General features: G+C 43.1%; 2 protein-coding genes and 1 long non-coding RNA gene across 8 annotated transcripts; 1 reads left to right on the top strand and 2 right to left on the bottom strand.

Moving 5' to 3' along the window:
• Positions 1 to 43,645: 43,645 nt before the first annotated feature.
• LOC123106360 (uncharacterized) lies at positions 43,646 to 60,571 on the top strand. The gene is made up of 6 exons (XR_006451307.1): positions 43,646 to 44,128; positions 44,230 to 44,432; positions 45,338 to 45,382; positions 45,466 to 45,585; positions 45,986 to 46,054; positions 60,161 to 60,571. It is a non-coding gene; the product is annotated as an uncharacterized lncRNA (long non-coding RNA).
• On the bottom strand, positions 55,926 to 59,714 carry LOC123106341 (MDIS1-interacting receptor like kinase 2). 2 transcript variants are annotated; one of them, XM_044528546.1, is made up of 4 exons: positions 59,463 to 59,714; positions 58,329 to 59,380; positions 56,305 to 58,219; positions 55,926 to 56,205 (listed from the first exon to the last, which is right to left on the bottom strand). In XM_044528546.1, the coding sequence occupies exons 3-4, from the start codon at positions 57,236 to 57,238 to the stop codon at positions 55,949 to 55,951; spliced, it is 1,191 nt and encodes a 396-aa protein (XP_044384481.1). In that variant the 5' UTR covers positions 57,239 to 58,219; positions 58,329 to 59,380; positions 59,463 to 59,714; the 3' UTR covers positions 55,926 to 55,948. The 2 variants fall into 2 exon arrangements, with proteins under 2 accessions (XP_044384481.1, XP_044384478.1); XM_044528543.1 differs by having other exon boundaries at positions 56,305 to 59,380.
• Positions 60,572 to 68,094: 7,523 nt separating the features above from the next.
• On the bottom strand, positions 68,095 to 71,177 carry LOC123106303 (MDIS1-interacting receptor like kinase 2). 5 transcript variants are annotated; one of them, XM_044528518.1, is made up of 4 exons: positions 70,897 to 71,177; positions 69,883 to 70,822; positions 68,779 to 69,644; positions 68,095 to 68,670 (listed from the first exon to the last, which is right to left on the bottom strand). In XM_044528518.1, the coding sequence occupies exons 3-4, from the start codon at positions 69,509 to 69,511 to the stop codon at positions 68,291 to 68,293; spliced, it is 1,113 nt and encodes a 370-aa protein (XP_044384453.1). In that variant the 5' UTR covers positions 69,512 to 69,644; positions 69,883 to 70,822; positions 70,897 to 71,177; the 3' UTR covers positions 68,095 to 68,290. The 5 variants fall into 5 exon arrangements, with proteins under 5 accessions (XP_044384453.1, XP_044384461.1, XP_044384467.1 ...); XM_044528526.1 differs by having other exon boundaries at positions 70,728 to 70,822; XM_044528532.1 differs by having other exon boundaries at positions 70,728 to 70,811.
• Positions 71,178 to 72,089: the final 912 nt, after the last annotated feature.

Here is a 72,089-nt window from a genome sequence, read left to right as displayed (position 1 = left end):
GTCTATGAGAAGACTTTGATCACCAGTCATATGATTAGTGCATCCGCTGTCAATAATCCATTCTGAAGCTTTTGGTGTACCCTACAGTGCAGTTAGAGGGATAGGCTTCACAATGTATGTTGTTAAGCATAAGCATTTGATACACACTTGGATTATCACAGCATAGATGAAAGTTAGCACACAGTATGACAGGCAAGCGATTCATATGTGGAATACATAGTAAGTCATTTTATCATGCGTCCCTTTATGTTTTAGGTCCCCAACAATTATATCGGACGCCATTGATTGATGGCTGGAGACCATTTTCTGCAAAAGAGAGTTAGTTCTTCTTCACCACCCACATCTTCAGGGGTGGCTTAGAAGCAATGAGTCTAAGTGCAGCATTTGAGAATTTCGGCTTTGAAGCCCTAGCAAATAGCCTTGTAGGAGATGAATGATACTCATATGAATAAGCAGAAAAGTTCTTAGTATTATGAACATAGCGGTTTGACGACACACGCTCATATTCATAAGTTTGAGTATGATTTCCCTGCAAAACATTGGCGTTAGGGTGACTCGGGTGAGTCCTGTTTCTGTATGAAGCCGTTGGACCATGTGACACCTTTGGTCCGGAATTTGTCTTCTTCACAGGTGGTGTCATGACAACATTCACCGGAAGATTTTCAAGACAGCTTTTGGGAACCCAGATCTTCTTCATTGGCGGTCCATTCCTACAGTTAGTACCAATAAACCTGGCAAACACTTCACTATTCTGATTTTTGAACAGTTTATAGTTTGCATCAAAGGATTCATCAATGATAATAGGATTAGCATAGGTAAAGCCAGATAAAGTAGATGGATCCACTAAAGGTTCCTTTGCAGCAACCCATGTGGTTTTGGGATACTGCTCAGGCTTCCAGTAGGAGCCATCAGCATTCATTTTCCTCTCGAACCCAACACCCTCTTTCCTAGGCTTTCGGTTCAAAATCTGCTTTTTGAGGACATCACAGAGTGTTTGATGTCCCTTCAAACTTTTGTACATCCCTGTTTCAAGCAATGTCTTCAACCTAGCATTTTCATCAGCAATAGCAGTGGTATCCTCAGAAGAGGGGTTAGTTACCACATCAGTAGTTGAAGACAGAGCAACAGTAGCAGCAGTGGAAGATTCAGCAACAGAGGCAGCATTATCACGCTCAATGCATTTCAAGCAAGGTGGTTCAAATCCTTCCTGAGCGGAACTGATCTGTTGAGCGCAAAGTGACACATTTTCCTTTTGAAGATCTTCATGAGCCGCTTTCAATTTCTCAAGGTCTTGCTTCCTTTGCAGATAATCATAGGAGAGCTTTTCATTAGAGGTTGAGAGCATCTCATGAAGATTTTCAAGTTCTTGATACTTAGCATGAAGATTTTTTTATGTCTTCAACTAAAGACTGTGTACATGTCATTTCCGCGTCCAACATGTCATCGCTTTTGTCTAACAATTTTTGAGTATATTCCATAGCCTTTTGTTGTTCAGTAGCAATTTTAGCAAGTGTTTTGTAGCTGGGTTTAGATTCACAATCAGAGTCATCTTCACTTGATGTTTGAAAGTAAGCATCGCGTGATTTTACCTTGGCACTGCGTGCCATGAAGCAGTAGGTGGGAGCAAGATCGTCCTTGTCATCATCAGCGTTGGTGTGGGAGTCATTGTCTTCAGTGTTGAAGATGGACTTGGCAACATAGGCAGTGGCCAGAGCCAGACTTGCAACACCGGAGTCGGATTCAGCTTCAGATTCCTCCTCTGCCTCCTCAGAAGCAGACTCCTCCTCTGAATCCATTTCCTTGCCAACAAAAGCACGAGCCTTGCCGATGAGCTCTTCTTGTGAGATGAAGACCTTGATGAGGACTTGAAAGAAGACTTCAAAGATTTCTTCTTCTTCTTGTCATCGGAGTCATATTCCTTGCTCTTCTTCTTCTTCTTCTCGTTATCCCATTGAGGACACTCAGAGATGTAGTGCCCAGGCTTCTTACACTTGTGACATGTTCTCTTCTTGTTGTCTTGAGTGGAAGCTTCATCATTTCTTGAACTGGATCGTGAAGACTTTCTGAAGCCCTTCTTCTTGGTGAATTTCTGGAACTTCTTCACAAGCATAGCAAGCTCCCTTCCAATGTCTTCAGGATCGTCAGAACCGCAGTCAGATTCTTCTTCTTCAGATGAGGAAACAACTTTTGCCTTCAAAGCACGAGTTCGGCCATAGTTGGGGCCATAGATATCTCTTTTCTCGGAAAGCTGGAACTCATGTGTGTTGAACCTCTCAAGTATATCAGATGGATCGAGTGTCTTGAAGTCAGGGCGTTCTTGTATCATGAGGGCAAGAGTGTCAAAGGAAGTGTCAAGTGATCTCAGCAGTGTCTTGACAATTTCATGCTTGGTGATCTCAGTGGCGCCGAGAGCCTGAAGCTCATTTGTGATGTCAGTGAGGCGATCAAACGTGAGCTGGACATTTTCATTGTCGTTTCTCTTGAAGCGGTTGAAGAGATTGCGAAGAACACTGATTCTCTGGTCTCTCTGAGTAGATACGCCTTCATTGACCTTGGATAGCCAATCCCAGACTAACTTTGACGTTTCCAGAGCACTCACACGGCCATACTGTCCTTTGGTCAGATGACCACAGATGATGTTCTTTGCAGTCGAGTCCAGTTGAATGAACTTCTTGACATCAGTAGGGGTGACACCTTCACCAGTCTTTGGAACACCGTTCTTGACGACATACCAGAGGTCGACATCAATGGCTTCAAGATGCATGCGCATCTTATTCTTCCAGTAGGGATATTCTGTTCCATCGAACACGGGGCAAGCAGCGGAGACTTTGATTATCCCTGCAGTCGACATAGCTAAACTCCAGGTGGTTAAACCGAATCACACAGAACAAGGGAGTACCTTGCTCTGATACCAATTGAAAGTGCTAGTTATCGACTAGAGGGGGGTGAATAGGCGATTTTTATGAAAGTCTTCAAAACATGGAAGTTTCGAAGACAAACAATAGAAACAACCTAATTGATATGCAGCGGAAGATAAACTACAACAAGCAAGCCATATTCAAGTATGCAATAGCATTAACGTTCGAAGATTAATAGCAGCTAGGTAGTAGGATCAGGATGGAAGATAGTATGAAGCCAATCAACACTAGTAGTCAAGCAATGAAGTCAATCAGATAAGACGATAAGCAATGACTTCACGAAGACAAACTCAAGTAAAGGAGGGAAGAGATAGAACCAGTTGCTTGTTGAAGACATAGGATTTGTTGGACCAGTTCCAGTTGCTGTGACAACTGTACATCTGGTTAGGGAGGCTGAGATTCAACTCAGAAGACCGTGTCTTCACCTTATTCCCCTTGAGCTAAGGACACCCAGTCCTCGCCCAATCACTCTGGTAAGTCTTCAAGGTAGACTTCCAAACCTTCACAGACTCCGTTCACCCGGCAATCCACAACGACTCTTGGATGCTCAGAACGAGACGCCTAACCGGCTGGAGGATACACAGTCCTCAAGTGTAATAAGTCTTCAGGTCACACAGACAGAAAGACTTCAGTGATGCCTAACACTCTTTGGCTCTGGGTGTTTGGGCTTTGTCCTCGCAAGGATTTCTCTCTCTCAAATGCTTCGAGGTGGGTTGCTCTCAAACGACAAAAGTCGTATCTTAACTCTGAGCAGCCACCAATTTATGGTGTAGGGGGTGGGCTATTTATAGCCACTAGGCAACCCGACCTGATTTGTCCGAAATGACCCTGGGTCACTAAGGAACTGACACGTGTTCCAACGGTCAGATTTCAAACACACACGGCAACTTTACTTGGGCTACAAGCAAAGCTGACTCATCCAACTCTAGATAAGATTTGCTCTCATTGTCTTCGCTCGAAGACATAGGATTTGGGTTGAGCATCACTTCAGTCACTCTGACTTAGTTCACTTGGAACCCACTTAACAGTACGGTGGTTCCTATGACTCAACAAAGAAGAAAAGGAAACAACGAAACCACACAGTCTTCGCGCTTCATAGTCTTCACACAATGTCTTCTCATGTCATAGACTTCAATATGAGTATCTTCTCATGCCACCATTGTCTTCAATGTCTTCATACATTTTTAGGGGTCATCTCCGGTAGGAAAACCGAATCAATGAGGGACACTACCTGCGTTATCCTGCAATTCTCACAAACGCATTAGTCCCTCAACCAACTTTGTCGTCAATACTCCAAAACCAACTAGGGGTGGCACTAGATGCACTTACAGATACTGGTTCTGTTGCTAATATTTGCAACTCGAAACAGGGACTACGGATTGAGCGAAGATTGGCTAAGGACAAGGTGACGATGCACATGGGAAATGGTTCCAAAGTCGATGTGATCGCCGTCGGCACGTTACCTCTACATCTACCTTCGGGATTAGTTTTAGACCTGAATAATTTTTATTTGGTGCCAGCGTTAAGCATGAACATTATATCTGGATCTTGTTTGATCGAGATGATTATTCATTCAAATCTGAGAATAATGGTTGTTCTATTTACTCCCTCCGTTCGGAAATACTTATCGCAGAAATGCATAAAAATGGATGTATCTAGAACTAAAATATGTCTAGATACATCCATTCCTCTGACAAGTATTTTCGGACGGAGGGAGTATATGAGTAATATATTTTATGATCATGCACCCTTAAAGAGTGGTCTATTTGTCTTGAATCTCGATAGTAGTTATGCACATATTCATAATGTTGAATTCAAAAGATGCAGAGCTGATAATGAAAGTGCAACTTATTTGTGGCACTGTCGTTTAGGTCATATTGGTGTAAAGCGGATGAAGAAACTCCATACCGATGGACTTCTGGAATCACTTGATTATGAATCACTTGGTACTTGCGAACCATGCCTCATGGGCAAGATGACTAAAACGCCGTTCTCCGGAACAATGGAGCGAGCAACAGATTTATTGGAAATCATACATACTGATGTATGTGGTCCAATGAATATTGAGGCTCGCGGCGGGTATCGTTATTTTCTCACATTGACGGATCATTTAAGCAGATATGGGTATATCTACTTAATGAAATATAAGTCTGAAAGATTTGAAAAGTTCAAAGAATTTCAGAGTGAAGTTGAAAATCATCGTAACAAGAAAATAAAGTTTCTACGATCTGATCGTGGAGGAGAATATTTGAGTTACGAGTTTGGTCTACATTTGAAACAATGCGGAATAGTTTCGCAACTCACGCCACCCGAAACACCACAGCATAAGGGTGTGTCCGAACATCGTAATCGTACTTTACTAGATATGGTGCGATCTATGATGTCTCTTACTGATTTACCGCTATCATTTTGGGGCTATGCTTTAGAGACGGCTGCATTCATGTTAAATAGGGCACCATCGAAATCCGTTGAGACGATGCCTTATGAACTATCGTTTGGCAAGAAACCAAAGTTGTCGTTTCTCAAAGTTTGGGGCTGCGATGCTTATGTGAAAAAGCTTCAAACAGATAAGCTCAAACCCAAATCATAGAAATGCATCTTCATAGGATACCCAAAGGAGACTGTTGGGTACACCTTCTATCACAGATCTGAAGGCAAGACATTTGTTGCTAAGAATGGATCCTTTCTAGAGAAGCAGTTTCTCTCGAAAGAAGTGAGTAGGAGAAAAGTCGAACTTGATGAGGTAACTGTACCTGCTCCCTTATTGGAAAGTAGTTCATCACAGAAACCGGTTCCTGTGACACCTACACCAATTAGTGAGGAAGCTAATGATATTGATCATGAAACTTCAAATCAAATTACTACCAAACCTCGTACGTCAAGCAGAGTAAGATCCGCACCAGAGTGGTACGATAATCCTATTATGGAGGTCATGTTGCTTGACCATGACAAACCTACGAACTATGAGGAAGCGATGAGCCCAGATTCCGCAAAATGGCTTGAGGCCATGAAATCTGAGATGGGATCCATGTATGAGGACAAAGTGTGGACTTTGGTTGTCTTGCCCGATTATCAGCAGGCCATCGAGAATAAATGGATCTTCGAGAAGAAGATTGACGCTGACGGTAATGTTACTGTCTACAAAGCTCGACTTGTTGCGGAAGGTTCTCGACAAGTTCAAGGGGTTGACTACGATGAGACTTTCTCACCCGTAGTGATGCTTAAGTCTGTCTGAATCATGTTAGCAATTGTCGCATTTTATGATTATTGAATTTGGCAAATGGATGTCAAAACTGCATTCCTGAATGGATTTCTCGAAGAAGAGTTGTATATGATGCAACCAGAAAGTTTTGTTGATCCAAAAGGTGCTAACAAAGTGTGCAAGCTCCAGCGATCCATTTATGGACTGGTGCAAGCCTCTCGGAGTTGGAATAAACGTTTTGATAGTGTGATCAAAGTATATGGTTTTATGCAGACTTTTGGAGAAGCCTGTATTTACAAGAAAGTGAGTGGGAGCTCTATAGCATTTCTAATATTATATGTGGATGACATATTGTTGATTGGAAATGATATAGAATTTCTGGATAGCATAAAAGGATACTTGAATAAGAGTTTTTCAATGAAAGACCTCGGTGAAACTGCTTATATATTGGGCATCAAGATCTATAGAGATAGATCAAGACGCTTAATTGGACTTTCACAAAGCACAAACCTTGATAAAGTTTTGAAAAAGTTCAAAATGGATCAAGCAAAGAAAGGGTTCTTGCCTGTGTTACAAGGTGTGAAGTTGAGTCAGACTCCATGCCCGACCACTACAGAAGATAGAGAGAAAATGAAAAATGTTCCCTATGCTTCAGCCATAGGCTCTATCATGTATGCAATGCTGTGTACCAGACCTGATGTGTGCCTTGCTATTAGTTTAGCAGGGAGGTACCAAAGTAATCCAGGAGTGGATCACTGGACAACGGTTGATGTCTACAACACAACCTTCTTCTTGTAGACGTTGTTGGGCCTCCAAGTGCAGAGGTTTGTAGGACAGTAGCAAATTTCCCTCAAGTGGATGACCTAAGATTTATCAATCCGTGGGAGGCATAGGATGAAGATGGTCTCTCTCAAGCAACCCAACAACCAAATAACAAAGAGTCTCTTGTGTCCCCAACACACCAAATACAATGTTAAATCATATAGGTGCACTAGTTCGGCGTAGAGATGGTGATACAAGTGCAATATGGATGGTAGATATGGGTATTTGTAATCTGAAAATATAAAAACAGCAAGGTAACTAATGATAAAAGTGAGCGTAAACGGTATTGCAATGCTAGGAAACAAGGCCTAGGGTTCACACTTTCACTAGTGCAAGTTCTCTCAACAATAATAACATAACTGGATCATATAACTACCCCTCAATATGCAACAAAGAGTCACTCCAAAGTCACTAATAGCGGAGAACAAACGAAGAGATCATGGTAGGGTACGAAACCACCTCAAAGTTATCCTTTCTGCTCGATCTATTCAAGAGTCCGTAGTAAAATAACATGAAGCTATTCTTTCCGTTCAATCTATCATAGAGTTCGTACTAGAATAACACCTTAAGACACAAATCAACCAAAACCCTAATGTCACCTAGATACTCCATTGTCACCTCAAGTATCCGTGGGCATGATTATACGATATGCATCACACAATCTCAGATTCATCTATTCAACCAACACAAAGTACTTCAAAGAGTGCCCCAAAGTTTCTACTGGAGAGTCAAGACGAAAGTGTGTGCCAACCCCTATGCATAAGTTCACAAGGTAAAGCCGCAAGTTGATCACCAAAACATACATCAAGTGGATCACGTGAATATCCCATTGTCACCACAGATAAGCACGGCAAGACATACATCAAGTGTTCTCAAATCCTTAACGACTCAATCCGACAAAACAACTTCAAGGGGAAAACTCAATTCATCACAAGAGAGTAGAGGGGGAGAAACATCATAAGATCCAACTATAATGGCAAAGCTCGCGATACATCAAGATCATGCCATAGAGAGAACACTAGAGAGAGAGATCAAACACATAGCTACTTGTACATACCCTCAGCCCCGAGGGTGAACTACTCCCTCCTCGTCATGGAGAGCGTCGGGATGATGAAGATGGCCACCGGTGAGGGACCCCCCTCCCTTCAGCAGGGTGCCGGAACGGGCTCCTAAGAGGTTTTTGGTGGCTACAGAGGCTTGCAGCCGTGAAACTCCCGATCTATTCTGTTCCTCGAAGGTTTTAGGGTATATACACTTATATAGGCGAAAGAAGTCGGTCGGGGGAGCCTCGAGGGGCGCACGAGGGTGGAGGGTGCACCCAGGAGGGGTGGGCGTGCCCCCCTGCCTCGTGGCCTCCTTGAAGCTTCCCTGACTTCAGCTCCACGTCTCCTGGATCACGTTCGTTCCAAAAATCATGCTCCCGAAGGTTTCATTCCGTTTGGACTCCGTTTGATATTCCTTTTCTTCGAAACACTGAAATAGGCAAAAAAACAGCAATTCGGGTTGGGCCTCCGGTTAGTAGGTTAGTCCCAAAAATGATAAAAGTGTAGAGTAAAGCCCATAAACATCCAAAATGGGTAATATAATAGCATGGAACAATCAAAAATTATAGATATGTTGGAGACATATCAGCGGTCAAGAACATCCTGAAATACCTGAAAAGGACTAAGGATATGTTTCTCGTTTATGGAGGTGATAAAGAGCTCATCGTAAAACACTGATCCAGACGATTCTAAATCACAAACCAGATCCGTGTTTATATTGAACGGTGGAGCTGTCAATTGGTGCAGTTCTAAACAAAGCGTCGTGGCAGGATCTACGTGTGAAGCGGAGTACATAGCTGCTTCGGAAGTAGCAAATGAAGGAGTCTGGATGAAGGAGTTCATAATCGATTTAGGTGTCATACCTAGTGCATCGGGTCTAATGAAAATCTTTTGTGACAATACAGGTGCAATTACCTTGGAAAAGGAATCTAGATTTCACAAGAGAACCAAGTGTTGGGGAACGTAGCAGAAATTCAAAATTTTCTACGCATCACCAAGATCAATCTATGGAGATACCAGCAACGAGAGAGAGGGGAGTGCATCTTCATACCCTTTAAGATCGCAATGCGGAAGCGTTATAAGAATGCGGTCGGTGGAGTCGTTCACGAAGCGATTCAGATCGCGGCCGAATCCGATCTAAGCACCGAAGAACGGTGCCTCCGTGTTCAACACACGTGCAGCCCGGTGACATCTCCTGTGCCTTGATCCAGCAAGGAGAGAGGGAGAGGTTGGGGAAGACTCTGTCCAGCAGCAGCACAACAGCGTGGTGGTGATGGAGGAGCGTGGCACTCCAGCAGGGCTTCGCCAAGCACTGCGAGAGATGAGGAGGGAGAGGGGTAGGGCTGCGCCAGGAGAGAGGAAAACTCATGTTCTTGGCAGCCCCAAAACCCCCACTATATATAGGGGAAGGGGAGAGGGGGCCGGCCCCCTCCAGATCCCATCTAGAAGGGAGGGGCGGTGGCTAGGAGGGGGAGACTTGCCCCCCAAGCAAGGTGGAGGCGCCCCCCTCCCCTAGGGTTTTCAACCCTAGGTGCCTTAGGCCCTTGGGGAGGGGCGCACCAGCCCACTAGGGGCTGGTTCCCCCCTTATTCAGCCCATCAAGCCCCCCGGGGCAGGTGGCCCCACCCGGTGGACCTCCGGACACCTTTCGGTGGTCCTGGTACAATACTGATAACCCCCAAAACTATTCCAGTGACTGAAATTGGACTGCCCATACATAAATCTTTACCTCAGGACCATTTCGGAACTCCTCGTGACGTCCGGGATCTCATCCGGGACTCCGAACAACATTCGGTAACCACATACAAACTCCTTTATAACCCTAGCGTCATCGAACCTTAAGTGTGTAGACCCTACGGGTTCGGGAATCATGCAGACATGACTGAGACAGCTCTCTGGCCAATAACCAACAGCGGGATCTGGATACCGATGTTGGCTCCCACATGTTCCACGATGATCTCATCGGATGAACCACAATGTCAAGGATTCAAGCAATCCCGTATACAATTCCATTTGTCCATTGGTATGTTACTTGCCCGAGATTCGATCGGCGGTATCCCTATACCTTGTTCAATCTCGTTACCGGCAAGTCACTTTACTCGTTCCGTAATGCATGATCCCGTGACTAACTACTTAGTCACATTGAGCTCATTATGATGATGCATTACCGAGTGGGCCCAGAGATACCTCTCCGTCATATGGAGTGACAAATCCCAGTCTCGATTCGTGCCAACCCAACAGACACTTTCGGAGATACCTGTAGTGCACCTTTATAGCCACCCAGTTACGTCGTGACGTTTGGTACACCCAAAGCATTCCTACGGTATCTGGGCGTTGCACAACCTCATGGTCTAAGGAAATGATACTTGACATTTTAGCAAACGAACTACACGATCTTGTGCTATGCTTAGGATTGGGTCTTGTCCATCACATCATTCTCCTAATGATGTGATCCCGTTATCAATGACATCCAATGTCCATGGTCAGGAAACCATAACCATCTATTGATCAACGAGCTAGTCAACTAGAGGCTCACTAGGGACATGTTGTGGTCTATGTATTCACACATGTATTACAGTTTCCGGTTAATACAATTATAGCATGAACAATAGACAATTATCATGAACAAGGAAATATAATAATAACCATTTTATTATTGCCTCTAGGGCATATTTCCAACAGTCTCCCACTTGCACTAGAGTCAATAATCTAGTTCACATCACTATGTGATTGTAATAAATCCAACACCCATTGGGTTTGATCATATCTCGCTTGTGAGAGAGGTTATTATTCAACGGGTCTAAATCTTTCAGATCCGTGTGTGATTTACAAATCTCTATGTCATCTCCTAGATGCATCTACCACGTGCTATTTGGAACTATTCCAAATAAGTGCTCTACTATACGAATCCGTTCTACTACTCAGAGTCACCCAGATTAGTGTCAAAGTTTGCATCGGCGTAACCCTTTACGACTAACTCTTTTACCACCTCCATAATCGAGAAAATTCCTTAGTCAACTAGTTACTAAGGATAAGTTTGACCGCTGTCATGTGATCCATTCCTGGATCACTCTTGTACCCCTTGATTGACTCATGGCAAGGCACACTACAGGTGCGGTACACAGCATAGCATACTGTAGAGCCTACGTCTGAAGCATAGGGGATGACCTTCGTCCTTTCTCTCTCTTTTGCCGTGGTCAGGTCTTGAGTCTTACTCAATACTCACACCTCATAACACACCCAAGAACTCCTTCTTTGCCGATCTATTTTGAACTCCTTCAAAATCTTGTCACGGTATGTATTCATTTGAAAGTACTATTAAGCGATTTTGATCTATCCTTATAGATCTTGATGCTCAATGTTCAAGTAGCTTAATCCAGGTTTTCCATTGAAAAACACTTTTCAAATAACCCTATATGTTTTCTAGAAATTCTACATCATTTCTGATCAACAATATGTCAACAACATATACTCACCAGAAATTCTATAGTGCTCCCACTCACTTTGGAAATACAAGTTTCTCATAAACTTTGTATAAACCCAAAATCTTTGATCATCTCATCAAAGTGTATATTCCAACTCCGAGATGCTTACTCCAGTCCTTAGAAGGATTGCTGGAGCTTTGCATACTTGTTAGCATCTTTCAGGATTGTCAAAACCTTCTGGTTGTATCACATACAACCTTTCCTCAAGAAAATTGTCGAGGAAACAATGTTTTGACATCCTATATGCAAGATTTCATAAATAATGCAGTAATTGCTAATATAGTTCCAACAGACTCTTAGTATCGCTACGAGTGAGAAAGTCTCATCGTAGTCAACTCCTTGAACTTGTCGGAAAACATCTTAACGACAAGTTGAGCTTTCTTAATGGTGACACTTACCATCATTGTCTGTCTTCTTTTTAAAATCCATCTGTACCCAACAGCCTTACGACCATCAAGTAGTTCTTCCAAAGTCTATACTTTTTTCATACATGGATCCTTTCTCAAATTTTATGGCCTCTAGCCATTTGTCGGAATCCGGGCCCACCATCGCTTCTCCATAGCTCGTAGGTTCATTGTTGTCTAGCAACATGACCTTCAAGACAGGATTACTGTACCACTCTGAAGTAGTACACATCCTTGTCACCCTACGAGGTACGGTAGTGACTTGATCCGAAGCTTCATGATCACTATCATAAGCTTCTACTTCAATTGGTGTAGGCGCCACAGGAACAACTTCTTGTGCCCTGCCACACACTAGTTGAATTGACGGTTCAATAACCTCATCAAGTCTCCACCATCCTCCCACACAATTCTTTCGAGAGAAACTTTTCCTCGACAAAGGACCTGATTCTAGAAACAATCCCTTTTGCTTCTGGAACTGAGACTGGAGGTATACCCAACTGTTTTGGGTGTCCTATGAAGATGCATTTATCCACTTTGGGTTCGAGCTTATCAGCCTGAAACTTTTTCACATAAGCGTCGCAGGCCCAAACTTTTAAGAAACGACAACTTAGGCTTCTCCAAACCATAGTTCATATGGTGTCATCTCAACGGAATTGCGTGGTACCCTATTTAAAGTGAATGCGGTTATCTCTAATGCCTAACCTATAAAACGATAGTGGTAATTTGATAAGAGACATCATGGTACGCACCATATCCAATAGGGTGCAACTATGATGTTCGGACACACCATCACACTACGGTGTTCTAGGCGGTATTAGTTGTGAAACAATTTCCACAATGTCTTAACTGTGTACCAAACACGTAACTCAGATATTCATCTCTATGTTCATATCATAGACATTTTATCCTCTTGTCACGACGATCTTCAACTTCACTCTGAAATTACTTGAACCATTCAATAATTCAGACTTGTGTTTCATCAAGTAAATATACTCAACATCTACTCAAATCATCTATGAAGTAAGAACATAACGATATCCACTACGTGCCTCAGCACTCATTGGACTGCACACATCAAAATGTATTACTTCCAACAAGTTGCTTTCTTGTTCCATTTTACTGAAAACGAGGCTTTCAGTAATCTTGCCCATGTGGTATGATTTGCATGTCTCAAGTGATTCAAAATCAAGTGAGTCCAAACAATCCATCTGTATGGAGTTTCTTCATGCATACATACCAATAGACATGGTTCGCATGTCTCAAACTTTTCAAAAACGAGTGAGTCCAAAGATCCATCAACATGGAGCTTCTTCATGCGTTTTATACCAATATGACTCAAATGGCAGTGCCACAAGTATGTGGTACTATCATTACTATCTTATATCTTTTGGCATGAACATGTGTATCACTACGATCGAGATTCAATAAACCATTCATTTTAGGTGCAAGACCATTGAAGGTATTATTCAAATAAACAGAGTAACCATTATTCTCCTTAAATGAATAACCGTATTGCGATAAACATAATCCAATCATGTCTATGCTCAACGCAAACACCAAATAACAATTATTTAGGTTTAACACCAATCTCGATGGTAGAGGGAGCATGCGATGCTTGATCACATCAACCTTGGAAACACTTCCAACACATATCGTCATCTCACCTTTAGCTAGTCTCCGTTTATTCCGTAGCTTTTATTTCGAGTTACTAACACTTAGCAACCGAACCGGTATCTAATACCCTGGTGCTACTAGGAGTACTAGTAAAGTACACATTAATATAATGTATATCCAATATACTTCTATCGACCTTGCCAGCCTTCTCATCTACCAAGTATCTAGGGTAGTTCTGCTTCAGTGACCGTTCCCCTCATTACAGAAGCACTTAGTCTCGGGCTTGGTTTCAACCTTGGGTTTCTTCACTAGAGCAGCAACTGATTTGCCATTTCATGAAGTATCCCTTCTTGCCCTTGCCCTTCTTGAAACTAGTGGTTTCACTAACCATCAACAATTGATGCTCCTTCTTGATTTTTACTTTCGCGGCGTCAAACATCGCGAATATTTCAAGGATCATCATATCTATCCCTGATATGTTATAGTTCATCATGAAGCTCTAGCAGCTTGGTAGCAATGACTTTGGAGAAACATCACTATCTCATCTGGAAGATTAACTCCCACTTGATTCAAGTGATTGTAGTACTCAGACAATCTGAGCACAAGCTCAACGATTGAGCTTTTCTCCCTTAGTTTGCAGGCTAAGAAACTCGTCGGAGGTCTTATACCTCTTGACGTGGGCACGAGCCTGAAATCCCAATTTCAGCCCTGGAAACATCCCATCTGTTCCGCGACGTTTTGAAATCGTCTTTGGTGCCTCAATTCTAAACCGTTTAACATCACTGAACTATCACGTAGATATCAAAACGTGTATGTCAGATGTTCGCAACATCCACAGACGACGCTCGAGGTTCAGCACACCGAGCGGTGCATTAAGGACATAAGCCTTCTGCGCAGCAATGAGGACAATCCTCAGTTTACGGACCCAGTCCGCATAATTGCTACTATTAACTTTCAACTAAATTTTCTCTAGGAACATATCTAAAATAGTAGAACTAAAGCGCGAGCTACGACATAATTTGCAAAAACCTTTTGACTATGTTCAGGATAATTAAGTTCATCTTATGAACTCCCACTCAGATAGACATCCCTCTAGTCATCTAAGTGATACATGATCCGAGTCAACTAGGCCGTGTCCGATCATCACGTGAGACGGACTAGTCATCATCGGTGAACATCTTCATGTTGATCGTATCCACTATACGACTCATGTTCGACCTTTTGGTCTCTTGTGTTCCGAGGCCATGTCTGTACATGCTAGGATCATCAAGTCAACCTAAGTGTTTCGTGTGTGTAAATCTGGCTTACACCCATTGTATGTGAACGTTAGAGTCTATCACACCCGATCATCACGTGGTGCTTCGAAACAACGAACTTTCGCAATGGTGCACAGTTAGGGGGAACACTTTCTTGAAATTATTATGAGGGATCATCTTATTTACTACCGTCGTTCTAAGCAAATAAGATGCATAAACATGATAAACATCACATGCAATCAAATAGTGACATGATATGGCCAATATCATTTTGCTCCTTTTGATCTCCATCTTCGGGGCGCCATGATCATCATCATCACCGGCATGACACCATGATCTCCATTATCATGATCTCCATCATCATGTCTCCATGAAGTTGTCTCGCCAACTACTACTTCTACTACTTATATATGGCTAACGGTTTAGCAATGAAGTAAAGTAATTACATGGCGTTATTCAGTGACACGCAGGTCATATAATAAATAAAGACAACTCCTATGGCTCCTGCCGATTGTCATACTCATCGACATGCAAGTCGTGATTCCTATTACAAGAATATGATCAATCTCATACATCACATATATTTCATTCATCACATCCTTCTTGGCCATATCACATCACACGGCATATGCTGCAAAAACAAGTTAGACGTCCTCTAATTGTTGTTGCAAGTTTTTTACGTGGCTGCTATAGGTTTCTAGCAAGAACGTTTCTTACCTACTCCAAAACCACAACGTGATATGCCAATTGCTATTTACCCTTCATAAGGACCCTTTTCATCGAATCCGATCCGACTAAAGTGGGAGAGACTGGCACCCGCTAGCCACCTTATGCAACAAGTGCATGTCAGTCGGTGGAACCTGTCTCACGTAAGTGTACATGCAAGGTCGGTCCGGGCCGCTTCATCCCACAATACCGTCGAAACAAGATAGGACTAGTAACGGTAAGCATACTGAACAAAATCAACGCCCACAACAACTTGTGTTCTACTCGTGCATAGAATCTACGCAATAGACCTAGCTCATGATGCCACTGTTGGGGAACGTAGCAGAAATTCAAAATTTTCTATGCATCACCAAGATCAATCTATGGAGATACTAGCAACGAGAGAGAGGGGAGTGCATCTTCATACCCTTGAAGATCGTGATGCGGAAGCGTTACAAGAACACGGTCGGTGGAGTCGTTCACGAAGCGATTCAGATCGCGGCCGAATCTGATCTAAGCACCGAAGAACGGTGCCTCCATGTTCAACACACGTGCAGCCCGGTGACGTCTCCGTGCCTTGATCCAGAAAGGAGGAGGTAGAGGTTGGGGAAGACTCCGTCCAGCAGCAGCACAATGGTGTGGTGTTGATGGAGGAGCGTGGCACTCCAGCAGGGCTTCGCCAAGCACTGCGAGAGATGAGGAGGGAGAGGGGTAGGGCTGTGCCAGGAGAGAGGAAACTCATGTTCTTGGCAGCCCCAAAACCCCCACTATATATAGGGGAAGGGGAGAGGGGGCCGGCCCCCTCCAGATCCCATCTAGAGGGGAGGGGCGGTGGCTAGGAGGGGGAGATTTGCCCCCCAAGCAAGGTGGAGGCGCCCCACTCCCCTAGGGTTTTCAACCCTAGGCGCCTTGGGCCCTTGGGGAGGGGCGCACCAACCCACTAGGGGCTGGTTCCCCCCTTATTCAGCCCATCAAGCCCCCCGGGGCAGGTGGCCCCACCCGGTGGACCTCCGGACACCTTTTGGTGGTCCCGGTACAATACTGATAACCCCTGAAACTATTCTGGTGACTGAAACTGGACTTCCCATATATAAATCTTTACCTCCGGACCATTTTGGGACTCCTCATGATGTCTGGGATCTCATCCGGGCGAACAACATTCAGTAACCACATACAAACTTCCTTTATAACCCTAGTGTCATCGAACCTTAAGTGTGTAGACCCTACGGGTTCGGGAATCATGCAGACATGACCGAGACAGCTCTCTGGCCAATAACCAACAGCGGGATCTGGATACCCATGTTGGCTCCCACATGTTCCACGATGATCTCATCGGATGAACCACGATGTCAAGGATTCAAGCAATCCCGTATACAATTCCCTTTGTCCATTGGTATGTTACTTGCCCGAGATTCAATCGGTGGTATCCCTATGCCTTGTTCAATCTCATTACCGGCAAGTTACTTTACTCGTTCCATAATTCATGATCCCGTGACTAACTACTTAGTCACATTGAGCTCATTATGATGATGCATTACCGAGTGGGCCCAGAGATACCTCTCCGTCATACGGAGTGACAAATCCCAGTCCCGATCGTGCCAACCCAACAGACACTTTCGGAGATACCTGTAGTGCACCTTTATAGCCACCCTGTTACGTTGTGACGTTTGGTACACCCAAAGCATTCCTACGGTATCTGGGAGTTGCACAATCTCATGGTCTAAGGAAATGATACTTGACATTAGAAAAGCTTTAGCAAACGAACTACACGATCTTGTGCTATGCTTAGGATTGGGTCTTGTCCATCACATCATTCTCCTAATGATGTTATCCCGTTATCAATGACATCCAATGTCCATGGTCAGGAAACCATAACCATCTATTGATCAATGAGCTAGTCAACTAGAGGCTCACTAGGGACATGTTGTGGTCTATGTATTCACACATGGATTACGGTTTCCGGTTAATAAAATTATAGCATGAACAATAGAAAATTATCATGAACAAGGAAATATAATAATAACCATTTTATTATTACCTCTAGGGCATATTTCCAACACCAAGCACATCAAGAGACGCTTCAATTCCATCTGTGACCAAGTCCAGGTGGGAGACATAGAGATTAGCAAAATACTTACGGATCTGATGTTGCAGACCCGTTGACTAAGCCTCTCTCATGAGCAAAACATGATCAGCACCAAGACTCCATGTGTGTTTAGAATCATTACTATGTAATCTGGATTATTGACTCTAGTACAAGTGGGAGACTGAAGGAAATATGCCCATGAGGCAATAATAAAGTTATTATTTATTTCCTTATTTCATGATAAATGTTTATTATTCATGCTAGAATTGTATTAACCGGAAACATAATACATGTGTGATACGGGATCACATCATTAGATAATGATGTGATTGACTTGACCCATTCTGTTAGCTTAGCACTTGATCGTTTTAGTTTACCGATATTGCTTTCTTCATGACTTATACATGTTCCTATGACTATGAGATTATGCAACTCCCAATTACCAGAGGAACACTTTGTGTGCTACCAAATGTCACAACATAACTGGGTGATTATAAAGGTGCTCTACAGGTGTTTTCGATGGTACTTGTTGAGTTGGCATAGATTGAGATTAGGATTTGTCACTCAAATTGTCGGAGAGGTATCTCTGGGCCTCTCGGTAATGCACATCACTATAAGCCTTGCAAGCAGTGTGACTAATGAGTTAGTTGCGGGATGATGTATTACAGAATGAGTAAAGAGACTTGCCGGTAACAAGATTGATCTAGGTATTGAGATACTGACGATTGAATCTCAGGCAAGTAACATACCGATGACAAAGGGAACAACGTATGTTGTTATGCGGTTTGACCGATAAAGATCTTCGTAGAATATGTAGGAGCCAATATGAGCATCCAGGTTCCGCTATTGGTTATTGACCGGAGACGTGTCTCGGTCATGTCTACATAGTTCTCGAACCCGTAGGGTCCGCAGGCTTAACGTTCGGTGACGATCGGTATTATGAGTTTATGTGTTTTGATGTACCGAAGGTAGTTTGGAGTCCCGGATATGATCACGGACATGACGAGGAGTCTCGAAATGGTCGATACATAAAGACCAATATATTGGATGACTATGTTTGGACATCGGAAGTGTTCCGGGCAAGTTCGGGCATATACCGGAGTACCGGGGGGTCACCGGACCCCCCCCCCAGGGAGTATAATGGGCCATATGGGCCTTAGTGGAGAAGAGGAGGGGCGGCCAAGGCAGGGCCGCGCGCCCCCTCCCCCTCTAGTCCGAATTGGATAAGGAGGGGGGGCTGCGCCCCCCTTTCCTTCCCCCCTATCTCCTCCTTCCCCCTTCTCCTACTCCTACTAGGAAAGGAGGAGTCCTACTCCCGGTGGGAGTATGACTCCCCCCTTGATGTCTACTACACAACCTTCTTCTTGTAGACGTTGTTGGGCCTGCAAGTGCACATGTTTGTAGGACAGTAGCAAATTTCCCTCAAGTGGATGACCTAAGGTTTATCAACCCGTAGGAGGCGTAGGATGAAGATGGTCTCTCTCAAACAACCCTGCAACCAAATAACAAAGAGTCTCTTGTGTCCCCAACACACCCAATACAATGGTAAATTGTATAAGTGCACTAGTTCGGCGAAGAGATAGTGATACAAGTGCAAAATAGATAGTAGATAAAGGTTTTTGTAATCTGAAATTATAAAAACTGCAAGGTAACAAGTGGTAAAAGTGAGCGTAAATGGTATTGCAATGATAGGAAACAAGGCCTAGGGTTCATACTTTCACTAGTGCAAGTTCTCTCAACAATAATAACATAGATAGATCATATAACAATCCCTCAACATGCAACAAAGAGTCACTCCAAAGCCACTAATAGCGGAGAACAAACATAGAGATTATGGTAGGGTACGAAACCACCTCAAAGTTATTCTTTCAGATCGATCTATTAAAGAGTTCGTACTAGAATAACACCTTAAGACACAAATCAACCAAAACCCTAATGTCACCTAGATACTCCATTGTCACCTCAAGTATCCGTGGGCATGATTATATGATATGCATCACACAATCTCAGATTTATCCAACCAACACAAATTACTTCAAAGAGTGTCCCAAAGTTTCTACCGGAGAATCAAGAACGTGTGCCAACCCCTATGCATAGGTTCATGGGCGGAACCCGCTAGTTGGTCACCAAAACATACATCAAGTGGCACATGATATCCCATTGTCACCACATATAAGCACGACAAGACATACATCAAGTGTTCTCATAAAAGACTCAATCCGATAAGATAACTTCAAAGGGGAAACTCAATTCATCACAAGAGAGTAGAAGGGGAGAAACATCATAAGATCCAACTACAATAGCAAAGCTCGGGATACATCAAGATCGTGCCATAGAGGGAACACGAGAGAGAACACGAGAGAGAGAGAGAGAGATCAAACACATAGCTACTGGTACATACCCTCAGCCCCGAGGGTGAATTACTCCCTCCTCGTCATGGATAGCGCCGAGATGATGAAGATGGCCACCGGCGAAGGATCCCCCCTCCGGCAGGGTGCTGGAACGGGCTCCCGAGAGGTTTTTGGTGGCTATAGAGGCTTGCGGCGGCGGAACTCCCGATCTATCTTGATATTCGATGGTTTTAGGGTACGTAGGCTTATATAGGCGAAAGAAGTCAGCCGGGGGTGCTCGAGGGGCCCATGAGACAGGGGGGCGCGCCTAGTAGGGGGGCGCGCCCTCCTATCTCGTGGCCTCCTCGAGGCTCTTCTGATGTGAACTCCAAGTCTCCTGGATGATATTCTTCCAAAAAATCACGATGCCGAAGGTTTCATTCTGTTTGGACTCCGTTTGATATTCCTTTTCTTCGAAATACTGAAACAGGCAATAAAACAGCAATATGGGTTGGGCCTCCGGTTAATAGGTTAGTCCCAAAAGTAATATAGAAGTGTATAATAAAGCCCATAATCATTCAAAACAGATAATAAAATAGTATGAATGCTTCATAAATTATAGATACGTTGGAGACGTATCAGCATCCCCAAGCTTAATTCCTACTCGTCCTCGAGTAGGTAAATGATAAAGAAAGAATTTATGAAGTGTGAATGCTAGAAGGTGCACAAGTTTGATCAATGATAATTTCAATCACCTTTGCTAGCATGCCAATATGTCATAACAGTAGTTCATCTCATAAAACTTTTCACGAACTAGTAACAAGCAATTCACATGTTAAAGCATAGACCATAAACTTTCTTGAAAACTAGCAAACTTCATTCTTAGTCATCAAACAATTGCAATTCATCTTACTTTCAGGAAGAGTCTATGTCAGAGCTTTGATTTAGCAAACTTCACATACTCAACTATCATATAGTCTTCTACAATTGCTAACACTCACGCAATACTTGTGGTTATGAAGTTTTAATCAGACACAGAGAAAGATTGGGGCTTATAATGTTGCCTCCAAATGTATTCACCTTTGGGTGATGTCAACAATAATAGTTCATGCTAACGGACATCCAATTGGATATATATATATATATATATATATATATATATATCAGGATCACCCTAACGCAATGTGCTTGCTAAAGGATAAAATGAAAAAGGGAAAGGTGAAGATCACCTTGATTCTTGCATAAAGTAAAAGACATAAAGTAAAAGATAGGCCCTTCGCAGAGGGAAGCAGAGGTTGTCATGCGCTTTTAGGGTTGGATACACAAAATCTTAATGCGAAAGAACGTCACTTTATATTGCCCCTTGTATATGGACCTTTATTATGCAGTCCGTCGCTTTTATTGCTTCCATAACAAGTTCGTACAAAGCTTATTTTCTCCGCACTAATAAGTCATGCATATTTAGAGAGCATTTTTTATTGCTTGCACCGATGACAACTTACTTGAAGGATCTTACTCAATCCATAGGTAGGTATGGTGGACTCTCATGGCAAAACTGGGTTTAAGGATATTTGGAAGCACAAGTAGTATCTCTACTTGGTGCTAGGAATTTTGGCTAGCATGAGGGGGAAAGGCAAGCTCAACATGTTTGAATGATCCATGACAATATACTTTAACTGAGATGTGAGAAAACATAACCCATTACGTTGTCTTCCTTGTCCAACATCAACTCTTTAGCATGTCATACTTAATGAGTGCTCACAATTATAAAAGATGTCTATGATAATATATTTATATGTGAAATCTCTCTTCCTTCAATATTCTTTCATGAATTGTTCAAATGACTAATACAATGCTTGCTAACCGTCAATAAATTTACAACCTCTACTTCTTAGATGTGAAGTCATTACTCCCCATGGGATAAGCAAATGAAACATATATAATTTCAGATTTATGACATTCAACTCATTCAACCATTTACTCATAGGATATAAGTGAAGCACACGAGTAAATGACAAACTACTCCAAAAAGATATAAGTGAAGATCAATGAGTAGCTAAATAATTATGTAACTATATGAAGACTCTCTCTCATTAAAGAATTTCAGATCTTGGTATTTATTCAAGCAGCAAGAAAAACAAAATAAAATTACATTGCAAGGATAGCACAACTCATGTGAAGAAGCAAAAACTTAGGCTCAACCGATACTAATCGATGATTGTTGAAGAAGAAAGGTGGGATGCCTACCGGGGCATCCCCAAGCTTAGATGCTTGAGACTTCTTGAAATATTATCTTGGGGTGCCTTGGGCATCCCCAAGCTTTAAATTTTATGTCTTCTTAATTCCTCTCATGTCATGGTTTCTCTTTTTATCAAAAGCTTCATTCACAACAAACTCAACAAGAACTCGTGAGATAGGTTAGTATAAACCAATGCAAAACCTTATCATTTTCTACTGTAACAAATCACTAAAAAATTTATTCAACATTGCATACTAAATGCCTCTGCATATTTAACACTCCTATCCTCAAAAAGAATCATTAAACAAGCAACCATATGCAAACAATGCAACCATAACAGCAATCTGCCAAAATAGTATAGTCTGTAAAGAATGCAAGAGTATCAATACTTCCCTAACTCCAAAAATTATGAGAGAAAATTCCCACTGTAATAAATTTATCATAGCTTAATATGCAAAAAGTTTCAACATTATACCATTCTCTGACTTTTCTAGGGAATTTTTGCAACAGCGGTAAACTTTCTGTTTTCAAACAGCAACATGTATACTAGCAAAATAAGCATGGTAAAGGCTATCCTTGACATTTTTATTGAAAATATAGGTGCAAAACATTATTCTAACTAACAGAAAGCAAGAACTAACAAAATAAAATGACGCTCCAAGCAAAACACATATCATGTGGCGAATAAAAATATAGCTCCAAGTAAAGTTACCGATGAACGAAGACGAAAGAGGGGATGCCTTCCGGGGCATCCCCAAGCTTAGGCTCTTGGTTGTCCTTGGATATTAACTTGGGGTGCCTTGGGCATCCCCAAGCTTAGGCTCTTTCCACTCCTTATTCCATAGTCCATCGAATCTTCACCCAGAACTTGAAAACTTCAACCACACAAAACTCAACACAAAACTCGTAAGCTCCGTTAGTATAAGAAAATAAAACCACCACTTAGGTACTGTAATGAACTCATTCTAAATTCATATTGGTGTAATATCTATTGTATTCTAACTTCTCTATGGTTCATACACTCCGATACTACTCATAGATTCATCAAAATAAGCAAACAACACAATGAAAACAGAATCTGTCAAAAACAGAACAGTCTGTAGTAATCTGTATCAAACGTATACTTATGAACTCAAAGAATTCTGAAATAAATTTTTGTACCGGAGGAATTTGTCTATTAATCATCTACAAAAAGAATCAACCTAAAATCACTCTCCAGTAAAAAATGGCAGCTAATCTCGTGAGCGCGAAAGTTTCTGTTTTTTACAGCAAGATCACATAAACTTCACCCAAGTCTTACCAAAGGTCCTACTTGGCACTTTATTGAAATAAAAGCTATAAAACATGATTACTACAGTAGCATAATCATGTGGACACACAAAAACAGTAAGGATAAATATTGGGTTGTCTCCCAACAAGCGCTTTTCTTTAATGCCTTTCTAGCTAGGCATGATGATGACAATGATGCTCACATAAAAGATAAGAATTGAAACATAAAGAGAGCATCATGGAGAATATGACTAGCACATTTAATTCTAACCCACTTCCTATGCATACGGATTTTGTGAGAAAACAAATTATGGGAACAATAATCAACAAGCATAGGAAGGTAAAACAAGCATAGCTTCAAAATTTCAAGCACATAGAGAGGAAACTTGGCATTATTGCAATTCCTACAAGCATATGTTCCTCCCTCATAATAATTTTCAGTGGAATCATGAATGAATTCAACAATATAACCAGCACCTAAAGCATTCTTTTCATGATCTACAAGCATAGAAAATTTACTACACTCCACATGAGCAAAATTCTTCTCATTCGGAATAGTGAGAGTATCATAAAAGACTTGAACACTAAAAATTGTTTCCACATCAAAAGAGTAATGTTCAGAAAAAGGGTAATCATAATCATGACAAGTTTTATAAATATAATCATCACTAATTTTTATAGCATAAGTTTCATCACAATAATCATCATAAGTAGCAACTTCGTTCTCATCATAATCGATTGAAACCTCTCCCAAGATAGTGGAATCACTAAATAAAGTTGACACTCTTCCAAATCCACTTTCGTATTCATCACAATAAAATTCAACATCCTCCAAAATAGTGGGATCACTACTTCCTAAAGTTTACACTCTTCCAAACCCACTTTCATCAATTTAGATATATTAAAACTCAGCACCCTCCCAGCCCTCTAAGACCATCAGCATTTTTATCCGTTGGATTGTCTCTTTTTGGTTTCTTGGCTGTCCGATCACTCTTAAACCCACCTAAATCGCACGTAGAGGCTAAATCATGCGTACAGGCTGCGCTAGCCTTATCGGGACGCTGCTCCGGTGGCTTTTTTGGTCGTGCGACATTCAACTGGGCCTACTGGCGCTACTGGGCTTGTATTTGATTGTCTGGTCCAGTTCCCCTGCTCGACTTCTCCTCTCCCCAACCTCACTTCTCTTTCCGTCCGCCTGCGGGGCTTCCGGGGTGCTGACGCAGGGGAGGAAATTGCATGCGCTTGGTGGGGCTTGCGCCCAGGAGGTGCAGCGGAGGGTGAAGGAGTAGGAGCCGGATCTGGCGGCTCCTCGCCACGCTTGAGGATCCGGACCGCCTCTGTCACAATTAACTACTTGGGCTTCTCCTTCGTTAGGTAAGTCTGAGATGCATCCTATTGTCGAGTGCATCGTCGGATCTGAGCACACCCGTTGGCGCAGACTAGATCAAATGGATATGCATATTTCCTTGTTGGAAGGGGAGATGGAGATTTGTGGAATGCTTCGCGCCGTGGGACCATACCCTAATGACGGAGGAGAATTACTAGAGGCTGGAGAAAACAATGGGGAGAAACACCATTCATATTAATTGTTGAATTTGTGCTCTGATGATTACTAGAGCGTACTGATTGTTTATGTACCGCATTGCATCTGTAACCCCTTTTCAGCACATTACAAGGATTCTTTATGTTTCTCCACATTTTTGTATCGTAGGTGTGATTTGGTTATTGTAGTGAATGGGAGGAAGTAGAAGATTCCCTCCGGCCTCCTGGTCCCCTTGGTGGCGCACCTCAAGGCAACCCAGGAGCAGATTGCCAAGGGAGGTTACACCATCCTCCTCCAGCCTAATCTGGATTCTGGAGGCCGGTGCACCATTGTTCACCAAGGGCACCATTCAGAGGTTCATCGTCTACTTGTGAATCGTCTTGTTTCTGTTTAACTGTTGCCAACGGTGACGGCTCATTTTGCGTGGTTGCTTAGTGTTGGCAGGTTCGTCCAGCACATCGGAGGTCCTGGAGCGGATGACAACCATTGAGTCCAAGATACTGTAGCTCGAGGAGACCATCGCCATCCAGAGCAATGAAATCTGTAAGTGGAGGATATATTATAACATGTAAAATAATGTGTACCTGTTCATAGAGTAATAATAGCAGAACAGTGACCTGTTTGTGTTTCGGATTATTTAGGTAGAAGGCCATGATGGGAAACTGGTGGACTCCATGAAGGTATATTACTAATGATCTAATTTCTGAATTTTGCGTTGCAGTCACAATATCAGCAAAGAATCTTCAGCAATTATTATTTGTAGCTGAAAATCCACTTCTGATTATGCAATACATCCTCTCCAGTCTCCACCTCTACGTGTTGATGTCAAATCCCTTCTCCAAGGTAACCAGACAATCCTCTTCATACAAATTTGCAAGCTTTGTTTCTCAAGTCTCCACTCACCCGCATACAATATTTCATTGAATTTGTGAATTTTCTCCTGAACTAATAGAGCCAGTTGTAGGTCAAAATGTTGTGATATGAGGTAAAGGAAATATTTATGGAGGGGAAATTTACTTTTACAAATCCCATAGATTATCTTTATCTAAATCATGTCGTCCATTTTCAGTTATGAGTAGCAGTAGTACTACATGAAGATTATGAATTAGGTATGATTGTTTTTGCTCTTTAATTCATCAGTACCTGACTACAAACTCAGTATCTCACTTTTACCATGTGATGACACGACAATCGTGGGGCGAACGTGATTGAACCTTATAAGATGGCCTCAAGAACACAAAGATCTATTTCATTTTATTTCCCAGGACCTTTTAAATACTTATGCCAAAAATTTAAGCATAAAACAATGTCTGCTATAGATACCTGTAAATGTCTTTCTTTAGAACGTCTAACCCTTAGTATATAATTCCTGGAAATAAAACTCTAATAACTCTATCTGCGTTAAAATTTAGACATTATTTTTTGGTTGTCGAATAAGGTTTCACAACAGTGGTAGAAATAGTTCGAACTTGCAACACAAGGACGAACATGCTAATCTCAACTTCTTCAATAGTGTTGCAGTAAACATGGTTGTTCCCAGTTGAACGGATTTTATGTTTTTAAGAGGATTCAAGTTTCTTCTTTTATATGTGTACTCATGCAATACAATTTGATTGAATCGTTACTGAAATTTGTTTCAGTACTAATGCATAACCATGTAATGATATCTAGCTTGAACAGCTCAAGTATGACGCACAGGATACATGTTGCGTATGCTGATATCTTATGCATTACTTCACATTTATCATAGTTATCACTTTTGATCTAATACTCTCTTTCATCTTATACATGATGTTACTTGCTATATCAGTTATGTTGTCATGACCGGGAAGTTTTCTTTTCTTTACGCAACGCAGGTGGTTACTGATTGGTTGACATCTCAATTTGAACCTTATTTTATTCGTGCAAGTTAGCAAACACCATTTTCCATGCTGGTTTGTTTGGGTAAGTCTTTCCATGTATCAAATGGAAAGTCACATGACATTCTTACATATATCTTTCAGCTAAGTTGTTCTTTACAAAACAAGCAAACAAAAATGAAAATATAATTACCACATATCCCCGCTGCTGCTCGTACGTAGTATTTAGTAGGAGTATATCGTTACTGGATATTGCCACTAATTTAATCCTTGTTAGGACTCTTGTCCTATGAATGTGATGCCTCCACAAAAAATGTCCAGGTGCACTAGGCTAATTTAATTCTTCATTGTTTCCAAACATGATGGCCCACTTGTAGAGGCATGTGAAGATCTAATCTATGCATCATGTATACAATCAATTTCTTATTTCCTATTATCCAATACTGATTAGTTGTATTAACTATCTAAATTGTTGTGTATGTTGTTATACCAAGCCACTTTGTATATGTGACATTTGCTTTTACCGAGTGTATATGAGATTTCATTGGGTTACCGACTAATAATGGTTATATTTAGGCAAATTCATTATGTTTAATGTGGTCATATATTTATCAAAGTTCCTCCCATTTCGTTGTACAAATAGACGGGCGCAGCAAAGCGCGCCGTCAATGATCTAGTATAATCATCATAGGTAAGAGGCATGCTATCATCATAACCACTTTGCATATCAAAACTTGGGATGCTAAAAACATCATCTTCAATAAACGTAGCATCCCCAAGCTTGGGACAAACATTAATTTCAGCAAATATATTCTCAAATATTTCATCCTCATCAAACATAGCTTCCCCAAGCTTGGGCCCTTTCATATCATAATAATAATCACTCTCATCATTAAAAATATGGATAGCACCAATAGTAAAGCAATTATCATCATCACAATGAGTAGTAGGAGCAACATCCTTTGGGAGGGATACCTTTCTACCTTTGTTGCTCCTTCTTTTCTTTTTCTTCTTCACATTATGTGTGGGTTCAACCTTCCTCTTTGAGCTCCTTATTGATGAGATTGGTTGAATACAAAGCTCCTCCTCGTTACCTGATTCATCATAAGAAATAATAGGAGGATATTGGGAAGTTTCTTCCCTTTCATTAGTATTCTCATCATCTTCTATTTGCTTCCTTTTCTTTAGGTAATTGGCAATATAAGGATTTTCAATGCAATTCACCGCACAAAACATATAAATATCCTCTAGATCAAAATCAAGAAATCTATCAAGATTAAATTTTGGAATACCCTCAGTTATACGTTTCATTTCTTCATACCCCAAAAGAAGACTAAGCTCTTCATGATGCCCAAGGGTAAACAAGTTATCACAATTTTTGGACACGATTCGATCATGAAACAATTTGCATTGGAGATTTAAATGACCACGTTCACTGCAAAGTTCACAAGGAGCACGAAAAATATTGAATCTTCTAGCACACTGATAACCCACAAGTATAGGGGATCGCAACAGTTTTCGAGGGTAGAGTATTCAACCCAAATTTATTGATTCGACACAAGGGGAGCCAAAGAATATTCTCAAGTATTAGCAGCTGAGTTGTCAATTCAACCACACCTGGAAACTTAGTATCTGCAGCAAAGTGTTTAGTAGCAAAGTAATATGATAGTGGTGGTAACGGTAACAAAAGTGAAGACAGAAAAAGTAATGTTTTTGGTATTTTTGTAGTGATTGTAACAGTAGCAGCGGAAAAGTAAATAAGCGAGAACCAGTATATGGAAAACTCGTAGGCACCGGATTAGCGATGGATAATTATGCCGGATGCGGTTCGTCATGTAACAGTCATAACATAGGGTGACACAGAACTAGCTCCAGTTCATCAATGTAATGTAGGCATGTATTCCGTATATAGTCATACGTGCTTATGGAAAAGAACTTGCATGACATCTTTTGTCCTACCCTCCCGTGGCAGCGGGGTCCTATTGGAAACTAAGGGATATTAAGGCCTCCTTTTAATAGAGAACCGGAACAAAGCATTAGCACATAGTGAATACATGAACTCCTCAAACTATGGTCATCACCGGGAGTGGTCCCGATTATTGTCACTTCGGGGTTGCCGGATCATAACACATAGTAGGTGACTATAGACTTGCAAGATAGGATCAAGAACACACATATATTCATGAAAACATAATAGGTTCAGATCTGAAATCATGGCACTCGGGCCCTAGTGACAAGCATTAAGCATAGCAAAGTCATAGCAACATCAATCTTAGAACATAATGGATACTTGGGATCAAACCCTAACAAAACTAACTCGATTACATGATAAATCTCATCCAACCCATCACCGTCCAGCAAGCCTACGATGGAATTACTCATGCACGGCGGTGAGCATCATGAAATTCGTGATGAAGGATGGTTGATGATGATGACGGCGATGAATCCCCCTCTCCGGAGCCCCGAACGGACTCCAGATCGGCGCTCCCAAGAGAGATTAGGGCTTGGTGGCGACTCTGTATCGTAAAACGCGATGATTTCTTCTCCCTGATTTTTTTCTCCCCGAAAGCCAATAAATAGAGTTGGAGTTGGCGTTGGAGGGCCACCAGGGGGCCCACGAGGTAGGGGGGCGCGCCCAGAGGGGGCGCGCCCCCCACCCTCCTGGACAGGGTGTGGGCCCACTGGTCTTCATCTTTGGCGAGGATTTTTTATTATTTTTTATAAGGTGTTCCGTGGAGTTTCATGTCATTCCGAGAAATTTTATTTTCTGCACATAAAACAACACCATGGCAATTCTGCTGAAAACAACGTCAGTCCGGGTTAGTTCCATTCAAATCATACAAGTTAGAGTCCAAAACAAGGGCAAACGTGTTTGGAAAAGTAGATATGATGGAGACATATCAACTCCCCCAAGCTTAAACCCTTGCTTGTCCTCAAGCAATTCAGTTGACAAACTGAAAGAAAAGAAAAACTTTTACAAACTCTGTTTGCTCTTGTTGTTGTAAACATGAAAAGCCAGCATTCAAGTTTCAGCAATTATTATGAACTAACCATACTCACAATAACACGCATGTCTCACAATTACTCATATCAATAGCAGAATCAGCTAGCGAGCCATAATAATAAAACTCAGATGACAACACTTTCTCCAAATAATCATAACATGATATAACAAAATGGTATCTCGCTAGCCCTTTCTGAGACCGCAAAACATAAATGCAGAGCACCTTTAAAGATCAAGGACTGACTAAACATTGTAATTCATGGTAAAAGAGATCCAGTCAAGTCATACCCAATATAAACCAATAATAATGAATGCAAACGACAGTGTGCTCTCCAGCGGGTGCTTTTTAATAAGAAGGGTGATGACTCAACATAAAAGTAAATAGATAGGCCCTTCGCAGAGGGAAGCAGGGATTTGTAGAGGTGCTAGAGCTCGGTTTTAAAATAGAGATTGAATAATATTTTGAGCGGCATAATTTTGCTGTCAACGCAACAACTATGAGATGACGATATCTTCCATGCTACACAAATTATAGGAGGTTCCCAAACAAAATGGTAAAGTTTATACTCCCTCTCCTCCACAAGCATCAATCCATGGCTTGCTCGAAACAACGAGTGCCTCCAACATTCAACGGGTCCCAGGGGGAGTTTTGTTTGCAGTTATTTTGATTTAGTTTGCATAAAGCATGGGACTGGGCATCTCGAAGACCAGCCATTTTCTTGTGAATGAGGAGCGGAGTCCACTCATCTTGAGAATAACCGCCTAACATGGAAGATAAGGGCAGCCCTAGTTGAAACATGAGCTGCTCGAGCATACAAAACAGAATTTCATTTGAAGGTTTGGAGTTTGGCACATACAAATTTACTTGGAACGGCAGGTAGATATCGCATATAGGTAGGTATAGTGGACTCATATGGAACAACTTTGGGGTTTAAGGAGTTTGGATGCACAAGCAGTATTCCCGCTTAGTACAGGTGAAGGCTAGCAAAAGACTGGGAAGCGACCAACTGAGAGAGCGACAACAGTCGTAAACATGCATTAAAATTAATTTACACCGAATACAAGCATGAGTAGGATATAATCTACCATGAACATAAATATCATGAAGGCTATGTTGATTTGATTCAACTACATGCGTGAACATGTGCCAAGTCTAGTCACTCAATTCATTTAAAGGAGGATACCATCCCATCATACCACATCATAATCATTCTAATAGCATGTTGGCACGCAAGGTAAACCATTATAACTCATAGCTAATCAAGCATGGCACAAGCAACTATAATCTCTAAATGTCATTGCAAATATGTTTACTTCATAATAGCTGAACTCAGGAACGATGAATCATCATATTTACAAAAACAAGAGAGGTCGAGTTCATACCAGCTTTTCTCATCCCAATAAGTCCATCATATATCATCATTATTGCCTTTCACTTGCACGACCGAACGAAGTGTATAATAATAAGAGTGCACGTGCATTGGACTAAGCTGGAATCTGCAAGCATTCAACTCAAGAGAGAAGACAAGTAATACGGGCTCTAAGTTAAATAAACAATCATGCATATAAGAGCCACTAAGCAATTTCAATATAGTCTTCTCGACCCCCAAAGAAAGGAAAAGAAATAAAAACTATTTACACGGGAAAGCTCCCAACAAGCAAAAGAAGAACGGGAAATATTTTTGGGTTTTCTTTTTAATTACTACAGCAAGGAAATAAACTACTACTAATTTTTTGGTTTTTCTTAAGGTTTATCAAACACACAAGAAGAAAGCAGGAAAAAGAAAATAAACTAGCATGGATATTACAATGAAAGAGTATGAGCACCGACATCTAGCAATGAGTGTGTATGAACATGAATGTAATGTCGGTGGGAAATACGTACTCCCCCAAGCTTAGGCTTTTGGCCTAAGTTGGTCTATTGCCAGGGATAGCCTGGCGGATACCCGTAGGTTGAGCTGGGGTCATACTGTGATGCAGCTGCTATCGCCGCCTGAGCTGTAGCGTGGCGTCGAGCAGCCTCCGCTCTCCTCTCGTACTCATCTGCCTCCTCTCTGGTATTAATATATCTTCCTTTTGTCTGAAAATCAAAGAAGGCAAGAGCAGGAAGAGCAATATGGACTACATGACGTTTGTTAAAGATTAGTCGATACTGGAGAGGTGGTTCAGTCCTCTCAACAAACTGGTGGGAAACCATAGAATCAAAATCTAAATAAGAAGGGGGTAACTCCATATCACCCTCACGAATGTCTATCTCAAGAAAATTAGCTAAACGGGTTGCATAAATTCCTCCAAAGAAATCTCCTCTATGTCTATTATGATGCAACCTGCGAGCTATAATGGCTCCCATATGATAAGATTGGTCTCCTAACACAGCACTCCTGAGAATGCTGAGATCAGGGACACACATGTGACATGCTTCATCCTTAGCATTATGCATCTACCTATGAAGAGAGCAAAATAATGTATAGCAGGAAAGTGAACGCTCCCTATAGTGGCTTGTGTTATGTATCTAGATTCCCCCACAGTTATTCTAGCAAGAAAATCTCTATATTCAGATTTAGGGGGATCCCTGACATTACCCCATGATGGAAGTTTGCAAGCAAAAGTGAAATCCTCTAAGTCCATGGTATAAGATTTTTCATAAGGTCAAACATGAATTATGCGAAGATGAAAACTCAAACCTCCTCACAAATGAAATTGTGAGATCATGATACTGGGGCCATTTGTCAGCTTCAAAGTCCTCCAGACCGGCGTTGCGCAAATATGTGCTAAATTCTTATTTGATTCCCACTTGATTCATAAAATTTTCCGAAGGCCATTCACAGGGCCTCACAGGAGCGTCTCTTGGTGGTTCCTCGTCAGCATCGCGTATTACAAGTCCGGGACTTTGCTTCCTTGAAGAACCACCTTGGAACATCCTCCTAAACATATTATTTCCTCTGAAAAATTTCTGAAATTTTTAGTAACTTCAAATAAAAGTGAACCAACTTCAATAAAATTGATAGCAACAACTCCTACAAGTGCCTAGAGCCCGTATAAAGCATTGGAACTACTTGGAACCATATAAATTTGACATGCAAGCTCAAGAACATGGTCACCTATGCAGCACAAATTTGCAATGAATAAAGCACTAGAACAAAAACTAATTGGACCAATGGAGGAGTCACATACCAAGGAACAATCTCCCCAAGCAGTTTTGCGAGAGGTGCTTTGAGCAAGGAGATCGAAAATCACAGCAACGGGGGCTGGAACTCGTGCTTGAGTTGGTTTTTCGTGTTTGTGTGAGGCAGAGGAAGAAGATGGGTGCAGGAATAAGTGGAGGAGGGCTGCCGTGGGCCTACGAGGCAGGGGGGCGCGCCTAGGGGGTAGGGCGCGCCCTCCACCCTCGTGACCAGGTGGCAGCTCCCTCCGCGGTGATTTTTGCACAGTAAATCCTCAAATATTCCCGAAAAAATCATATTAAATTGGCATGGCATTCTGAGGACTTTTATTTTCGGGATACTTTTATATTGCACGGATAAGTCGAGAGACAGACAGGAAATACTATTTTACTTTATTTCTACTAAATAACAGGAAATATAAAGATGGTACAGAAAGTTGTGCTTCTAGTTTCATCCATCTCATGCTTATCAAAAAGAATCCACTAACAAGGTTGATCAAGTCTTGTTAACAAACTCATTCCGATAATCATGGAACCGAAGAAATTTCGAATAGCACTAAGTTACCTCAACGGGGATATAAAAATACCCAACAATAAGAATATCATACTTTTTCTTGACAGTAGGGAGAGGAAATTCAAAACCTCCAAATATAATCGATGACTTCTTTTCCAATAGAGTTGATACTATAAACTTGAGGTTGTTTCCTCGGAATGTGTACCGCGTGCTCATTGCCATTAACATGAAAAGTGACATTGCCTTTGTTGCAATCAATAACAGCCCCTGCGCAGTATTAAGGAAAGGTCTTCCAAGAATAATAGACATACTATCATCCTCGGGAATATCAAGAATAACAAAGTCCGTTAAAATAGTAATGTTTGCAACCACAACAGGCACATCCTCACAAATACCGACAGGTATAGTAGTTGATTTATCAGCCATTTGCAAAGATATTTTAGTAGGTGTTAACTTATTCAAGTCAAGTCTACGATATAAAGAGAGAGGCATAACACTAACACCGGCTCCAAGATCACATAAAGCAGTTTTAACATAATTTCTCTTAATGGAGCATGGTATAGTAGGTACTCCTGGATCTCCAAGTTTCTTTGGTATTCCACCCTTAAAAGTATAATTAGCAAGCATGGTGGAAATTTCAGCTTCAGGTATCTTTCTTTTATTAGTAATGATATCCTTCATATACTTAGCATAAGGATTTGTTTTGAGCACATCAGTTAATCGCATACGCAAAAAGATGGGTCTAATCATTTCAGCAAAGTGCTCAAAATCCTCATCATCCTTTGTCTTGGATGGTTTCGGAGGAAAAGGCATGGGTTTCTGAACCCATGGTTCCCTTTCTTTACCATGTTTCCTAGCAACGAAGTCTCTTTTATCATAACGTTGATTCTTTGATTGTGGGTTATCAAGATCAACAGCAGGTTCAACTTCTACATCATTATCATTACTAGCTTGAGCATCAACATAAACATCATCATTAACATTTTCACTAGGTTCATGTTCATCACCTGATTGTGTTTCAGCATCATAAATAGAGATATCATTTGGATTCTCAGGTGGTTCGGTAATAGGTTCACCAAAAGTTTGCAAAGTCCTATCATTTTTCTTTTTCTTCCTTTTAGAAGAACTAGGTACATCAATATTATTTCTCTGAGAATCTTGCTCGATTCTCTTAGGGTGGCCTTCAGGATACAAAGGTTCCTGAGTCATTCTACCAGTTCTAGTAGCCACTCTAACAGCATAATCATTTTTCTTACTATTCATTTCATCAAGCACTTCTTTCTGAGCTTTAAGTACTTGTTCTACTTGAGTGGTGACCATAGAAGCATGTTTGCTAACAAGTTTAAGTTCACCTCTAATATCAGCCATATAATCACCCAAGCGTTTAATCATAAAGGTATTCTGTTTTAATTGTCTACCAAAATAAGCATTAAAGTCATCTTGCTTAAACATAAAGTCATCAAACTCATCCAAGCACTGACTAGCAATTTTAGTAGGAGGGACTTCAGCTTTATCATATCTATAGAGAGAATTTACCTTTACTACCTGTGTCGGGATATCGGGAGGTTCTTCAGTAAATAAGTAGTTGAGATCATATACTTCTTCAACAGGCGGTAAATTAAGACCATGTATTTCTTCAATAGGAGGTAAATTCTTAACATCTTCAGCTTTAATACCTTTTTCTTTCATAGATTTCTTTGCCTCTTGCATATCTTCGGGACTGAGAAATAGAACACCTCTCTTCTTCGGAGTTGGTTTAGGAATAGGCTCAGTAATTGGCTCTGGAGCTGGCTCAGGAGGTGGCTCAGGAGGTGCCCAATTATTTTCATTTGTCAACATATTATTCAATAGAATTTTAGCTTCATCCGGTGTTCTTTCCTTGAAAAGAGAACCAGCACAACTATCCAGGTAATCTCTGGAAGCATCAGTTAGTCCATTATAAAAGATATCAAGTATTTCAGGTTTCTTAAGGGGATGATCAGGCAAAGCATTAAGTAACTTGAGAAGCCTCCCCCAAGCTTGTGGGAGACTCTCTTCTTCAATTTGCACGAAGTTGTATATTTCCCTCAAAGCAGCTTGTTTCTTATGAGCAGGGAAATATTTGGCAGAGAAGTAATAAATCATATCCTGGGGACTTTGCACACAACCAGGATCAAGAGAATTATACCATATCTTAGCATCACCCTTTAATGAGAAAGGAAATATTTTGAGTAAATAAAGGTAGCGCGATCTCTCATCATTAGTAAACAGGGCAGCTATATCATTCAACTTAGTAAGATGTGCCACAACAGTTTCAGATTCATAACCATAGAAAGGATCAGATTCAACCAAATTAACTATATCTGGATCAACAGAAAAATCATAATAATCCTTATCAAGAACACAGATAGGTGAAGTAGCAAAAGCAGGGTCAGGTCTCATTCTATCTATAAGAGATTCTTTACTCCATTTAACTAGCAACCTCTTAAGTTCATATCTATCCTGGCAAGCAAAAATAGTTGCAGAAGATTCTGCATCAAAGAGATAACCCTCAGGAATAGCAGGCATATTCTCATCATCACTATCATCATCGTATTCAAGTTCAAAAATTTCTCTTTCTCTAGACCTAGCAATTTGCTCATCAAGAAATTCACCAAGGGGCACAGTAGTATCAAGCATAGAAGTAGTTTCATCACAAGTATCATGCATAGCAGAAGTGGCATCATCAATAACATGCGACATATCAGAATTCATAGCAGTACCAGGTCTAGGTGTCGCAAGCTTACTTATAACAGAAGGAGAATCTAGTGCAGAGCTAGATGGCAGTTCATTACCTCCCCTCGTAGTTGAGGGCAAAATAGTACTTCGATCGTCTTTCAAGTTCTTCATAGTGTCCAGCAGATATAAATCCCAAGTGACTCAAAGAATAGAGCTATGCTCCCCGGCAACGGCGCCAGAAAAAGGTCTTGATAACCCACAAGTATAGGGGATCACAACAGTTTTCGAGGGTAGAGTATTCAACCCAAATTTATTGATTCGACACAAGGGGAGCCAAAGAATATTCTCAAGTATTAGCAGCTGAGTTGTCAATTCAACCACACCTGGAAACTTAGTATCTGCAGCAAAGTGTTTAGTAGCAAAGTAATATGATAGTGGTGGTAACGGTAACAAAAGTAAAGACAGCAAAAGTAATGTTTTTGGTATTTTGTAGTGATTGTAACAGTAGCAACGGAAAAGTAAATAAGCGAGAACCAGTATATGGAAAACTCGTAGGCACCGGATTAGCGATGGATAATTATGCCGGATGCGGTTCGTCATGTAACAGTCATAACATAGGGTGACACAGAACTAGCTCCAGTTCATCAATGTAATGTAGGCATGTATTCCGTATATAGTCATACGTGCTTATGGAAAAGAACTTGCATGACATCTTTTGTCCTACCCTCCCGTGGCAGCGGGGTCCTATTGGAAACTAAGGGATATTAAGGCCTCCTTTTAATAGAGAACCGGAACAAAGCATTAGCACATAGTGAATACATGAACTCCTCAAACTATGGTCATCACCGGGAGTGGTCCCGATTATTGTCACTTCGGGGTTGCCGGATCATAACACATAGTAGGTGACTATAGACTTGCAAGATAGGATCAAGAACACACATATATTCATGAAAACATAATAGGTTCAGATCTGAAATCATGTCACTCGGGCCCTAGTGACAAGCATTAAGCATAGCAAAGTCATAGCAACATCAATCTCAGAACATAATGGATACTAGGCATCAAACCCTAACAAAACTAACTCGATTACATGATAAATGTCATCCAACCCATCACCGTCCAGCAAGCCTACGATGGAATTACTCACGCACGGCGGTGAGCATCATGAAATTGGTGATGGAGGATGGTTGATGATGATGACGACGACGAATCCCCCTCTCCGGAGCCCCGAACGGACTCCAGATCAGCCCTCCTGAGAGAGATTAGGGCTTGGCGGTGGCTCCGTATCATAAAACGCGATGATTTCTTCTCCCTGATTTTTTTCTCCCTGAAAGCCAATAAATAGAGTTGGAGTTGGCATCGGAGGGCCACTAGGGGGCCCACGAGGTAGGGGGCGCGCCCGGGGGGGGGGCCCACCCTCGTGGATAGGGTGTGGGCCCCCTGGTCTTCATCTTTGGCAAGGATTTTTTTTATTGTTTTTTCTAAGGTGTTCTGTGGAGTTTCAGGTCATTCCGAGAACTTTTATTTTCTGCACATAAAACAACACCATCAAAATTCTGCTGAAAACAGCGTCAGTCCGGGTTAGTTCCATTCAAATCATACAAGTTAGAGTCCAAAACAAGGGCAAAAGTGTTTGGAAAAGTAGATACAGCGGAGACGTATCACACACTCATCAAGACTTTCTTGCAAACCTTTAGTTTTTAAATACTTATGCCTCTTGCAATATCTATTTTCTCTATTTGGTGTGTCCATGCAAGTCCAATCTACTCCACACAAATCAACATGCTTATAGGAGACATTTTCATCATAACTAGTGCAATCATCATTAGTACTATGGATATTCAAGGAGTTCATACTAACAACATTGCAATCATGCTCATCATTCAAAGATTTAGTATCAAGCATTCTAATGCATTCTTCTTCTAGCACTTGAGCACAATTTTCCTTTCCATCAAACTCAGGAAAGATATTAAAAAGATGAAGCATGCGAGACAAACTTAACTCCATTTTTTTGTAGTTTTCCTTTATAAAATAAACTAGTGATAAAACAAGAAACAAAAAGATTCGATTGCAAGATCTAAAGATATACCTACAAGTACTCACCTCCCCGGCAACAGCGCCAGAAAAGAGCTTGATGTCTACTACACAACCTTCTTCTTGTTCTGCCACCGCCGCAAGCCTCTGTAGCCACCAAAAACCTCTTGGGAGCCCGTTCTGGCACCCTGCCGGAGGGGGATCCCATCACCGCTGGCCATCTTCATCATCCCGGTGCTATCCATGATGAGGAGGGAGTAGTTCACCCTCGAGGCTGAGGGTATGTACCAGTAGCTATGTGTTTGATCTCTCTCTCTCGTGTTCTCTCTCGTGTTCCCTCTATGGCACGATCTTGATGTATCCCGAGCTTTGCTATTGTAGTTGGATCTTATGATGTTTCTCCCCCTCTACTCTCGTGTGATGAATTGAGTTTCCCCTTTGAAGTTATCTTATCGGATTGAGTCTTTTATAAGAACACTTGATGTATGTCTTGCCGTGTTTATCTGTGGTGACAATGGGATATCATGTGCCACTTGATGTATGTTTTGGTGACCAACTTGCGGGTTCCGCTCATGAACCTATGCATAGGGGTTGGCACACGTTCTTGACTCTCCGGTAGAAACTTTGGGGCACTCTTTGAAGTACTTTGTGTTGGTTGGATGAATCTGAGATTGTGTGATGCATATCGTATAATCATGCCCATGGATACTTGAGGTGACAATGGAGTATCTAGGTGACATTAGGGTTTTGATTGATTTGTGTCTTAAGGTGTTATTCTAGTACGAACTCTTTTATAGATTGATCCGAAAGAATAACTTTGAGGTGGTTTCGTACCCTACCATAATCTCTACGTTTGTTCTCCGCTATTAGTGACTTTGGAGTGACTCTTTGTTGCATGTTGAGGGATTTTTATATGATCTATCTATGTTATTATTGTTGAGAGAACTTGCACTAGTGAAAGTATGAACCATAGGCCTTGTTTCCTATCATTACAATACCGTTTACGCTCACGTTTAATACTCGTTACCTTGCTTTTTTATAATTTCAGATTACAAAAACCTATTTGTACTATCTATTTTGCACTTGTATCTTCATCTCTTCGCCGAACTAGTGCACCTATACAATTTACCATCATATTGGGTGTGTTGGGGACACAAGAGACTCTTTGTTATTTGGTTGCAGGGTTGTTTGAGAGAGACCATCTTCATCCTACGCCTCCTACGGATTGATAAACCTTAGGTCATCCACTTGAGGGAAATTTGCTACTGTCCTATAAACCTGTGCACTTGCAGGCCCAACAACGTCTACAAGAAGAAGGTTGTGTAGTAGACATTAGCCTATTCGAGGCTCTTCTGACGTGAACTCCAAGTCTCCTGGATGATATTCTTTCAAAAAATCACGATGCCGAAGTTTCATTCCGTTTGGACTCCGTTTTATATTCCTTTTCTTCGAAATACTGAAACAGGCACTAAAACAGCAATATGGGCTGGGCCTCCGGTTAATAGGTTAGTCCCAAAAGTAATATAAAAGTGTATAATAAAGCCCATAATCATTCAAAATAGATAATAAAATAGCATGAATGCTTCATAAATTATAGATACGTTGGAGACGTATCACCCCTTGGCATGCCCTCCTCCTGGCCGGCCGCCTCCCCCCTAGCTCCTTTATATATGGGGGCAGGGGGCACCCCAAGACACACAAGTTGATCATTGATCTTTTAGCCGTGTGCGGTGCCCCCTCCACCATAATCCACCTTGGTCATATCGTAGCGGTGCTTAGGCGAAACCCTGCATCGGTAGCTTCATCAACACCATGATCACGTCGTCGTGCTGACGGAACTCTCCCTCGAAGCTCTATTGGATTGTGAGTTCGTGGGACGTCACCGAGCTGAACATGTGCAGATCACGGAGGTGCCGTACGTTCGGTACTTGGATCGGTCGATCATGAAGACGTACGACTACATCAACCGCGTTGTAATAATGCTTCTGCTTATGGTCTACGAGGGTACGTGGACGAAACTCTCCCCTCTCATTGCTATACATCACCATGATCTTGCGTGTGCGTAGGATTTTTTTTAAATTACTACGTTCCCCAACATGCTAGGCTTGCTAGTGGTGATGCTCCTGGTTGCAATTACACTATCAATGGGCATGAATGAGTGTTTGACAAAAAACTACCACATTTCAGGCATCCGTCCCATAGAACTACCACATTTTAAAGAGTGACCAAAAACCATGAAAAATTTGTAATTTTGTAACTAAAAATTACCACTTTCAGATAATGGGCAGCTTAGACGATTTAAACACGTTTATGACATGTGGGACCCATCCTCAGGGATGATGTGGCGGCAAAGTCAACACTGTTTATGTTGATTGTTAAGTTAACCGTTATGACAGATGGGACCCACACGTCATCATCAATCTCCTTCCTCCCTCACTTTGGCATTTTCTCGAACATATACTGTGCATGGAAGCAAGGGAGCTCCGCGACACGCCATGCCGGCTACTAAATCGGGCGGAGCCAAGCAGCGGCAGGGGAGCTTCGGCGATGAGCCGCCGCCGCAGCCGTTAAAGCCTGGCTCGGCCGACATCGGCCAGCAGCACTACCGCCGGCGCGCCCGGCGCCCGGAGTCCACGTCGTTCGCTCTAACCAGCAAGCAGCCACCCGAGCTCCTGTGCGTCTCTTTCTTCTCTAGCCGCTCATGCCACCATGTCTACCACTGCTTGCTGTTGGCCCTTGGCCGGAGCTCCTCGCTTTGTTTTGCCGCACACCCCATCCATGCTCTTTGGCCCCCGTTGCTAGTCGTCGGGCCGACCCAGGCAGCTGCCATGGCCTGGCCCCTGTAGCTCATCGCGCATCTTGCTGTCGTGCTGCACCTCCACGATGTCGTCGCCTACACCTCCTCTGGTCGTTGACCAAGCTCGGAGGCTCCCCCAGGCTCCTCTGTTAGCCCGTGGAGCTCCTCCTCCACCGCTGCTCCATGTTGCCCTGGCTTGCATCACCGGCGAGCAGTAGCTCGTGACACCGACATCGATGTCGCCGTGAAGGCTACCGCCACTGCCGCCGTGCAGTGCGAGGCAGAGCCGACCCGGAGCTGGTTCACCCGTCGCTCGTTCTGGCGTCCGACGTGGTGTAAAGCGAGCAGGCTATCGGAGCACCCCTGATTCCGTCCCATGCACAAGAGGTGTTTGTTGAAATGCCAAAGAAAGAGAGGAGCGTAGGAAGAAGAAGGTTGATGATGACGTGTGGGTCCGACCTGTCATAACGGCTAACTTAACGGTCAAAATAAACAGAGTTGACTTTGCCGCCACATCATCCCTGATGGGTAGGCCCCGCATGTTGTAAACGTGTTTAAATCGTCTAAACTGCCCATTATCTGAAAGTGGTAGTTTTTAGTTACAAAATTATAATTTTTTGGTAGTTTTCGATCACTTTTAAAAATGTGGTAGTTCTGTGGGACGGATGCCTGGAATGTGGTGTTTTTTTGTCAAACACTCGGCATGAATACACAAAAGGGGTATTATCTTGCAGATGGTACCTATCCTTCTTGCTGCACATTTGTCAAGAGCATCAAAGATCCCAAAGTAGGAAATAATGTGAATTTGCAAGGGTACAAGAGGCAGCCCGAAAAGACATTGAAAGAGCATTCGGAGTTTTGCAATCTAGGTTTGCCATTGTTCGTGGTCCTGCTCGTTTTTTGGGACAAGCGATCCTTGAAAAACATCATGACATGTTGTGTTATTCTTCATAATATGATTCTCGAAGATGAGAGAGGCATGAACTTGGAGTTCTTCTACGACAATGTGGTTAGCCATTTCAAACCAGTTAGAGATCCTAACCGCATTAGAGCTTTTCTTCAGACATACAGGAAGATTGAAAATGTAAGCACCCATTTTCAGTTTCAGGAGGATCTTATTGAGCACCATTGGCAAAGGGCTGGGCAGTAACACATTTCATTCATTTCACTTAATTCATGTGTGATTTGTATTCAAGACAAGTTTTATATTAAAATATTTAGTTTGCTTCAGTGATTTGAATAATTATAGTAATTTGGATGATTATTGTATTGTACTAATGATATCTTTTCTTATATTAAATTAGTAATTCTGAATATGAAGCATACGTGTCAAATTCAGATAAAAACGCATCTGATATGTGGACGGCGCCGGGCCGACAGAGACACCACATAGCGGAACTGTAAAACAGAATATTCTGCGAATATTCCGTTTTACAATTCTGCTAGCGGGGTCTACTCGGCGGCACCGACCCGCAAAGCCGTTTTTCCGCGAACTGTAAACAAGTTTAGCGGGGCGGTGATATATAGGGTCTGCTAGAGATGCTTTTAGGGCCATGGAGGTGCGGTGGATCCCAGGCCTTGCTGATGACAGGGCTTAGTTTCTTGATGTCTTTATGACCTTTTTAGGGTTTGTGTTCTGTTTAGAGAGGCGAGACGGATGTGACTTCTTGAAGATGGAATAATGTTTACCCGCCTAGAACCCGTCTCAGCGGTGCTTCTTGCGTCGTCGAAGGGCGGGTGGAGGTTTGTCTCCGGCGAATCTTGCGTGATTCGGTTGCCGTTTGTCTTTGTTCGTTCGTGTGTCTACAAGTTGGATCCTTCCGATCTACGCTTCTCTTCATTGATACGCTGATCCTGTAGGCATTAACACGGCGACTTCTCGACTGTCTACTACAACAAGGTTTGACTGACTCTGGTGCGGGAGGACAATGATGGCGGCACACCTTCGACTTGTTCCAGTGTTTGTAGTCGTCTCTAGATGATATACGGACCTGAATGTAATTTTTTACTTCTGATGTTCTTTATACTATCTTGATAGTTGATGAATAGATCTAAAGTTTTTTCGAATAAAATAAAAAAAACCTTCAGATGTTGTGCTGACTTAACACCTCGAAGATGCTCATTGGATAAAATGTATATCATCACGAGTGCGGCGTTTCGGTGCCCGGGTGCATCTGCACCCGTTCAAAAAAAAATCGTAAAAAATTCAAAAAAATTCAAAAAATTCCGAAAAAATTGAGGTGGTGGACAATTTGATGCGTAAGGTGCGCCCCAATTTTCAAAACATTTGAACTTATGTGCAGCTCTTAGCAAAAAAGATAAATCAGACCAAAACAGTATATGAACAGTACACTTTTTTACAGACCTCCGATTTGTCTTTTTTGCTGAGAGCTGCACATAAGTCCAAATGTTTTGAAAATTGGGGCGCATCTCACGCATCAAATTGTCCACCATCCCCATTTTTTTGGAATTTTTTGAATTTTTTCAGTATTTATTTTGATTTTTTTGGTGAGCGCAGGTGCAGATGAGCTCGGATTTTCGTATCATCACACTATATTTTATATCATGACAACTCATGGTATTTTAGCTACGTAGTTAAATTTACATCATGGAAGTCGGTCTTGCGCTCGTGGTAAATTTGCAATTTCCATCAACTTGTTTTCCTACGCAGCCCGACCTGAACAGATCAGCCGACCGAACCAGCTCCCCCGTCTCGTCCTTTGTTCCTCTCCAGCGGAGCGGCGGTGCAGCCACTCCGGTGGGCGGCGGCGTTGCACGGCGACTCCAGCGGCTCCGGAGGCGCGGAGACCCCAGCCACCAGGAAGCAACCGCAGGCGGCTCGGCTACTCCGGCACTACGGGCGGCGCTATTCCCCCAGCACCACGGGCCCGGCGGCGAATCTGGCAAGCATGGGCGCCGCACCTCCGCCGACTAGGTAACCAATTCTACCTACCGATTGCATTTGCCCTTTCAATTTTGCTCCAGCCTTGGCTCGCTCTCTAACCCTAGATTTGTACTCGCTGTACGGCGTGGACCAAACGGATGATGAGGCTCCCTCTGACTGGAAGTCCAGAATGTGGACGAGAAGAATTGAACCCGGGCAAATATTCAGTGGAATGCCCAAGGAATGACAAGGATATGAAGGTTGCTTCTCTGTTCTTTAATATTCAGAGTCAAATAGTATGTCATATGATTTTCCTGATGTCTCCTTCAAGCAACTTACTGAATTCAGTATGTTTGGACAGGTGAAAGGCTGGCGTTTCTTCATGTGGCTGGACAAGTACTTGGACATGGTCCAGGAAATTGGATGATAAATGTGCTCAAAATGCGGCCGCTCGTATTGTGTCTAGAGAAATGCAGCGATGCTCAAATTGATGCTATTAGGGTTAAGGCTGCAGCATTGGATTGACGTATCGCGAAATTGGCCGCCCAAAATGCGAAGCTTCAGGTTTTACTGTATTTTCATTTCGTCATTCTTCTTCTAGTGCTGCTAGTGAAGTACTCCCTCCGTCCCAAAATAAGTGACTCAACTTTGTAAGTGACTCAACTTTGTAGTACAAACTTGAGTCGCTTATTTTGGGACGGAGGGAGTAGAATATCTGTGCAATGACCCGCAAAAGAAAAAAGAATATCTATGCAATGGATCGTGGTCGCCTCCCTGTACGAGACGGTGCTCGCTCTGTCGAATGGGACGAACATGTCGGGCTGGTTGGTTCTGTTGAGATATGTAGAGTTTGGAGAAATTGCAAGTTTACAAAGGGGCAAGACCTTCATTTCACGTGACATTAATAGGCTTAGAATCTTGAAATTATTCAAGTAATTATACATGGCAGATGACTAAGGAGGCAAAGGAAACAAGGGCATATGATCTATGGCGAACAAAATTAGGGCATATGATTCCCTGCAAAAGTAAAATAAAATAAGGGCATATGATCAAATCTCCCTGATCCCATTCATTTGACAAGCTGAACGACAAGAGTGCTCTAAAATTGATGAATGCTTCTGCTTCTGTGATGAGGAGTGATTCCCCGATATGATCTTTGGCTATGGTTTTAGCAACTAGTACAGGTAGGATATGCCCCATCAGAATCACTGCTTTTGCAAGGAGAAAACTATGAGAAAGACATGTGTTCCGCATGCCACAAATTTCCCTCTTCTCATCAGCAAAAGTGATTTAGTTGAATTTATTGGAATGATAGGATATCTTGTTAAACCGCAATAAGTTAACCATCCAATGAAGCTGTAAATGTCAACCTGGGACACTTAATTTAAGCAGGTGTTTTTATGTTTTTTGGATGGCAAACCTGTGCATTTGTTGCAAATGATCATGTTTATTTTTTGTTATTGTTGCAGCTTTGTCTTCCAGGAGAACAGTGAATTTTATCAGAGAGATGAGAGGTACTTATTTAGTTTTATTATTTTCCACAGTACGTGTTTTCAACTGGTCAAGCCTTTGATAACACATGCAACTTTTTTTGCAGATTAATCCTCATATTTCCCGAATAAAGAATTAGCGCGGCCACCACAGTTTGAAGCAGAGGTTGTATGTTACCCAAAGCCAAAGATTCTTTGTGATTATTTGTCATGGAGACAAGCATAGTGTGAGTTATTCTTCCTAAAAGAGCTAATCGAAAGTATTTAGGAACTTGTCAACCAGCATGTCATATCTGAATTTAGTTGTTCAACTTCAGCGGCATGTATGCTTTAAATTTAGTGCCTGTTTAGCAATATGCCGTGATGAATATTTATTAATGCCCGTGTCCCCTTTTCTTAATGGTATCCTGTTGCATTGGCTTGATTGGTCTAGTAGTTTGAACATACCATAAGAAAATGAGCCGAGTCCTTGCACATGCTAATTCACAGGCCACAACACATGCTTTTAGATGCTAGTGTAGTCTGGAAAAGGCGAATATGAAGGTCTTATGTCATCATCTACATGACCTAATATCCCATTCAATTCCCTGTTATCTACAGTCTCTAACTGTGGTGTTTTCTCTGAAGGGAAAATTATCAAAGGACAACAACGAACCGGAGATGTTCTGAAAGGGTTCGTGTATTTACCAGCCAAAGGTATTCTCTCCATCATCCTAGAACTGTTTTTCAACAACAATGACAAGTACTGTTATGATGAGAAGAAGCAGGTTCTCGCAGTTTGCCCCAGTTTCTCCGCTAATGGTCTACAGTGCAGGTGGTCTAAACCACAACCTCAAGCCTTCTTAGGCCTCTAAATCACCCCCTAACCTGCTTAAGCCGACTTTGATCTGGCTCTCTTTTCTTCTTTCTCCTCTCCCTCTCTCTGTCCCTGTTTTGTTTCCTTCTCTCTCCCAGTCATGATTCTCTCCAGCCCATGCCCTAGTTAAGAGGCAACTTGCTGCCGCTCCATGACCGACACTTCCTCGCCTCTCCCGCTCGTCCATGCGCACCCCGCCCCCACCGCTCCTGCACTCGGAGATGCCAGCCCGCTACTTTCCCAGCTCTCTTGCTCATCCGAACTCCCCGCTCTGCCCGACGTGATCTGTTCTTCCCCACCGCCACTGCTACTGCTACTGCACTCGGTGACGCCGGCCTGCTACTTGAAGCTCCTGTTGGTATTTCATCTTTCAACCGGCTGCTATCACTCCATCTCCTATACTCTGATCGTGTGCTAGCCTTGCTGCACGTCTGGTCAATATTGTTGCCCAACGTTGCGGCGTTGTCGCTTCGTTGGCTGGCACCCAGTCTATGGTGACCGAAGCGACGGGGCAGAGCATATGGGGTCGCGTAGCTGAGGTTGGGCAAGCACGAGTGGTGACCTGGAGATGCTTTTAGAGAAAACAGGACTACGAGCCGGTCTAACTGGCTTAGGGTCTTATAAGGGTTTAGCTAGTTCAGCCTGTCGCAATATTACAGGGGGCACAACACAACAAAGAGCACAACATCGTGACGGTGGTGTCACGAGGCACATCCGAAGGGCCACGCGCCGAGACGACGCCACGGCACCTGTGTGCCACCAGCGTAGTCGAAGGGCATCGCCAAGCAGACCAAACCACAACACTGCACCGTCAACGCAGCCGAAAGTCTCCACACAACTGAGACTGCACAACATCACGACACCACCTGTGTCAGGGGTGCATTCAAAAGGTTGTGCGAGGCCGAGACGATGCAACGACACCTGCGTGCCATCGGCGTAGCTGCAGGGCACCGCCTAGCAGAGGCGCACCAAGAGAGCACTCGAGCACGACACACACCACTGTTGACCCCAGACTGGCCGCACCACCACCACCGACCACCAATCTCAAACCAGCCAAGCACCACCCCAACCCTCAGGCAAGGAGCATGGAGCAGCGTCTCCGAAGACTGGCGCCACCAAGGTGGTAACGACATCGAAGTGGCTGGCCATCGGCCTAGCCCTGCTCCCACGCCACCCGTGTGGTTGCAGACGGTGCAACCACCACACCGACACACGGGTCCGAAGCCCCCCCGACGCTCACAGCCAGCCGCTGGCACGGATCTAGCGCGTCGTCCAGATTCGTCGCAGAGGGAAACGCGGGCGTGCGCCACCCCCAGGCGCCAGCGAGCAGGCTAGTGACACCTCGATGACGTGCCACCTTGCTCCCCACGCGCGCCTCGGCTTCAAGCTCAGCAGAAGTCGCCACCAAGACGATCCGGCCACCACGGTATCTCCCCGAGCCACCTTCGGAGGCCAGGGGCCGCCGCCGCCGCGGCGAGGCTAGCGGCAGCGGCGGAGGAGATGAATCGTAGGGGGGGGGGGGGGGGGGGGGGGGGGGGTGCGCCGGCGACTAGTGAAGTCCCCTCCGAGTCGCCCGAGCGGAGCGACGCTGTGTCGGGGAGCGCTCCTTAACTCACAAGATCGTAGGGCCGGTTTGCAGAGGTGGAAGACGGCGGATTGGAGATGTGATGTCGCCGGAGAGCGACGGGATGTCCCACGTAGACGTACGTGGTTTCCATCATTTGTCCCAAAAGAAACAACACGATACGGTTGGTAAACACGATACGATGGATGGATGGATGGATAATGCGAGGTCTCAGGCGTTCGAGTCTTGGGGTTTAGCACTCCCGTACGTACATTTTTTTTCCCTTTTCTGAAGTGATCCCGTCCGTGCGTGCATGTCGTACTTTTTATTAAGCTGAAATCTCGGTTGGGCCTCGGTCGCGCGCGTGCGTGCGTGCCGGCCCATGCGAGCGAGAGCGCACGCTTCCCAGTTTTGATTTGTCCCACATCGCCAGTCGTGGGACGGTTCCTCCTGTTTATATACTGCGCTGGCTATCACGGTGTCACCTCCACGGGGACAACCAGCCGAGAAAAGGAAAAAATAACAAAAGAGGCCCTAGAGCCCAAAAAAGAGAGAAGAGGCCTTTAGAGCCCAATAGAAAAGAAAAGAGGCCTTATTAGTGCCCAGAAAAAAGAAAAAGAGGCCAGAGCCGAAAAACCCCCAAGGCCGCCGACGTCCTTGCTGCTCCGATCTCGGTGACCAGGTTCTGCACATCCCTCCGGACTCTGGCTCGTCCGGGCCTCCGGCCAACATCACATCGCTCACCGCCTCTCTTTTCGCCTAGCCGCCCACCTCCATACCCCGCCTGTCCCTTCGCTGCTCCGTTGCTCGCGCGTCCGACGGAGGGCTATGCTCAACTTCGTATTCTTCGATTTGTGCTCGGACGGCTTGGTATTGCTCAGAATCTGACCAGGGCGAAATCCCTGCATCCTTTGCTGGCGGTGACGATACCGGCTGGTGTCTCGTCCCCTTCTTTGAGGCGCTGCTACGGCCGTCATCTGTGTCCCTCTTCGAGCATCAGGGGAAACCCTAGTTCCAGTTCTCCGGATTTTCAACTCTTACGTGTCATTTTTTGTACTCATATATAACCGGGGTAGGTCCAGTGATTCTGGCGCGCACTCCGGGAGATGCGTCCCCTTCCTGCTCCTTAGGATCGCCGACGTCCTTGCTGCTCCGACCTCGGTGACCAGGTTCTGCACATCCCTCCGGACTCTGGCTCGTCCGGGCCTCCGGCCAGCATCACATCGCTCACCGCCTCTCTTTTCGCCTAGCCGCCCACCTCCATACCCCGCTTGTCCCTTCGCTGCTCCGTTGCTCGCGCGTCCGACGGAGGGCTATGCTCAACTTCGTATTCTTCGATTTGTGCTCGGACGGCTTGGTATTGCTCAGAATCTGGCCAGGGCGAAATCCCTGCATCCTTTGCTGGCGGTGACGATACCGGCTGGTGTCTCGTCCCCTTCTTTGAGGCGCTGCTACGGCCGTCATCTGTGTCCCTCTTCGAGCATCAGGGGAAACCCTAGTTCCGGTTCTTCGGATTTTCAACTCTTACGTGTCATTTTTTGTACTCATATATAACCGGGGTAGGTCCAGTGATTCTGGCGCGCACTCCGGGAGATGCGTCCCCTTCCTGCTCCTTAGGATCGCCGACGTCCTTGCTGCTCCGACCTCGGTGACCAGGTTCTGCACATCCCTCCGGACTCTGGCTCGTCCGGGCCTCCGGCCAGCATCACATCGCTCACCGCCTCTCTTTTCGCCTAGCCGCCCACCTCCATATCCCGCCTGTCCCTTCGCTGCTCCGTTGCTCGCGCGTCCGACGGAGGGCTATGCTCAACTTCGTATTCTTCGATTTGTGCTCGGACGGCTTGGTATTGCTCAGAATCTGGCCAGGGCGAAATCCATGCATCCTTTGCTGGCAGTGACGATACCAGCTGGTGTCTCGTCCCCTTCTTTGAGGCGCTGCTACGGCCGTCATCTGTGTCCCTCTTCGAGCATCAGGGGAAACCCTAGTTCCGGTTCTCCGGATTTTCAACTCTTACGTGTCATTTTTTGTACTCATATATAACCGGGGTAGGTCCAGTGATTCTGGCGCGCACTCCGGGAGATGCGTCCCCTTCCTGCTCCTTAGGATCGCCGACGTCCTTGCTGCTCCGACCTCGGTGACCAGGTTCTGCACATCCCTCCGGACTCTGGCTCGTCCGGGCCTCCGGCCAGCATCACATCGCTCACCGCCTCTCTTTTCGCCTAGCCGCCCACCTCCATACCCCGCCTGTCCCTTCGCTGCTCCGTTGCTCGCGCGTCCGACGGAGGGCTATGCTCAACTTCGTATTCTTCGATTTGTGCTCGGACGGCTTGGTATTGCTCAGAATCTGGCCAGGGCGAAATCCATGCATCCTTTGCTGGCAGTGACGATACCAGCTGGTGTCTCGTCCCCTTCTTTGAGGCGCTGCTACGGCCGTCATCTGTGTCCCTCTTCGAGCATCAGGGGAAACCCTAGTTCCGGTTCTCCGGATTTTCAACTCTTACGTGTCATTTTTTGTACTCATATATAACCGGGGTAGGTCCAGTGATTCTGGCGCGCACTCCGGGAGATGCGTCCCCTTCCTGCTCCTTAGGATCGCCGACGTCCTTGCTGCTCCGACCTCGGTGACCAGGTTCTGCACATCCCTCCGGACTCTGGCTCGTCCGGGCCTCCGGCCAGCATCACATCGCTCACCGCCTCTCTTTTCGCCTAGCCGCCCACCTCCATACCCCGCCTGTCCCTTCGCTGCTCCGTTGCTCGCGCGTCCGACGGAGGGCTATGCTCAACTTCGTATTCTTCGATTTGTGCTCGGACGGCTTGGTATTGCTCAGAATCTGGCCAGGGCGAAATCCCTGCATCCTTTGCTGGCGGTGACGATACCGGCTGGTGTCTCGTCCCCTTCTTTGAGGCGCTGCTACGGCCGTCATCTGTGTCCCTCTTCGAGCATCAGGGGAAACCCTAGTTCCGGTTCTCCGGATTTTCAACTCTTACGTGTCATTTTTTGTACTCATATATAACCGGGGTAGGTCCAGTGATTCTTAAATTCCGAATGTTCGGGACTTATTGAGGTCTTTTTTAAAATGTCATTTCATAAACTACCCTAATCATGTAGAGATAAGGGACTTTTAAAAAGTCATTTCAAAAAATAAAAATGTGATGGTCTCATCACGACTTGATTTTCTAAGGCGCCACAACGAAATATTTTTTGGTTGAGCAAACTGCATTGATGGACGCTGCGTGTGCTAGACTAATGAATGGTGTGTCTCGCCTTGACCAAGCATCGCGGTGTTTTTCATGATCAGTAAAACCGTGATAGCAGAATAAATATAGTTATGTATAAAACTGTGGTAGCAGAATAAACATAGCTTTGTATAAAGGCAAATTAGACATTTGGCCATTTTCATATAGCTTACAAAAACTAACCCGTAGAAAGTTGTGTCAAGTTTTTGGGGTCTCAAAGCTGTACAGAACACGGGAATATTTTTTCTAGCCGACACACGATAGACTAAATAAAACCATAAAACGACCTCTATAGATCCCTAAAAAACCCTCCATCTAAGCGACGGTTTGTTTTGTTTGTTATGTGCGGATCTGTTTCAATGGATTTGCTTGAACTTTTGTAAACTGTTTTTAAAATTTGACTTTTTTTCACATTCCCTAATATGATTTGAATACACGATCATTTCTAAAATATGGCAATTTTCTGACAAAAAAATCGAACTGGAACAAAGTTGCCATGTGTTAACAACTAAAGTTGCCATCTCGCTGCAACTAAAGTTGCCATAAAAAAACGTTCGGGAGGACATGCTTAAATTCCGAACGTTCGGGACTTATTGAGGTCTTTTTTAAAATGTCATTTCATAAACTACTCTAATCATGTAGAGATAAGGGACTTTTAAAAAGTCATTTCAAAAAATAAAAATGTGATGGTCTCATCACGACTTGATTTCCTAAGGCGCCACAACGAAATATTTTTTGGTTGAGTAAACTGCATTGATGGACGCTGCGTGTGCTAGACTAATAAATGATGTGTCTCACCTTGACCAAGCATCGCGGTGTTTTCCATGATCAGTAAAACCGTCGTAGCAGAATAAATATAGTTATGTATAAAACTGTGGTAGCAGAATAAACATAGCTTTGTATGGAGGCAAATTAAACATTTGGCCATTTTCATATAGCTTACAAAAACTAACCCGTAGAAAGTTGTGTCAAGTTTTTGGGGTCTCAAAGCTGTACAGAACACGGGAATATTTTTTCTAGCCGACACACGATAGACTAAATAAAACCATAAAACGACCTCTACAGATCCCCTAAAAAACCCTCTATGTAAGCGACGGTTTGTTTTGTTTGTTATGTACGGATCTGTTTCAATGGATTTGCTTGAACTTTTGTGAACTGTTTTTAAAATTTGACTTTTTTTCACATTCCCTAATATGATTTGAATACACGATCATTTCTAAAAATTATGAGCATTTTTATCTCGTGAGCATTGATTTCAAAATCATGATTATTTTTATAATATGTGAACAGTTTTCTAAAATCATGAACATTTGTTGGTTTTCCGAGCGTTTTTTGAATTCACAAACATTTTATTATTTGTTGATTTTATTTCAAAACTCGTAACTTTTTGAAATTTGAAATTTTTGGAAATACTGAATTAATTTAAAGAAGCAAAAATAAAATAGAAATGAGAAAGAAAAGCAAAACGCAAAAAAACAAAATAAAAAAACAGGGCTTCACGCCGTGCACATGGGCCGGCCCATGAATGCGTGCGGCGAGGAGAAGAAAAAGGAGAGGAAAAGCAGACTTCTGGGATCATCGAACCCTGGTCTCGTGGGTGGAAGGTTGAATCCTTAATAACCATTAAATATGAGGACACCATGGTATAAGAACCAAACTCCGCGGTGATTTTGGAAAAACCCGAATCGTTTTCTTCACTTACGGGTGGCCTAGTGGGTAATTTATAGCCTAGTTGGTAATTTATAGCAACTCCGTGCGTAATTTTTAGACGGACGACCAAAAGCAATAATGGCTTTATTATTATTAGGTAGAGATTATCGATAAACTTTGCCTATTGTATTTCCACACCATTTTCTTCCAACTGACGGCATCAACCTCTAAGGCCGGATCAAGGAGGATTTTGCTGCATGGCACAGGGATATTCGTGGATTTTTTTCTGCAAGAAACGCGTATCGCTTGGCTCTAGAATAACATATGCACACTCTGGACATGGGAGCTACAAGTACTCGGCCAGACAAACTCTCGCTCAAGCCTAGGACCTTGTATGCATATGCTGGTGTCACAGATAGTGAGAATTTTCGCTTGAAAATTAGGCCGGAACCTGGTAGCTAATAAACTGGATCAAAAGAAGGGGAAGATGAAGTTTGATATCACCTGCCTCATCTGCGGGTCAGAAGAGAAGTAGGCATACCATGCCATGCGCCGCTCCCCAATGCTAGACTAATTAGTCAAGTTCAAATGAGCTCAGGTGAATAGTAAAATAAAAATATTTCAAAAATTATGAATGTTTTTTAGTGCTCACAAAATTTCATCTTGAAACCTCTTTTGGAGCATCAATTCTTTTTGCCACGACTTTCTCAAATGTCATTTTATGATGAAATTTTGTAAGCACTGGAAACATTTGTTAAAGTTCATAAAAAAAATTCAGAATTGTGTGATTTTTAATTTTTTTTTCCAGATTTTACTGTTCATCATGACTCATTACGTGAGCAGAAGATGACTTTCGCTGGTTAGATAACAATAGTATTTGTTAATGCTATTAATCCTTAACCACATGTTTTAATCATGTGATATGCTTTTTTTTTTGAAAAGGAGGTTGAAACCCCCGGCCTCTTCATCAATATGATGCATATAACCAGCGGCGAATCCAGAAATAAAAATGGAGGGGAGGCTCAAAGTTAATGATGAGTAAATTAAACGCCTTTTAGAAAAAAAAACAATTTTCTCCTAATCCTTTTGGGCAAATATCCTCAAACTCTACCAGATTGCTACTGGTTACATGTACTATTTACTGTAGTTATTTTAGATTTTTTGAAAACTATCAAATTTAGACCAATTGCGAAAAATAGCTGAGCAGATGGACCTGTTTTTTTTGGGGTGCTAGATGATGCGTGATCTGGATGTGTAGTTCATATTTAAAATATCCTAAACATCTTATAATTGTGAATGGAGGAAGTAGAACACAAGGGCATATGACCTATGGCGAACTAAATTAGGGCATATGATAAATCGCGCAACTCAGAGGGGGCATATGATATGATGAGATGTCCCCGGAGGTTGCCTTAGGGCCAGTTCTTTTGGGCAATTCTCCCAGAATTGACCCCCTCCCCAGCTTCTCCCAGAATTGCCACTTAATATTTTTTTACAATTCCTAGCTAGTTAAGGTCTAATTAGCTAGGAATTGTAAAAAAAATATTAAGTGGCAATTCTGGGAGAAGCTGGGGAGGGGGTCAATTCTGGAAGAATTGCTCAAAAGAACTGGCCCTTAGTGCCATCACATCCTTCTGCAAGATGGCTTTGGGCAACGATAAACACAACTGAGCAGAAATACCATTCTGACTCCTGGGAGCATATGTTCCCGCGCATCAAAAATGCTTTTTCAAATGTCAAAAATATTAAAAATAAGCAGAAGTGTTCATTGTCACACTCAAATGGTATCTGCAAATGTTTAGGGGGGAAGCCTAAGCATTTTGACCTGCTAAAAACAAGTCAAACACCAAAAGTTACACATATTTTTTTTTATTTTTTTTACGAATGAAGCATTGCTATCGCGTTTCGCATGAAAATTGTCAAGAACACTTGTTACACTAACAAGAACATCTACGAACAAAAATCGAATTTTTAAAATTTATTTACTATTTCCTCTGTCCCAAATTATAAGCCTTTTTGGTAGGCTAATAACCTAGTATTTGTTTTGAATTTATGTTCATCCATGAGCATATGCACCACATCACATGAGCTAACACAACCATTCCCAGAATGGTTACATGCTCTCAACAGGAAAAAAAACACAGTTAATTACAGAACAATCATCCAAACCTTCCCTCCAAATGCCAGTCAAACAAAAACAGAGCAAATCATTACATAGGCTCATTATCCAAGCTTGAAATGTTGCTTCATTTATGAATAAAATCTACACAAATCCTTTCAAATCTATCCTTAGTACTGGACAGTTTAAAGTAAAAACATTACAGTGATGATGGCACTGATCTAAATCACCAGGGTATAAATTAAGCAGAGCTAGCACATGCATCCATCTAAAAGCAAGTTTCATGGATCCAATGACCGCTGCATCATAAGCATGTCATTACCACAGACTACTTTGTATCCACCTTCTCAGATCCACCGTACCAATGGTGCATTGGACAAGCAGCTCAGCGTCCAGCACCCCCCTTGCGACCTGCAGCTTCGAACATATATTGATGAAACATATATAGCGCCGCACATGATACAAATATACAATGGTACTGCCAAATAGCGCATGGTTCTTCCTATTTCGACCAGTAGACCTCCTTCACTATGTGACTGCATTTCCTTATTGGCCTATGCTAGCACCGCCACTGCCCCGCAGTACAGTTCCACCTCCATACAAAAATTGTTCTCCTCAAAAAAGAAAAGGAAAAGAGAGAGCATTGGACACTTAGAAAGAAGCAAAATAACATCAGCTTTTTTTTTTTGCGGAAAGGAAAATAACATCAGTTAGCTTCAGATAGCACAATTCAGTGTGAATCAAAGCCGCGCAGAGTAATTTCTGAATTCATCTTCTACCACAAAGGAAGCCGCTGTACCAGTCAATATACTTGATCAAGTAAAGCTGACCTGCATGAATAAGTTCAGAGTTCTATGCGCATATGTACATGGGCTCCTCGCAGTTGTAAATTCTAGGTTGAAAAGCTTCCGTTGTTTCAACTTTTGTCTATTAAACATCCAGCCTGTTGCATAACTTCTACTAAAACATACTGTATCTATTCCCCTTTACAAACATAACCATCTAGAATAAGAAGAGACAAAGGTAAGGGAAATGCATATATTTTCATCCAACAGTTTTGGCAAACCTTGTAATTTTTCGAAACTGAAGCTACAAGAACAATTACTGAGTCAACATACAAAGGATGTATTTTCCCCGTTATCCAATCCTTCCGTCCTAGAAATCTACACACAAATACAAATATACAGGCCAATATATTTTTTTACCAAGACAACCAAAATGACATCCTTCTCCTCATGAATGGTTGACGGCACAGCGATGCGTCGATCCAGGATATCGTTGAACTTCCTCGGCTGCTCTGTTCGGCAGAAGAACGGAAGGAGCAGATCACCTGGTTGCTTTCCCATCACAACTTCCAGCGCAACCACACCGAAGCTGTACACGTCGCACTTCTCGGTCAACACCATGGTGGATGACAATTCTGTAATAAAAAATCAGTATATCGAAACATAAACAGTTTTTGTTTCTCCCTTTCTGTACCATCGAAGGATATGGATGGATTAAGACCATCAGTGAGTACCTGGGGCTATATAGCCACATGTCCCTGCAAAGATAGTGCTCCAGCTTGAGCAACCATGCTTCAGCTTCCTCGCCATGCCAAAGTCCGAGACATAAGCTTTATAATCTCGGTTCAGAAGAATGTTGCTGCTTTTTATGTCCCGGTGTACAATAGGATCATCGCAATCATGATGCAAATAGGAGAGAGCTTGAGCTATGTCCGCCACAATAGCAATTCTATTTGACCAGTCCAGCTCCTTTGCTAGCTCTTGCTCGTGCAAAATGGATGATAAGCTTCCCCTCTCAATAAGGTCATACACAAGAAATTTGCATTGGGAGTGTGAACAGAAGCCATACAGCTTGACCATGCATCGGTGCCTGATTTTTGTCAACACTTCAATCTCAGCGTGAAATGTTTCCTCGTCGTTGAATTCTTCCATTGAATGCAGGAGCTTGACGGCAAAGGTAACCCCGCCTTCGAGCTCGACTCTGAAGACAGTTCCATAGCCTCCAATGCCAATGCAATATTTCTCATTGAAATTTTCAGTTGCAGTGAGTATGTCTTCGAATGCGATCTTCCCATCGAAATTCCATATAGAAAGTATATCTCCAGACTTGCTTTTCCTTTTACTTTTTGAACACTTGTTTCTCCTACAAATAACCGTGATGCTTGCTATTGAGAGGCAAGCGAAGGAAAAGGGTGCAAAAAACGCAAGAAGTACCATACGTGGATGTTTTCTGCTTTGGTGGTTCATGTCGAGCTTCAGTGTTTCACATGGCATTAAGTGATTGGAATCACCGCATAAATCCTTATTATGGTCAAGTAAGATTGAGGCTGTGATAGATGGAACTTTGCCAGTCAAACTATTATATGCTAAAATCAGCATAGCCTGTCTGGGAAGATTAGAAAAGGTCGCTGGAATGGCACCACTTAAATTGTTTCTACTCAAATCCATCTCATATAGGTTGGTGAGATACCCAAGTTCTTGTGGGATTTCACCCGTCAATAAGTTGTCCGATATGAGTAACGATGTTAAAAGGTGGCAATGTCCTATCTGAGGTGGAATGCTTCCTTCAAACTGATTGCTACTTAGTTCCAGACGAGTGGGATGAATAAGAGATCCTAACTCTGGTGGTAATAAGCCACTAAGCTTATTGGACCCAAGTGACAGTGTTGTAACAGAGGTCAATTTCGAGAAGGTCGAAGAAATGGAACCATTTATTTGATTGTTTGAAAGATCCAAGAACTCTAAACTTGTTAGATTTCCTATGCTTCCGACGGAACCCGTGATCCGATTGTTGGAAAGATCCAGATGAGAGAGAATAATAAGATTTCCAATTTATGATGGTAATAGGCCGTTAAGCTGATTGGATCGAAGTGCCAGCGTTGTTAGAGAGGCTAATTTCAGAATGGTTGAAGGGAAGGGACCATTTATTAGATTGTTGGAAAGATCTAAGTATCGTAAACTCGTCCGATTGCCTACAATGGATCCTTTGCTCAAAAGATTATGACAGAATTTGAGAGAGGTTAGTTTAGTACAATTAGCTATGAATGATGGGATAGGTCCTTTAAGAAGATTGCCCGATAGATCCAAGTATTCGAGCTTGGCGAGAGCACCAATGCTTGATGGGATTAGGCCTGAGAGAGTGTTGTATCTGAGCTCCAGATGGACAAGACGAGGCAACTCTGCAAAGTGGAGAGGCTCATCAAATTCCCTAGTTTTCCTACTATACAAGGCATGGTAGAAAAAATTTGTAGTAAGAGAGATCAATGGAGGTTAGTTTAGTACAATTACCTAGGTATGTTGGGATGGGTCCATGAAGACTATTGCCTGATAGATCCATGTATTCGAGCTTGGCGAGAGAACTAATGCTTGATGGGATTAGGCCGGAGAGAGTGTTGTATCTGAGGTCCAGAAAGACAAGACGAGGCAACTCTGAAAAGTCGAGAGGCTCATCAAATTCCCCAGTCTTCCTATTGTACTAGGCATGGTAGAAACAAATTGTAGTAAGAGAGGTCAATGGAGATTAGTTTAGTACAATTACCTAGGGATGTTGGGATAGATCCGCTCAGGCCATTGTTGGATAGATCCAAGTATTCGAGCTTGGTGAGAGCACCAATGCTTGACGGGATTGGTCCCGAGAGAGAGTTGCCGTTGAGGTCCAGATGGACAAGATATGACAAGTCTGCAAAGTGCAGTGCAGACTGTCCAACCTGCCTTCAAGATAACAGTATGGAAGCGAAATGCTGGACACGACTTGGGCAAAATCACCCTGGTCACGGCCACGAGGCAGCACGGTGTTGCTGACGGCAACGCCGGTCCAGTCACAGGGGTTGCTTCCCTTTGTCCATGTGTCCAGGTAATCATAGGACCAACTGCTTAGGCTAGATTTCCATCGGAGAAGCGCCTCTGCCTGCCGATCCAGTGACAAATGAGTAGAATGAGGTAGAAGAAAGGTGTGGCAAGGCAAGCAGGAACAGCAGCAACTCCAAGGCAAGGAGAAGGCTCATGTTGTGCAGGTCTAGTTCGTAAGTGAAGCTCCAAATCACACACATTTACATACATGGATGTATACAGTCTGTTGTCATTAATATTTCAGAACCAGTCATTGCGAGGCTTGCCGTGTAGTCCATGCTTGGCCAGGTTGTGGAGCTGATTCCCCCAAGGACCTTGCACAAGACCTTTCTATATTCTGCTCCACACAAGCGTGCATCAGTGACCATTTTTTTCTCCAAAACTGAATGTCTGAATGACTGACCACCAGTCGAGAGTCCTGAATTGAGTCTGGGTCCGGTGCTGCAGGAGAAGTCCTCACAAGTCACTATATATCATTCCTTCTTGAATATGTTAATCCATACAATCCAAGAGAAGAAACATATGCATACCCATAGCAACCGGTGAATGCTTCCAAAAAAAAAAGCAACAGGTGACTGCTTCAAAAAAAAAGAGTGAGATTCAAGACACCCCACACCCCTTGTATTTGTAGAGACATAACCTTGGATTTGCTGGCCCGTTGGAATGAAGGACCTTCTCTTCCTGCACCTTTGATTTAACCCTTGAGGTGCCCATGGGGCGCGAATGTTGATTCCCTGCAACCTGTAAATAGCAATTGAATCGGATCATTAAGAGAATGTGACTTGACTCGATTCGAGCAAGCCGCGCGCATTGAGAGTGCTACCGGCTCGTGGTCATTGCAGCTCACATACGAAGTCCTCCCCTCCTGGAGCCGGTCGAGAGGGGTGGGGTCGTCGGGCAAGGCGAACGGCGTCAAACCTGAGGCTGCTCAACTTGCATACTAGGCGGTGGTGGCGGGGGAGCTCGCAGATGCGGCGGCCCTCAAGAGCAGACGGGGGAAGCGGCGTAGGAGATGCGGAAGGTGGGGCCACTGAGGCACCGCCGTGAGTGGAGGGGAAGGGGAGAATAGAGAAGGTGAGAGGGAGAAGATGACATGTGAGACCCACATAGGATGGCATAGGAGCTTTTTAAGTTTTTGATAAGTGGGAGGGGCAGCTTGGCTAGTGACGTGTGGTTCCCATGGCACGAAGCTGCAGCAGTGTGCACTATTTCTCAATTCTATTTACCTTTTCCTCTTAGATTGTAACCTTTTCGGTGAGAAACACACAAAAGTATGCAACAGTTGTGTCAGGAAAAAAGATATCTAAGAAACGAAAGTGTATTTCTAGTATCGAGCTCACATGCATCCGGATGAACATTATAATTTAAAATAATAATTGTATAAAATAAAAAAATCTGAATATTTTGAACATAAACACCGATGGATGCTTTAACTGCGTGTAAATTTTCATTATGATCATTTTTTTTTATTTTTGAAACTTAAAAGGTAGAGCAGTCTATACCTTATGTATTCTAAAACAGGACAAAGCCTGGAAGACCGTCAGGTCAACTACATGAATGGCAAGATAATGCTGGATGGCAATGGCAGTGCAGCTGGCCCTTGAGGACTCTGGTTGCTCTTGTAGTATTAGGGGGTAGTGTTGTTGTACTCAGCGCCTATGTATCCAGCCTTGAGTGTGTGCGTGTGTTGTGGTGGCGTGCATTTGTGTCTGAGTTGTGGTCGGCCATTGCTTTATATATAAAGCGGGGCGAAAGCCTTTTTCAGTAAAAAGCTTTCACGTCTTTATCGTGGATGCCTTTGGGAAAAGATAAATGCATTGGCAAAACAAGCAACAAACTGGCTGATTCCATCGCAAAGTGTTTTTTATCGGAGTTGGGAGCTACCGGTGAACTTCCCACCAGTGAGGTGCTGTCACATCTAAAATTGTGGGAACATGTGCATGTATATATGAAAGTATTTATTGCAAAAAATCTCTTGTATTTTTGATTTTAGTCTAATCAATGTCAGAATGATGTAGTACCTTTTCACAGGAATGATACGTATGCATGCATGCAGAATCTATCCTCTCTGTCACACACAAACCCATCCATTTTATCTTTGTTTAAAATTTTAGATGGACAATATCTCTAACACTAATTTTCTATTATTGAAATTTTATATATATTCAAATTCCTGAACATGTGATCTGTAGAACAAGACCAATTTTGAATATATTTAAACTAGTTTAAGTTTTTCTATTTCAATCATATCAAAATTTAAATTTCACTTATTTCAAATGAGTGAGTGTAATTTGTTTTCTGAAACTAGTGAAATATGTGAAATCTATCTTTTGAAATGAGTGAAATCAGTTTTTTGAAACGAGTGAAACATAGTATTACAATTGAGTGAGTGTAATGTGTTTCACTAAATTGAGTGAAATCTAATTATGTAATTGAAATTAGTTTTCTGAAATAAATGGAGCCAAAATTTCAAGATGAGTGAAATCCTTTTAAATACTCATGCACATTTTTCGGTGTGAAATACGTGAAATTAGTTATTTCAAACATGTGAAACTGATTATTTCAAAACTTTTCTGAAATTAGCAAAATATGTTTTATGAAGCGAGTGAAATTGTTTTTGTAAATAATTGAAATATGTTTTTGAAATAATTGAAATCAGTAAAACAAAATGACCGAAATCAAGTTTTTTTTTTGGCAATTGTGGAATCGGTCTCTTAAGGATTGAAATAAGTTTTTTGAAATGAGTGAAATTATATTCTGAAATGAGTCAAGTGAGTTTTATGCAACAATTTAGGTCCATTTTTTTAAATATGTGAAACTGGTTATTTCGGCTATGTGAAATAGATTGGTGCGTGTGTGAAACTGATTATTTCTTTTTTTTGCCAGGAGTGAAACTGATTATTTTAAATATATGAAATTATTTTTCAAAGCGAAACAATTTTATGCTTTGTGAAAGTCATTTCTAATAGATAAAATAAAAAGTATTTCAAATATATCCAAGATTAATCTTGTTCTAAAGATCTTGTCACCATGATTCCAAATATATAAAAAGTTCTAAAAATGGACATTTCATTTAACAGATATCAATCATTTAAAATTTAAGAATGAAATTAAGTACATGTCATTTGTATGGAGAGAGAATGCATGCAGCGTCCTTCTCTCAATTCCAACTCTGTCTCTCTCCCTTCTGCAAAAAGCTGCTAGTCACTGTTTTGTCTCAGACCATATTACGAAGTATAGTTGCTGGAATGAAGTATTGTGTTATACCGGGTCAGACTGCACGGATCTTTATGAAATCGATGGACAATGGATCCAACACGGATACATCCCGGCTCCGGTAAAATTACTTATTCACTGATTGCATGCTCTCAACAACAAAAGATGAGTAAATCTGTACTTTGGCAAATAATAAAAATGTATCACATCCCTGCAAAAAGTAGTGCTCCAGCTTGGGTAAACATACTTGAGTTTCCTCGCCATGCCATAATCTAGAAGAATGTTGCTGCTTTCTATGTCGTCATCATCACAATGATGGTGCAAATAGGGAAGAGCTTTAGAGCAACTCTAACAGACTCCGCATCCCGTCGGCCCGCAAAACGCGTTTGCAGTTCGCACAAAACAGCTTTTGCGGGTCGGCTTGGGCTGGCACAGATGCAGACTCCCAAACGGATCCGTAAAAAAGTATATTCACGGAATATACTTTTTTACGGGTCGGCTTTGCGGGGTCTGCTCTTTGCGCTGCTGCATCCCGCATATCATCAGCCCGCAAATATCAAATACAATATAATTCAACAATCACAAACAAACTGAATTATTCCAATCAAACATAATACAATAATCATCCGCATTACAAATAGTTATTCAAATAACCGTAGCAAACTTAAATAGTGCAATACAAAAATTTTCATGAATACAAAAATAAGTCACTGTCCAGCCCCTTGCCAATGGTGCTTAATGAGATCTTCGTGAAGTTGAAAGTGGGTGTCTACATTTTCAATTTCTTTGTATGTGTGAAGAAAAGCTCTAATCAATGCGGTTTGGGTCTCTTGCTGGTTTGACACGACTACCCACATTCTCGTAAAAGAATTTTAAGTTCAATCCTCTCTCATCTTCAAGAATCATATTGTGCAGGATAACACAACATGTCATTATGTTCTTCAAGGTTTTTTATCCCAAAAACGAGCAGGATCACGGACAATGGCAAGCCTAGATTGAAAACACCGAATGCTTTTTCAATGTCTTTTCGGGCTGCCTCTTGCACCCTTGCAAATTCACATTGTTTTTCGTTTTGGGTTCTTTGATGCTCTTGACAAATGTGCACCAAGGAGGATATATACCATCTGCAAGATAGTACCCTTTTTGTATTCATGCCCATTGATAGTGTAGTTGCAAGCAGGAGCATCACCACTAGCAAGCCTAACAAACAAATGAGACCGTTGCAACACATTGATATCATTGAGAGTGCCCGGCATACCAAAAAAGCAATGCCAAATCCATAAATCCTCGGATGCTACGACCTCTAGCACAATTGTTGCATCACGAGACTTGCCACAATAAATTCCTTGCCAAGCCTTGGGGCAATTTTCCAATTTCAATGCATACAATCAATGCTACCTAGCATGCCAGGCCAACCCCTCCTCTCATTTGATGCCATCAATTTCTTTGTGTCATCTTCATTGGGTGCCCGAAGATACTCGGCACCGAAGACACGAATGATCACTTTCGCAAATCTACGCACAGACTCAATTGTGTTATCTTCACCAATGCGAAGATACTCATCGGCATAGTCAGCCGGAATGCCATATGCAATCACCCGCATAGCTGCGGAGATTTTTTGATATGCACTAAATCCCTTTAAGCCCGCGACATTTCTTCTTTGAGTAAAATATCGGCAATTTGCCTCACAAGGTTCAACAATTTTCACAAAGAGGGATCGTCGCATTCGGTACCTTCTCCGGAAGAGGTGCGGAGGGTATGTAGGATTCTCCGTGAAATAGTCTTGCATCAACATCTTGTTCCCAAGATGGCAATTCCGAGGAATGCACAAACGACCGACAGTCGATCCTTGCCTCCTCTTCCGGTGCTCGTCTTCATGCTCCTTCACGGCAAGCGCCATGACTAATGTTTGCTGCCGGAAGTTCGCAAGCATGCTCTCAACATCCGAGTCGTCTGAATCGGACGAATCGGATAGCAAGAACTTCTCGCACGGGGTCAACTCCATCTACACGCACACCGGCGCGTCAATCTACTACGCAGCTCGCAAAAATCACAAAAAAGGAACTAACCAGTGGCAGCTGATCCCAGGCGGCGACGAGGGGGTGCGCTCGACGGTGGTCGATCCCCGGCAGCGGCGGCGACGGCGGGCGGCTCTTCTCGCCGGATCCGGAGGGGCGGTGCAGCGGCTCGGCGCGGGAGGGTGTGGGGCGGCCCCGGGACGCGATTCCGCCCGCAGATATGGCCGGAATCGCCGGCGGCGGGTGGGCGGAAGCAAAGGGCGGGCGGCGGCGGAAGGAGGGGGAAAGCGTGCGGGCTAAAATGTCCCTCCCGCAAACTACTTCCCTCTGATGCAGGGCACCGCAGCCGCGAGGAGGAAACCCGCGTTTTTCCGGGTTGGGGCGGAGAATTTGCCGCGCCCCCCAAATTTTTTTGCGGGCCGGGGCGGGATGCGGCGTCTGGTCGGGCAGGCTTTTCGGTCCGTACCCGCATTTTGACGATTATTTTGCGGGTCGGAAGCGGATGAGGGGTCTACTAGAGTTGCTCTTAGCTCATCCGCCACAACAGAAATTCTCTTGGGCCAATCCAGCTCCTTCAATCAACGGTACTTGATTTTTTTTCCAGCACTTCAATCTCGGCGTGAAATGTTTCCTCCTCACTGTGTTCTTCCATTGAGTGGAGGAGCTTGACAGCAAAGATAGTCACGGCCACCAGGCACGGCAGTGCTGCAGTTAACACCACTCCAGTCCAGTTACATGTGCTACTTTCCTTTTCCCATGAGTCCAGATGATAGGTCCCTCTTCCGAATAGGCCAGATTTCCCATTGGAGAAGTGCCTCTGCCTGCCGATCCAGTGGCCTCTGCGTAGAATTTGAGGCACAAGAAAGCCATGGTACTGCACCGACCTACTTATGTGACACTGAATTTCTTTATTTCTTTGTCCTGGTTCAATTCTCAACCTACTGTTATCGTACGAATTACTTCTAAGAATAGTTAATAGGGATCAAGTTCAATATTCAGTTGCAGTCGTAATGTGCTGAGATGTGATACAAATGAAACTATTTGGGCATCGCTATGAATTGTATTTAAAATTCCATTTTTTACAGGTAAAGTCGAGTTACTTCACAGTTGTTTCAGGCAGTACTCCTTTTTACTCATGATGGAGTGCTAGTCGAGAAGAACCATTTGACTAGAAGAAACGGCGGGTCCTATGCATTTTGGTACCAAATTTGTCACTCACATTCGGAATGTGGTCATAGACTGATATCCTCGTTTCAGAACTTTTGCCAAATAAATTCACACCGAGTACCAACATTACTGTTCAAAAAGGTCGACGAGAAAACTGGACTATAACTAGGAATTGCTTTCCAGAACAAGAAGCGCATGGCGACAAAGAATTTCACTGGATTTGGTGGACTCCAATATCTCAAAATAAATAAAAACTCAGGAAAAAAACTATTGTTTATCCAAGTCTTTTATGAAAATGATTCCCAACAGCAGATGCATATCATAATAATTCCATGGACCTTATGCTGCTCCGTCTCCTGCCATTCAGTCACGGGGTATATATAGATTGTTGCAGTTCTCTTTGGGCACACTATTTTCATTTAGAGAGCACACATGCATTGAGTGTGAGTTGAACATTCGATTACAATGGGGTGTTGCCTCCTAATGCAAATGTTAGTAATTCATCATTTCAGCATGTTGCTTATTGGCATGCTTATTGCATTCAAGAGCAGTTGGACTAAAGTACTAAACTTTCTTACCGGTCACTCTTACCCACGTAACAGTTTCACGGCACTTGACGATGTTCAAATTCATGTTCATCTTCCTGTACAAACGGGACGAACAGGTTGTCCTGGTTGGTTTTGTTGAGCTAGGCAGATATGTGTCCTATGATCTAATCTCCCAGAGGCTTCCTTGCCGCCGCCACGTGCTTTTCCTAGACGGCTTTGGGCAAAGATAAACACAGTGGCAAAACAAAAACTGACAGTTTACATACTCTAAAACAACAAAAATCAGTTAATCACAGAACTACCATCCAAACACTCCTACTGGCACCAAATGTCAGTCTTACATAATACAGTAAAAAGTTACCTAGGCTAATTTTCCAAAATCAAAATGTCAGCTTCATTTACCAACAAGAGCACCAAATGTCGGTATAACATAATACAGTAAAAACTTGACAAGAGCAGGCAGAATGTTCAAATGGTAAAACTACTACAGAGTGTAAATTAAGCAGAGGCAGCACATGCATCCAATCAAAAGCAAGCTTCATGGGTGTAAGGCCCACTGCGACATAAGCATGTCGATCGCCCTTGGAACACGACAATCTTCAGCCAACGGTTCAGGCAATGATGCATTTGACAGGGAGCTCACCATCCAATACCCCCCTTTGGGAGCTTCAGGTTTGAATAGATACTGATGAAACATATATAGCGCCACACATGATACCGCCAAATTGACATGAACTTCTGATTCGTATTTTCAGCCAGTAGAAATTCTTTGCTGCATGACCACACATCTCTTCGCTGGCCTCTGCGGCTCTGCACTCTGCTAGAACCGCAGTTCCACCTCCATACAAAAATCGTTCTCCTCAAAAATGAAAAGAAAAGAAAAGAGAGAACCAGTATAGCAGCCATATATAATATGTTTTCAGAAACTAGAAGCTCAGAAGATTGCACACATATATAAAATATGGAAATTACCCAATGCATGCAATGTGCAGAACAAAATCAAGCATAGTCCTTACACAATGCATGCAATCGCACCCCCACCATGTAACTTTACTGAATTTGATGAACACAAGAACCATTCCAATATAAGACTTGACTGAATTTGGTGGACTCCAATGTCTCAAAATAAACAACATAGGTTGTAAAGTTGTTTCCTAATTGGCATAGATGTATTTCAATGTGATGTCAAACACGCTTATGCAGCTCCATCTTCGCCATGCAGCCATTATATATATAGATAGTTGTCATTCTCATTGGGCATACTATTTCCATTTAGAGTGCATGTATTGAGTGTGAGTTGATCATTCAATTACAATGTGTTGTTGCCTGCAAACACAAATTTTAATACTTGTGTTTCCGTTGGTTCAGTAATTCAGGCATGTTGCTTTTTGTCATATGTTGTTGCCACTGGCAATGACACTCGCTCCGACTGGCATGTCATAGAGAAGCCCCGGCTGGCGTGCACCAAGGAATGATGAGCCTCCCTCCGACTGAATGTCTAGAATGTGGGTGCCAAAGGTTGCTCTCAGTCTTGCACATCTCTGAACCCAGCCAATATTTTGGGGAAATGCCCAACGAATGTGAAGGACAAGAAGATTGTTCCTCTGTTCTTTTCAGAGTCAAGTAGTGTGTCATATGGTTTTCCTGATGTTTGGTTCAAGCAAGTTACTGAATTTAGTATGCTTTGAAAGGTCAAAGACTGGCGTTTCTCCATGTGGACAGGTACTTGGACATGGTCGAGAAAATGTAGATGATAAATGTGCTCATCATGGGCAATGCGGCTGTTGACAGCATGCCACGAGAGCTGAGATTGATGATATTATTAGGGTTGAGAATGCAGCACCAGATCGACGTATGGAGAAGTTAGCCGCCAAAAATACGAAGCTTCAGGTTTTAGTGTGCTTTCTTTTCGTCATTTTTCTTCTAGTGTTGCTAGTGGAACTAGTGAAGTAGAATGTGCAATGGATTGGGGTCGCCTTTCCATACGAGGCAGTGCTCCCATAAATTGCAAGTTTACAAAAGAAAAGAGGGAGAGCCGGCCAGTATTCAGAAACTGCAACCATGCATAAAATGTTTTCAGAAACTGCAACCAGACAAGGATGGAAATTAACTTCAGTTATGACCCAGGCATGTTTGTCCAAAGCAAATATTCTTTCTTCCATGTTCATGGCACTATATTCAGAGTTCAGTCTGGAGCTTCAGCACTCTCTGGAGTGTGAGAGCTAGTGTGAATGGAACATTATAAGAAAAAGACGGAGAATAAAACAGGTTGAACTTGAGATCTGCTACTGATAACATTATTGCAAGTAAAGCCGACCTGCTCCCCGCCCCCTAAGAAAAGAAAGCAATGCACATACGTAAGTGGGATCGTCACATCTATAAGTTAAAGGCTAAAAAGCTTCGGTCCTTTCAGGTTTTACCTGTTAAACATCCAGCCTGTTGCATAAGTTTCCACTAAAACATAACCATATCCAAAAAAAAGGTGATTCCGCCTACTTCAGATGAATGAAGATGGCAAGATAAAGGGAATGCATATATTTTCATCCAACAGTTTTGCCAAACGATAGCATTTTCAATACTGAAATTACTAGTAACAATACTAAGTCAACATACAAAAGGATGTTATCCATCCTTCTGTCCTTGAAGTCTACACAAAAATACAAATACACAGGCCAAATATACACGAGATTAGCTATATAGCTTCATATATTCTTTATGGTGCCACAGTAATCGTGCAAATCTTGCAGGCTGATTTCATGAAGGGGCCTGGGCATGAAAGCTGGGCGGTTTCTATTTGTCAGTGCCTGATACACCTGCTGCATTGTTGGCCGGGATTTGGGATTGACTTGCAGACAAGCAAAGGCCACCAAGGCAACCAAAATGGCATCCTTCTCCTCATGGATGGTTGACGGCGCTGCGATGCGTCGATCCAGGATATCATTGAACTTCCCCGGCTGCTCTGTTCGGCAGAAGAACGGAAGGAGCAGATCACCTGGGTGCTTTCCCATCACAACTTCCAGCGCAACCACACCGAAGCTGTACACGTCGCATTTCTCAGTCAACACCATGGTAGATGACAATTCTGTAATAAGAAGGAAAATCAGCTCTATATCAGATAAGAGCCTTGTTTTCCTCTCTTTCTGAATAACATTTCATAAAGGATAAAATGGATCAGTGCCTAGGTAAATACCAGGTGCTATGTAGCCACATGTCCCTGCAAAGATTGTGCTCCAGCTTGAGCAACCGTGCTTCAGCTTCCTCGCCATGCCGAAGTCCGAGACATAAGCTTTATAATCAAGGTTCAGAAGAATGTTGCTGCTTTTTATGTCTCGGTGTACAATAGGATCATCACAATCATGATGCAAGTAGGCGAGAGCTTGAGCTATGTCCGTCACAATAGTGATTCTGTTGGTCCAGTTCAGCTCTTTTGCTAGCTCTTGTTCGTGCAAAATGGATGATAAGCTTCCCCTCTCAATAAGGTCGTACACGAGAAATTTGCATTGGGAATGTGAACAGAAGCCATACAGCTTGACAATGCATCGGTGCCTGATTTTCGTCAACACTTCAATCTCAGCATGAAATGTCTCCTCGGCGCTGAATTCTTCCATTGAATGCAGGAGCTTGACAGCAAAGACAGCCCCGCTTTCAAGCTCAACTCTGAATACAGTTCCATAGCCTCCAACGCCAATGCAATATTTCTCATCGAAATTTTCTGTTGCAGTTAGTATGTCTTCGAATGCGATCTTCCCGTCGAAATTCCATATAGAAAGTACATCTCCAGACTTTCTTTTGCTTTTACTTTTTACACACTTTTTTCTCCAACAAACAACCGTGATGCTTGCTATCGAGAGGCAAGCGAAGGAAAAGGGTGCAAAAAAAGCAAGAAGTACCATACGTGAATGTTTTCTGCTCTTGTGTTCCATGTCGATGTTTGGTGTGTCACATGGCGTTAAGCCATAGGAATCATCGCATAAATCCTTATTATGGTCAAGATCGATCCAGGATCCAGTGAAAGATGGAACTTTGCCACCTAAACTGTTATATGATAAATTCACCCTGAAAAGGTAGTTCAGCTTATAAAGAATCACTGGGATGGTACCACTTAAACTGTTTCTACTCAAATCTAGCTCATTTAGGTTTGAAAGATACCCAAGTTCTTGTGGTATCTGTCCTGTCAATAAGTTGTCTGATGCAAGTAATGACAATAAAGAGCGGCAATATCCTATCTCAGGTGGTAATAGGCCGGTAATCTGATTAGATGCAAGTGCCAGTGTTCTTAGTTTAGTACAATTACCTAGCGATGTCGGGATAGATCCGTTCAGGCCATTGTTGGATAGATCCAAGTGAGTGAGATCAGCAACAGCACCAATGCTTGATGGGATTGGCCCCGAGAGAGAGTTGTGTCCAAGGTTCAGATATACAAGATGAGGCAAGTCTGCAAAGTGGAGCCTGTCCAACCTGCCAACAAGGCCACAATCCGGAAGCCAAATCTCCCACACAACTAAGGCAGGATGACCCCGGCCACTGCCAGGAGGCATGGCGTTGCTGCAGGCAACGCCGGACCAGTTACAGGGGCTGCTTCGGTTTGTCCATGAGTCCAGGAAATCAAAGGACCAACTGCTTAGGCTAGATTTCCATTGGAGAAGCGCCTCTGCCTGCCGATCCAGTGACGGATGAGTGGAATTTGAGGTAGAAGAAAGGCGTGGCAAGGCAAGCAGGGAGAGCAGAAGCTCCAAGGCTAGGAGAAGGCTCATGGTGTGCAGGTGTAGTGTAGGTGAAGCTCGAAAGCACACACATTACATACATGGATATATTGCCCTGATGCCGTGTGTTGTTCAAAATGAAGTGATTGCCAGGCTTGCCGTGTAAACTCGTGTACGAGGCGTCTCTGCCTGCCGATGCATTACACACATTGCCAGGATTACCCAAGGAAACGCGTGTACGAAAGAAAGTCATATCACTTTCACAGAGGTATGTATCATTGACTGAAGAAGAATCTCAAGTCTGAAGCACCGCGTGTACTGTTCATCAGTGACAGGATGAGTCTACGGACCGACAGACGAGTACAGCCTGCTGGCCCAGCAGAAACAAGATGTTGAACATTCGTAGCAGATATATTTGACCAGATGCAAGACTTACAGGCTCTAGATTCATCGAATACTTCCTCCTCCTTCCTGCAATCCTTCAGGAGTAGGCCATGTGATGTGGGGCGCCAAACGTTGACTGACCGAAAGCTGTACTGTAATTAGCATTGAATCGACTTCTTGACTGATTCGAGGAGCTGCGAATGTGTAATTGCACTGCTAACCTGCTCGAAGTTCTCCGACCTCTGCGCCTCCCACCCATTCGAAGTCATCCCCCGGAGCCGGTCCAGAGGGAGGAGGTCGTCGGACAAGGCGAAAGGCGTCGAGCTGATGCGACTTGGATTGGCTATTCGAGCGGCGGCCGGGGAAGCTCGCGCACGCGGTGGCGCGTCAAGGACAAAGGGGGTGACGGCGCAGGAGATGCGGAGGCCGGCGGCGCTACTCATGGGTGAGGCCGCAGCCCGCAGAGGAAGAAGAGGCGTATCCTACGGTGAGTGGTGGGGAATGGGAAGATGACACAGAACTGGAAACCATGTGTGAGGTGCTAGAGTCATGACATGTGGGTCCCCGCCGCAGAGATAACAACTCTATTATCGCACTTGCTAGTACTCCCTCCGGACTGAGGGAGTATTTAACAACTAACTAAAAGAATCTGCAATCAGTTGATTTTGAGCACTTTTTTTTTGGAGCATCAACCGGATCGAGATCCAGTGACACGTTGTGAGCATGTCACCAATGAACAGTAATGGTAACATGCGCCCCTTTCTGGACCGCCCGATCGAGAATCAACGGAAAAATCTCGAATAAACAGTGTCGGATCTACAGTGTTTTGTCTACAGTACCTCCTTTACAGTGTTCTTCGCTACACTACCATCCACATTGTTTCTCCCGCTACAGTATTTAATCTGGACCGCCCCCCTGTATCCAACGGCTGCCGGCCCGCATGTTACGGCGTGACTGCCTGTGGGCATGTCACTGGATCCCTGTCCGCATCACCCGAGGCTTAGACTGGGCAAGGTGGTCGCGGCGTCCTTGGCCAGGACCTCGTCGCATGGGGCAATCTTGGCTAGCCCTCTCGTCACGAGCGAAGGATAGGGTTGACCCATGCAGGTGAGGGCCTTTTTGTTTTCCCCACCGCTCAGAGATAGTCGTTGAGCTCGAGGTGGGGACACCACAAGGGGGCTCACACATGAACAAACCATGAGGAGGCGCCCAGCGGAATATATACTCATCGGGAGGAGTAAGAAAAATAATGATGTGCGGGAGGTGAAGAAGAACGTCAATCGTTGGATTTCAGTCCAATGCTCTGGAGGAAATCAATTGAAAGTTAAAATATTTAATGTGCTAAGGCCCAATAGTATCGGTTGTGCGTCTAGCATCGTTGGTGGATGGATGGAGGTTGGGTCCTTTCGATCTA

This window comes from Triticum aestivum, chromosome 1B (genome assembly GCF_018294505.1).
Source record: "Triticum aestivum cultivar Chinese Spring chromosome 1B, IWGSC CS RefSeq v2.1, whole genome shotgun sequence".
NCBI lineage: Eukaryota > Viridiplantae > Streptophyta > Magnoliopsida > Poales > Poaceae > Triticum > Triticum aestivum.
The sequence above is the reverse complement of the archived record's forward strand: the minus strand, read 5'-3'. Positions and strand labels throughout refer to the sequence as shown.

Excerpts from the sequence above, each read along its gene's own strand:
- LOC123106341 (XM_044528543.1), bottom strand. The coding sequence starts at position 57,238 with ATGGATTTGAGTAGAAACAATTTAAGTGGTGCCATTCCAGCGACCTTT. Across the intron at positions 56,206-56,304 it reads ATGTGGCTATATAGCCCCAG|AATTGTCATCCACCATGGTG; the intron begins GTACTCACTGAT and ends TTTTTATTACAG.
- LOC123106303 (XM_044528506.1), bottom strand. The coding sequence starts at position 70,342 with ATGAGCCTTCTCCTAGCCTTGGAGCTTCTGCTCTCCCTGCTTGCCTTG. Across the intron at positions 68,671-68,778 it reads ATGTGGCTACATAGCACCTG|AATTGTCATCTACCATGGTG; the intron begins GTATTTACCTAG and ends TTCTTATTACAG.